The sequence below is a fragment of the Strix uralensis genome, chromosome 13, assembly GCF_047716275.1.
Source record: "Strix uralensis isolate ZFMK-TIS-50842 chromosome 13, bStrUra1, whole genome shotgun sequence".
NCBI lineage: Eukaryota > Metazoa > Chordata > Aves > Strigiformes > Strigidae > Strix > Strix uralensis.
This window is the reverse complement of record NC_133984.1, coordinates 13,019,414-13,090,299: the sequence shown is the minus strand read 5'-3', so window position 1 is coordinate 13,090,299 and position 70,886 is coordinate 13,019,414. Positions and strand designations below refer to the sequence as shown.

The 70,886-nt window shown below is 48.4% G+C and overlaps 2 protein-coding genes across 2 annotated transcripts; both read right to left on the bottom strand.

The window, feature by feature from the left end:
• Positions 1–8,423: 8,423 nt before the first annotated feature.
• On the bottom strand, positions 8,424–19,279 carry LOC141949232 (BTB/POZ domain-containing protein KCTD16-like). The gene is made up of 2 exons (XM_074882582.1): positions 19,163–19,279; positions 8,424–9,419 (listed from the first exon to the last, which is right to left on the bottom strand). Exons 1-2 carry the CDS (start codon positions 19,242–19,244, stop codon positions 8,923–8,925), a joined length of 579 nt encoding a protein of 192 aa, XP_074738683.1. The 5' UTR covers positions 19,245–19,279; the 3' UTR covers positions 8,424–8,922.
• Positions 19,280–46,091: 26,812 nt separating this feature from the next.
• On the bottom strand, positions 46,092–49,973 carry LOC141949231 (BTB/POZ domain-containing protein KCTD12-like). Its single transcript, XM_074882581.1, has 2 exons — positions 49,869–49,973; positions 46,092–48,131 (listed from the first exon to the last, which is right to left on the bottom strand). Exon 2 carries the CDS (start codon positions 48,105–48,107, stop codon positions 47,217–47,219), a length of 891 nt encoding a protein of 296 aa, XP_074738682.1. The 5' UTR covers positions 48,108–48,131; positions 49,869–49,973; the 3' UTR covers positions 46,092–47,216.
• Between the last annotated feature and the right edge of the window lie 20,913 nt (positions 49,974–70,886).

Sequence of the window (70,886 nt, the reverse complement as noted above, 5' to 3'; positions counted from 1 at the left end):
CTGCATTTTAAACGGCAAGTGGGTCCCACTGCACCTCCTCATTGTAATTTGCCTCTTTTTTTTTTTTTTTTTCTGTGGGTAATATATAATTGCTATGAAATTACATAGCTAGCTAGTAAAATAATGAGATTAACTAGGAGCCAGGATCTTCGTCGGTCCTCAGCAATGTGGCCACTACCCATGAGGTTTGTGGCCAAGCCTACTTTGCTTTGCAGAGGTAGGAAGGGGACTCCCAAGGACCTGGCACAAGCAATGTCCTCAGGGAAAACTTTAGGCTGAGCTTCCAAGGCTGAAAACCAGCAGTGCCTCCATGTTGCACCACTGTATCACGCTCTGGTGATGCTTGTTCAGTGGGGGAATAGTGAGAGCAGAGAATAGCAAGAATAAGTGGTGAGAATAAAACCCTCCGTAGAAATAGATAAAAACATTGGCCTTGGCCTGGTGAGGCAAGTCCCAGGAGATCAAAGCTGTTTATCTCTAATAAGAGAGCGTGGAAAAAGCATTAAACAAACAGCTTAATTTCCCTGCAGTGTTTAGACTGGCGCTGTCTGTAACTAATGGTGGTTAGTTATAGGCTATAATAAGTTTTCCTTATGTAGGCAAAGTCCCATTGGGTTTTCTGGGTGTTAATAGAATAGGAACTAAGTGATTTAGTCTCTTCCAAGCAGAAGATGATATCTCTCTTTCCTCTCTGCTTATGAGACCCATCCATCACTCCTGAAGGCAGGCTTCCCACAGCGGCACGGGCCCCCATTCCTGCTGGATCTTCCCCCTCCTGCCTGCAAGGTGCCCACAGCTGCCATCAAAAACAAAGGAAACTTTATGCATGGGAAGAGGAGGAAACTTCTGTTCCCCTTTCACCTCCTTGGCGCTCTTTGGCCAAGCCCAGGACCTCCACCGAACTCTTCAGTCTTGCAGGAGTTTTCTTGAAGGCCCTCTGTTACAGCTTCAGCAGCCTCCCTGCCTGCCCACGTCACCCACCAGTGGGTCAAATCTGTGCTTTTCCTTTTAATACCAGATTCTTCTCTGACTGATTTATAGTTTCTGGAAAGTTCATTGATCCCAATTTTAATCTCCCAGTGCTTGGAAAATAGACATAAATCATATTAATTGCAGAAGAGGAAAAACCAAGTTTATCTGACGTAGCTGAGGCTGCAACGTTCCTTTAGTAGAACATTAGAATCATTATGTCAATTAAATCACTGTATGCGTTAAACCAGAGCAGGCTTCTTTTCTCCTTGCTGGCTGCACAATGAACTATTTTGATCAGATACTCTGTTTTTTGAAATGAAAATAAGCAGTTTTAAGTTTCCCAAGTCCTAAACATTTCAGCCACTCCCCCTTAAAACATGCCTGCTGTGGTGGTGGCTCAGGTAACACTGCTGGAGAGAGCATCGATCACGCCTTTTTGGTACCTTTGGGGTGGGAAAAAGATCTGGGAAGTTGCTGTCATGAACTTACTCATGGTACAGTCATACAAGTGTTTGCAACCATGTTTGCCCATCACTGTTCCCTGGCTGTGCTCGGCAGCTCGTTTCGTTATACCCATCTCTGTGGGCAATGCATATAATTTATTACATCCTCGGTGTGTATGAGGCTTATTGGGAAGCCTAGGAAGACTCCCATGGCTGACTGCTGTGAAAAATAGTGAAAGATATACCTACATTTCTGAGACAGCCTGGAAAACCTCTGCATCGCTTTTGCAAAGCCAAGTGGTTCACTGCAATGTTTTCTGAAGGGCATTCCCAAGACTGCTGTGCTAAAATGAACCTAATTCTTACTTGTGAATCTTTCTGTCACCTGCAAGCAAGTTGCTCGTGCAGCTAAATTCCCTTCCCAAACCTGGGAGGGAACTGCTGCTTTGGGCTAATGCCAGCCTGCCCAAGAAAATCATCCTTGAGGAGGTGTCTGAGGTGGATAAAATGCTGCAAACTAGAAATAGTTCTCCCTGAGTCCCATCCCCAACTTTTTACTGAAATGGGTTGATTTTCTTGCTGGCAGCAGGAGCTTTCTGATGCCTGAAGAAAGAGACAGAGTGAGTTCATAAGCAGTCCTACAACGAAGATCTCCTTGCAAGACAAGAGTGCAGGAGAGAGCGCAGGCACTTGGGTCAAGTGGAAGGTGTCTGATGGTAACCTTTAGAAACAGAGATACTTGTACAGGGGGGAGGGTGTGTGTGTGCTTCTGGAAGGCTAGTTATCCCATTTTCTGCCTTTTGCATCCATGTATGTGCCTTTGTTTCCCTTCTCTGGATCTGCTCCTCGCTTTACTGCTAGTTTAAAATAAAAATATAATCCATTTACAATCTTCCCTTATGGCCATTAAGTGCTCGCCTGAGAAAGGCTATTATCTCCACTCGGCTGGCAGAGGATTCAGAGCTGCGTAAGGCTTTAACTCCTGCGTGGCTGTGCGGGCAGGAGTGTCCCACTTGCCAGGCTGTTGGGGATGGGGGAAGCTGGCACGTGCCTAGCTTTGCTGCTTTTCTATGTGGCCAAGAGCTGCAAGACCTCGGGGACTTCTTCTGTCCCCTCTTCAGGCTTTGTCCCATTGCTGCCATGAGCGGAGAGGCTGCAAATCTGCAGTGCCCCCACAGAGAATGCCATGAGGGCTGCTTGCCTTCCGGCACTGGGGAGGTTTTGTCCCTACATGGCCAAGAAAGAAGCAAAGAAGTGGGTTTCATTGCACAGGGCATGTCTCCAGCCATAAAACTGGGGCTGCCAAAAGGAGCAGAGGCCCAAGCCCACGGTGCCTGGGGATGTCTTGCCCTAAGACAACAAACTGGGTGGCAGAGCTCGAGGCTCAGATCTGATCCTGCCCTGTGTGGCTTGGGGAAAGGAGCATAACCTTGATGGCTTCACCCTGGAAATTGCCATAACCTGTGCCTCACACCCTGTGTCCTGTGTCCCCATGCTCAGGGCATGCTCTGGGGCAGGGCTATCCCCAGTGCTGCTGTGTGCAGAAACACCTGCCGCAAGGTTACAACTGAATAGTTAATGTTTCTTCTCCACAGGGAAAAAATTAACATTTCTGTTTGCTCCAGATTGGGAAGAAAAGTCAAAATTTTGCATTTTCCTGCATATGAAAATTCCTCTAATACTGCACAACCAAGTGAGGTATCCACTTATTTCACCACTGTGTGCCCATGAAATGTTTCAATTCCTTCAACTCAGCATCAGTGACAGGAGACCCGAGCTACTGGGACATTTTGGACTGGCTTTGAATCCAGTGGCAGAGTAAACCAGCTGAGGCCATGTCTGCCCGGGCTTCTGCCTGCTTGAAAAGCAAAAGCTTTTCCAGCTTTCTTGGAGGGACGTGAGTCTGAGGCAGGGCTTTCCCCACAAGCACGTCCAAACCTGCCTCGAGGGAAATGACACCAAGATTGTTATTGCTTCTTTTGCTGGACAATTCCTGATCATTATTATTATTTGGACCATGCTCACCAGGTTTTAAATTATTCTGTCTCAACTAGCTGATGGCATTTGTTACATGTCATGCAATGTTCCTGGTAATTAATTGGTATTTAATTAATTAAGGGATAATGGCATTCAATTAAGGGATGCTTGTGGAACACTGTCACTGCGTAATTAATGGCTTCCTGCTGCTCAAGCAAAGCCAAGGCATTTGTGGAAAATAAATAAAGAGGAGAAGCTGAGATGTTTATTCCCTCGGCAGAAGACAGCATTGTGTCCCAGTGATCTCTGATTCTCCCACACTGTCACCAAGATGGGGACACTGCTCACGGCTGCAGACAAGAAGTGTTGGGTGACCTCGCAGCGGTCAGGCACCCACTCACATGCTTTCAGCTGGCAGCAAACACGATGTGCGGTCACTGGCGCGGAGGATAACTGCACAAACAGTGAGCACCTGATGTTCCCAGCATCACACAGCAGGTCAAGGGCAGAAACAAGACCTGATTTCCACACCCTGTGCCCAGGGCTTTGCTCAGGGTGAGTCAGGCTCTGCCCCGGCATGTGTAAACTTGAAAGTGCTCTCACTGATGTCAAGGGCCGATGTACCTGGGAGAAAATGGGCCTTATGACCTATCGACTTTGGAGGAGAATGCACAAAAAATATTAATTTCCTGGGACATGAAGATAAATGAAAATAAATTCCCTGAATCAAACAGAACAGAGCAGCATTTTGAATAAAGAAGGACAAATATTGAAGGATAAACAGGAATGAGTCATTTTGCCAGCTGTTCCTGGCTGGCTAGAAATGCTCTGTGATGTTGAATGAGCCCTGTGTGTGATGGGTATAAATATTTCAGCCATCTCTGTCAGGACTCAGAGGGTTTGAACTCCTCTGGTCCCTGTTAGCACAGCACCCTGTGCGAGGGGCCAGCCCGAGGCAGGATCTCCTGCTGCTACTGGAGAGTAGAGGACCATCCAAGAAGGGTGATAACCACATCTGCCCCTATGACTCCTGGTCTTCCTGGCTTCCCCAGCCATCCTTTGGTATGCATGACACTCAGTGCTGATCTCAGCCTTTGGGAATGAGGTTATTTCTAGGCAGAATGAGAGAATGGTCCCTGGGCACTGGAGCCCTCTTGGGTTCCTCTTCAGAGCTGCAGTGAAGACAAACAACTCAACACGAGCCCTTCAGAGCAGATGTGCTTCAAAGCTCCTGGTTTGCTCCTGCACCACAGCAAACCCAGCCGTGCTTTCCCTGGGCGGCTCTGCCAGCAGCCGAGCAGCCGGCATTAATGATGCAGGAGGCTCCGCTCCCCCCTGCCATACACACGCATAAAGCACATCTCAGCGAGGACATCTGTGTGGCCTGCATTAGCATACTCTTTTCTTTCCTAATCCCACTAGACTAAAGAGAAGGAGTTATTGCAGCCTAGGAAAGAAGCATGGATAAATTACAATACATAATATTTAAGATGATGCTGCTGTAGGCACCTAACTTCTTTATTTATCACTGAGTCTTATCTCAGAAGTCCACATTGGAGCATTTCTGATGTTGATTTGGGGCTCAAGTTTCCGCCTTTCCAGCATGTAACCAATGGAGTGATACGGCTCCTGACCACAGCTCAGGGCAGCCAGTGTGTTAAGGTGTCTTCCCATTAATTTGTGAATACCTTGGTCCATCCCTGGGGACGTAGAGAGGATCAAAGCTGGACTGGAGCACCTGGCACCCACATGGACAGACATTCAATGTTATTCAGTGAGATGCAATGTGAAAATTACCAAAGACTGCAGTGCTTTTGTTCTCCGGCAGCTTGCAATAGGTTTCCCCTAAAAAGCCCTCAGCCGTTTTTATTCCAAAATCACACTTCCAGCTGAGAATTGCAAAACAACTGGGGGGGGAGCGGGGGGGACAAATGCAAATTGGCCTTTCATAGTTTGCTTGCTGATGCATCCTCTGAAGGAATTGCTTGCTGGATCTAATTGTTTAGGCCAAGAATTTAATGATGGTATTAATAATTAACCGTTCCTTAGACTTTACACTGACTCCTTAAACGCATTGAATTTGCATTATTTTCCAGCACTCCTATATAAACAATTTTTCCCTCCTAATTCCTTCTCATATTTCAGCTTTACTTGGGTAGAATTAGCATGATATGCAAAATACAGAAAGCTATCGCTGGTCGGCACCTTTGTTCGTACAGCAGACTTAAACCATGACAGGTCCTTTCCAAGTGCATGTCAAAGGCAGCTTTTCCAAGGAAAGGGTGAGGATGCTGAGCTAAATAGCACATCAGTGACCCCCCCGCCCCGTCTTTTCCAGGAGTCTTATGCAACAGGACAAAGATGCAAGGAAACTCCTGGGAGGAGGCAGGTCAAGGAAATTTCCACTGTGAAGTTATAGCCTAGAAATCATCAATGTTAACCATTTCTTTGTTGTTCTGAGTGTGTCAGGAACATGCATGTTTCTGAGTACATGTGTGTATTCATGCCAGTGTGTGTGAAATGAACCTGTAGTCGCTGATCTCTCAAAGCTGCTCAGGATTTGTGTAATTTGCAGGTGATTCCTGTTTTTTCCCGGTGTAGGTGTACAGGATGGACATGGTGGGGTGCATACAGTTTCCTGAGACCTTTGGGAAGGAAGGTAATGTGGAAATGTCAACTCTAATTACAGCTCCAGTAAGCTCCAGTTTCTAATTAATTGCAGATTAAGTTAAAAATAGAGTTGGTTATATAAAACATATTTCGAAAGCCCCGGCCTACCTGGTTACACAATACCCAGGACAATGATCTCTAATTAGGGGTGAAAACACTCCAGGTGCGATTTTTGAAAACACACAGAGCAAAATGATTCAGAAAAGGCTTGTTCTCCTGCTGTTACCCACTCTCCACCCTCACGTGCATCCTCATGCCAGGCTGGGTTTTATCCTTTGCTCCATCCCCAGGGAAGGAGCTCCCCAAACGTCTCATCTCACTCTGTGCAGTAATCAGAAAACTCACAGGTTGGTAGCCAGTCACCACTTGCAAGCCTGGAGGTCCCAAAACGCTTTTAAAACCCAATTCCCCTGAAAGACAAATCCCACCTCAGGGCTGAGGACACAGCCTTTCCTTCCCAGTGTTTCAGGCAGTACTAGTGGTTCTTCATTACTCTTTACCAGGCATGGCTGCTACCACTCCACAACTCCTCTCCAAAGGTCCTTTGTGTTGGCTGGTGCCCAGCTTAAGAGCAGTTTGTTTATCTTTTGAATCCGTTCTGAACTGGCTGGTTCTCACATGGGCAAATTCTTCTGCAGCTTAGCGTTTGCAATCAGAGCAGTGACCGGCGGGTGTGATGGGTGCCATCAAAGAGCTCCGGGAAGGATGGAGAAGGACCTCCAAGGGCTTCTGCCAGGAACAAGCCTCCTCTTCCTTCTCAAAAGGCAGTCTGCCCCTGCCACCAAGGAATCGGTTTCAGGGTAGGATTGGCACTTCTTAGAGCTGAAGGCTGATGAAAGGATGTAGGAGAGCCTGGCTGGAGCATGTCTTTGGTTGCGAGAAGCTGTGATCCCCAAGGCTCAAGTCCTGGGGAAAACAGACTGAGATGGGGCTGCCTTCAATTTCCAGATCAGCTGCAGATGTTTGACATCTGTTTTTAGCACCAGCAATGTCTTCTGCAGCTCTTTCTACCAAAGTGCCTCCAGTGCAACTGTGGACAGGCTCCAGATCTGATGGCCTCTGGCTCAGGCCCCTCCTGTGACACTTTTGCTCTTATAAGCTCCGTGTCTGTCTGTCTCCTGGGATTTGAAGGTCCTGTGCAGGGTATGATGTGGTTTCCCCCCCTTTATGGAGCCTTTTGCTGGCTGCTAGCTCTGCCTTGGCATTATCTCGTGCTGCTCTGGCTCTCCACATTCTTGTAAACACTTTCCTAGAGTGGCTGCATATAAAAGGAAGAAGAATGCAGATCTGGTCTCCCCATCCACTCCCCAAGGGGCCAAGCGATTCCTTGCTTCTGGCAGAGACTCACCACAGCAAACACTCAGTGGGTTTTTTGTTGCATTCATTTTCATTTAACCTGAAAAAAGATTATTTGCCATCTGAGGAGCTGCTTGGAGATCACAGTCAGAGGATGAGGTGGTTTCGCTGCGACATGCAGGGGTTTCCCTTAATCATCCCAGGAGCCAATGACCAGAAATTGGGGGTCAGGAAAGTTGTCCATAGAGCAATGGACTTTTCTGACCTTCTGGGGGACAAGGCAGGTGCTGGGATGCAGGATGGGGGGGGACTGTCTCATGGGGTTCCCATGGGTGACAGGGAACAGACTGATGAGTGTGGTCACAGCTTGGGTCAGCCAAGGTCACCTTCCTTGCTCCTCCCAGGACCTTGAAAACCTTTCTGGTTGCTGGGACCAAAGCAGCCTCTGACTATCACAGCCCCAACTAGGTCTCCATTATCCAGCTGTGCAACCCCAAGCTGGCCCATCCAGCATCTCTATCATGAAGTTATCCATGAAACTCCTTGGAAATCTCTGGGACCACTTGCATCCTGACCCATTGTCCTTCCAACAGGTGTCAGGGAAGTTGAAGTCTCCCATGAGAGCAGAGTTTGTCACCCAGAGCCTTCCTTGAGTTGTTTAAAGGCTTTGTGCCCTTCCTCACCCTGATGGGGTGGTCTGTAACATGACCCAACCTCAAAGTCAACCTCTCGCCCCCTTTTCTGATCCTGACCCACAGGCATGCACCCAGAGGGTGACCCATCCTGTGGAGGGGCCCCATACACCTGAGCCGCTCCCATTCATCTTTCAAGGTGAGGCTCCCTGGTCATCAGGGGTGATGTTGGCTGGCTCAGCCATGGTTTCCTGGAGCAGCACCTTCCTCTCACCAGCTCATTTCTGGCTGGAGGCCCAAACGCAAAGTTGGGCGGTGTTCAAGTGTTTGTGTAAGAAAAGGAAAATATCTGCAAAACATCATGACCTCTCATGAGAAGAAGGTTTTGCTGAATCCGGTTGCAAACATTACAGATGGAGAAGTTTTGGCAAGAATGTAGGGGAGTCAGATATACAACTTCCATTAATTTCAGGAAAACTAAAGGTCTAAACCACTTGCACAGTTTTGAACATCTAAGTTCAAACATCTGTACCAAAGAGATGAGGAGACTGGAATTAATTATCGACACCAACTATATTTTATTATTTGAAATGCCAGCAAAATTAATTCTCATAAATGTGGGAACTTCTGCTGGATGGTAGCTCTGTCCCTGAACATTCACCCTGGACCTCTTTCCTTTTTCTACACCCCTCCACCTATGCTTATGCCACTTAGGATATCATGCATCCCTCCCCATGGCCATGGTAAGGAGCATTCTGTTGTGGGTACAGGCTTGTAACCCTTTCAGCTGCTGGATGGGCTTAATGAGCAACCTACACTCCTTATTTTGGGAGGGTGGACAGCCTCTGCCACCTGCTACCCAGGGGACATCGGTGGAGACTCTCAACGAACCAGAGGACATCCTCTGCCGAGGCAGGGGATGCAGTGTTGTCTCACAGCTGGTATTTCTTCAGCAGCTCGCTCTGCCACTGCCGCTTCTTGTTGGGAAAGGCAACAGGGATCTTGATCTTACGGAAGTCCTCGATGCACTTCCCCAGCTCGGACTGCAGCGCCCGCCTCTCCTTGCTCACTGCCATTGCGGGGCTGACCTCCACCCCATTCTCCTTTACTGCCATGTGGTTGCTGTTTCTTCTCTGCCCTGTCTTCTTCACCTCCTCCAGCTTCTTCAGGGACTTGGAGAAATCCAGGGTGTTGGGGCGGGCTTGGGACTCCTCAGGGGCTTCTGACCCTGGCAAGGAGCCGGTGGAGCTGGGATTCCTCACCTCCAACTGGTGGTCTCTGCCTGAGAGGGTCTCATCTGTGGTCGGAACCGGGCTGGGCGCATCATGGTTGCTCATGCCAGAGGTTACAAAGTCATCCTCACCACTGGGGCTAGTTGGGTCGTGCCTTGTCTCATGGCTTTGCTTTGGCTCTTCTGGGTCACCGTGGGCTGGGGAAGGAAAGCAGAGAGCTGTGTGAGGAGTGGGAGCTTGCACAGCCCCTGGCGACAGGCTGCATCTCAAGCAAGTCTGGGGTGCAGCCATGTGTCCCTGTGAGGTCCCCAGCTGGGAAGGCAAAGCCAAACCACCATGTTGGTGAGCCTTTCCTCAAGCCTTGGGTTGGCTGAGCCCTGGGGCCAGCCCTGGGTGGGGTTGGGTGGTCCTGGAAAGGTTATGGGCTTCCTGTGGTCTGTGGTTTGGTGCCAAGGGATGCTGAGCACAGGAATGGTCCAAATGAGAAAACTGAGATGCAAGGAAGCCTGAAATGGAAGGAGAAATCTCACAGCTTCCCACAGACCTCAGGCAGGGCTTGCACACGCTTTTGTTTGTTAACAGCAGTGGAAAAAAAGCAGTGACTCTGCATGGGAAATAGCCACTCTGTTTCAATTACCATCTGCCAGGGAAAATCAGTTGGGGAGAAAAGTTGATGAAACTGCTAAGAAAGCATTTAGCAGAGGGCCTTCCTGCTCCCCCTCCTCAGGTTTGCAAAGAGCAGCGCATGCATTTACACCTGAACCTTGGGGAGTGTTTGCCAATACCTGTGCCTGGTGTGGATGGGAAGGTGCAAGGGGTCTTCACCCAGTCCAGCAGACCTTTCCCACACATCCTTCCTCATCCCTGATGCCAGCCAAAGCATGCTGTCACCTCTGGTGCTAGCTCACCAACAGTGACTACCACGCTGCTCTCAGGAGGAAACACCCAAGTGATGCAGAGGAAGCTGGAGATGAGCTCACAGGGCTCTGGAGGTGCCATGGGCAGGTGACAGACTCAGTGGTGGGACAGCAGAGATGTCCTCGGGTGGCTGAGGGCTCTGACCACATGGTGGGTTCAGGTCTGTGCCTAGGGCCAGACCCTGCTCCGCAGCTGGCAGACATTCTCAAAATGTTGGTGTTTTAGAAGAGATTTGTTTTGAAAGTTGGGTTTTTTTTTTTTCCCCTGTAAAGTTCCTGTTTTTCTAAATATCTTTGGCAGAAACATGGGCCTTCCTGCTCTTTGAAAGCTCTGGGACAAGGGGAGTGTTTCTTGTCATTGTTTTCATTTGCACGGCTGTTTTTTTGGTCGGATCAGACACACAGAGACTTTCTTCCCCTCACAATAACAAGATTTGTTTTTCTGAGCAGCGGTATCAACCTGGCAGTGGTTTTCATTGCTTCCTCTCAAAGCACTTAAAAAAACCTTGCTGTTGCACAGCTTTAACCTGAGTAGTGCCTCCAATTTGCCACTCTTGAGGTTCTCACTCACAGTACCCCTGTCTGCCTTTCAGTTTCCAGCCCTCCATCTATACTCAGTGACGTACTGCTGGGGCTATACTTTTACCCTTGCATTGCAAATGCTCTGGCCATCACAGCAAAAAAGTGGATTGCAAAAATGCTGTTATGTGGGGTTTTATAAGAAGCGATTGCCACCAGGGCAGGAATTATCCTCACCCTTTTCCCCTCCTCACGCTGTAGTTTTCCACGTAGGACTTTATACAAGGGACTGTGCAGGGCTCAACAGATACCATTAGTAGCTAACATATAGGCAGTCGATCAGCATTACCCAATAATGCATCTGCCCACAGGTGAATGGCAATTTGTGCTACAGCATCTGCCTGGACCAGATGTGCTACAATCTTTGCTATTAACATGTGAAATCAATCAAAAGGGAGTTTGGGTCCTGATCAAAAGTATAGATCTACTATAGAAAGAGCAGCATGGTCTGGGAGAGGGAGGGCCTCCTTGTTTCTCCTGGGGGAGTTTCCCTGTCCATTTTCTCCCTTGGTTTGTTCTTCTCCTTTCCTTATCCCTCTAGGCCCTTTTCACTGTCAGAGCTGATGGATGCCCTCAGAGGAAGTCTGCACTGGGGAGCTGATGCAGGGAGGACCCCAGAGCAGCTGAGGTCGGCTTCAGGGTGGACCCACCAAACTCCCACGGAAAGCCACTGCCTCATTTCTCAAAACCAAAAAGTTCTGAAAACAAAGCAAAGATTTTTCTCTAAAATGTCTAAATTCCTGCCCTGCTGGGATTTTTTTTAAAGTACATCTGCTAGCAGAGATATGAAGTAAGGTATAAAGTATTTCTATTTTAAATTCCTCATCCTACATTTTGCCCCCCACCCCCCCCGGAAGCAGAAAATGTCAAGGTGGATTTTCTTTTTCCTTGAAAACTTTTTGTAAGGACAGAGTTTGGTTTTAACCCCCTCTCCCTTCTTCTTCTTTTTTTATTTTGACATTTACTTGAACAGCTCCAGCACCGAGATTACTAGAGGTGGAAAGCAGAAATGTCATCCATCATTGAGCAGAAACCTTGAAGGCTGGATTTTCTTTGGCAAACCTCTCCAGGAAGTTACAAGGATGTATCTTTGCCCCAAATTCTTTGAGTGATGGAATAAAGTCTCTAATGCTTTAATCATCTTATCTGCGAGCCTCACAACTGCATTTGTGAAATGGGGAGCTGAGGCACAGGGAACATAAGCTGATGCAGCCAAATTCATACAAGGAGCCTATGACTTAGCTGGAGACTGAATTCAAATCTCTTCAATTATTCTCTAGCATCTTATCTTCTAGACCATCCAATGACTGTAGCTGGCTTCGTATAGCATTTTTTTTTAAAGCTTTCAACACATTTTACATCACATTATTCCCATTTGAGGCACAGAGAAGTGAAATAACTTGTTAAGGTCACCAGACTGAGAACAAAAGCAAGTCTCCCGGGTATAGCTCCTGCACACTCTCCATATCAGACCATACTGGTTCCCTTTGCATGGTCTGGCAAGGCTGTCTGCCAGGTTACAAACCTGCAACCTGCACACTCTCGCAATCTCTCTGCCCTTGCTACGATGCGTGGTGGGCTGCCAAGCTTGGGGAGAGCAGCACAATGGTGTGTAGCCACACTGAAAAATCTCTTTCTAGAGTATAGGTTTGCTAAGGAATTATTTCTTTGCTTTGAAACTGCTAAGAAGGTGATTTTCCGGCCATTCCTGTGCCTCTCGAGTGCAGTCTTCTGTGTCAGTGCACAGCTTCATCCAGATGTTCTGCATGTACCAGCAGTGTGATACTGTTAATTTAGGTATGAGGAGGTAGTTTAGGCCATCTCTAGCCAAGGGACTTTGCATAAAGGAGCTAGTGAGTTTTAATTACTTGTCTTTGGAAATATTAATTAATTGCCCATAACAAATTATTTACCTTTGTTCTGTCTCGTTCACCAAGGGCATGTTATCTCAGCCTGTTCTGGATGATTTCAGACTAACATCTGTAGAAATGATCTTGCACTCATTGAGAAATGTAGACCTCAGCAGGTTTTTATTTTCTCCCCATATGTTGCTGAAACACGCAATTCCTCCTGGCCAAGCATCCTGGCCAAGCATCACAGCCCACAAGTTCACCTGCATGGGCACATGTATTTCCAAACAGCAAAGGACTGGAGGGGAGCCAAAAGCAATGTGGATTTGCAGACATTTACTGAGAAAAGTCAGCTCCATGTTGGAATTTGCAGGATCCAGCTTCAGACAGATGACAATGGGTGGATGTTCATCTTGGCCACTCTTCTACACTGGCCACTAGTAGATACCTCATGACTTGTACAAGATACTTAGGTCTAGAGATCTGTGCCTAACCCTGTCTATGAGACCAGAGTCTTTCTGGCCTCAGTTAAAAGGCTGGGGTGTGCTATTAGGATGAGCATATATTTTCTTTCTGTGTCCCAGTGATTTAAAGAGTGTGGGGATTGCTTTGGCTAAAGTCTGACCTGGACCAAACCTGACACTGAATGCCCTGGACTCTGAGGCAGTCTAGGTCTTCCAGAGTATTTCCTTGCCATTGATATTCTCTGCAGCTTTGGATAAATAACTTCATTTTCCCTTGGGCTATGCTTTCCTCACATTTGTGTGTCTTGTCTACAGCAGCAACAGCCTCTGTGGGGCCAGCCTGTGGCTGGCAATATGTGGCTATAGCTCCTAAGATGATACTAGGATGCCTCACATCTCTTCTGAGTGCACCTAACAGCTACAGGGCTGGGAAAATAGATCGGTTATGTAGACTGATTTTCTCATCCTTTTAAACTTTTCTTAGACTTTGCCTCCGATGTGCCACTTTTGTCTGCTTTAGAGCATCCATTAGAGTGCAGAAGTGACACTTCCGACGCAGCCCCATGGTGCTGATAGAAGTCCTGCTGCGTGCAATTAATGGGCTCCTGCATGCAGTGAGCTGGTGCTTTGCAGGGGAAAGCATACACCGTCCCAACCCCTTGCTGCTTTTTTGGATAGCATTTTATTTTTCCAGAGTGTTTGACAGGGAGATGAACTCACCCTGTGTGATGGCTCAGGCTCACACTGTTGGGTTTGCTTCTTTGCATGTGGGTCTCTGTGTGTTGTAAGGTCCTCACACACGCAAGTGAAGAGCGGCTCATTCCTGGGCTGCTTCCCCAGCCAAACTGGGGATCTTCAGCTCAGACTGCACTGGCCTCAAAGATCGCTTTTCCTTTCCAACCATTTGCTGCAGAGACCCAGATTTCCCCAGAATAGAAAAGGAGATTCTTCTCTTCTTTTTTTCCCCAAACAAAAGCATTTTCTAAGCCTGTACCAGGCAGCCAAGCAGAGAGTCAGGCATCAGGGGGAAAGCCCGACCGTGGGTAAAAGCACAGCTTTGTGCTATTTCTATTCCATGGCTTTATTTCAACAGTTCTTTTCCTTCCAGTTTTTAAATGAAAAAACAGCAACAACACATAGCTTGGGGTCAAACAGTAACATCTCAGTTCCTTTACAAGCTTATTAAACTCCTTTCCAGCCTCTTAAACTTAGGGTGTTGTGGAACAAAGATGGGTAAAAGTTTCAAAACAAGAGCTGGAAGAGCATGTTTAGTCCTTGTGTGTGCCTGGAGAAGGGAAGCAGGGATGTAAGCAGTTCACTTCAACCAAAGTTTTGCTTTCTCTAAAAGTGTGTTCAGAAAACAGATTTACTCTTCATCCAAAATGTTTCTCATTAACTCTTACTTGAGAACCTGACAGTGATGGGGAGCTTGGACTGTGTCCAGAAAGCAGGTGGTGATGGAAACAATTGTAGATTTTATATATAAGAGCAACTTGTCCTGGGAAGTGCCAGCCTGTGTCTGCCTTGATCGCTGGCGGTGGTCAGTACAGGCTGGATGTTCACCAGGATGCACAGGGTGTATCTGCAACTTACCCAAGCCTGAGGCAGAGAAGCTGCTTCTGTGCAAGCTTCTAGACCCCATCAATCTCAGGTCTTGCCTCTGACTGAATTGTTTATTGAAAAGTCAAGCTGAGCTCAAAAACTGGTGTCTGCTATCCTGGTTGGCTCTAACCTCCCTTATTTTATCAAAGAAGGACAAGACTTGGCATAAATAAATGTCTTTGACTCTATGTGCCTGCAGCAGTAACCTCTGCATTCCCAAGAGCCTCAGTTAGACAGGTTGTGCCAGCGAAGGTTGTTGCTAAATCTGTAGCACTGGTGACTGTTGTGAATGGATTAACTGCTATGGCAACCCTGGCAGGACCTGGGGGTGCCAGGACCAGGACAGACAAACTGCCTTTGGTTTAAACTTCCCTGCTAAAATACAAGGACCTTTCTGCACCCTGTGGAGAAATATATATATATATATTTATCAGCACATGTGCTGCTTTTGCTTTGCATATTCTAAAAATGTCTGTTTAATGATGTTAATCCAGCTGGTGGATAGCACTGGGAAGCTTCATGTGTGGTCGTGCCAATGAGCTTTGCTGTCAGACTGCTACCCAGGCCCTGCCACGCAGGTCTGGTAATGCCCATCAGCTCTGAGCTGGCTCTCCAGGGAGGCCTGGATCCCTTGGCAGAAGGTGCCAAGCTCAGCAGAAAGTACCAGCTAGGCTGGTTATCTGTGATGTGCAGGTGCAGAGAGTGGCTTGAGCCCAAAACTCATTGCATGGGTGGCAGAAAACCTAGCTTGACTCTCCCTTCATGCTATTTTTATAATCAGTTCCTGGTGTTGCAACATCTCAGCAAGAACCAGGAAATAATCTAAACAGCAAGGTGTACCTCTTGAAAGACCCAACCTTACAGCCTTAAAAAAATATCCGGATTTTTCTCTGTTGTTCAGGTTGTCTTTTGCTGTCGGGAGGTGGCAAGGTGGGTTCAGGAATCAGAGATTTCAGGGTTTTTTTCTGAGGGCTGACTGAACCATGAGCTACTGTCCTTGGAGGGAAGGTCCAGCTCTCAAAGGTGGAGGAAAGCTGGTCAGTGGTATCTGCTGGTATTTGTACCATGTGTGCCACGGATGCTCTGCAGTACCCCTTGGCAGGCAGTAGCTCTGTTCCCCCATTCCTCCCAGGTCCTCTATGATAAAGACATTAAGAACAGCTTGAGAACTGTATAAGTGACGGAGATGGGCTCACAAACATCACCCTTTCCACCTCCTGTGGGTATGAAGGTCACAACTTCGCCTCATATAAGGATGTTTAGCTTGCAGGATCATGGTACCTATACGGGCAACGTGGTTGCAGGAAGCAAAACACCCTCAAGAACTGAGTGCTTGTGAACATACACACACACTGCAGGAGTGGGCACAATGTGGAAGTGCCTCCATCCTGCAAACGTGTGCACAGGAGAAATGCAGCAGCCCAGGAGCGTGTGCTCTGCAGGAGTACACAAATTAATGGTATGTAATTTGGACCTTTTTTGCATTTAAATCAGTGTGTCTATCATGAATGACAGATGTACATCTAACTCAAGCCACTTTTTGTTATCCATGACTTCTATCAGTACCCAGGGTCTGTTTGGAGATGGAACAAATACTGTAAAGGGTGTGTTTCTGCAGTTAATTCAGGGCCAGGCCCCTGCTGTGATCTAAATCAGTGCTTGCCACTCTCTAAACCCCTCAGTGAATGCTGACACGATACCCATCAGCAGGCTAATTTCTGTTTTGAGTTCATCCCATGATGGATTTAATCTCTAACTTCCTTCTTGTTTCCTTTTCTCCCCAGAGCTGGCAGGAGCTGTACAAGGGCTGGAGATTGCCTGCTGAGGAAGGGGAGAAGTGTCCCTGCGTGAAGCCTGGGGCTGTGACTGTGTGTTCTTTGACTGCCTTAATCACACAGTTTATTGCTGCAATTCAAATCCATCCCTGTGAAATTGTTTATGTTTCCCAAACATATCTTTTTTGCTGTTGTTTTGGAAGGGTACAAGCTCTGCTCAGTTTTAGACTACATTTCCTGCTCAGCGTGGATCTGTGCAGTCCAAATATTGTTTGTCCCTTATGAATAAGTGGTGGATATTTGCTTGAGTGATAATGTCACTGGTCAATTTAGCATCTGCACTAATCTGCCTCAGTTCTGGCACTCCCAGGGAAGGTGGAAGAAGAAGCAGCAAATTCCCCCCTCCAAGGGTCTCCAAACTCTGGCTGCCTTCTCTGGCATGGGTAAGCAGAATTTTTGCTTTCCCCTGATGCTGGGATGTCCCAGTCCTTGCAAAGTCCATTCTGAGAAAAATGTATGCATGCAATCTGCTGGAGGAGTTGCTTTGGAGGAACTGTGAGATGCCTCCTAAAGTACAGCCAGCTGAGGGGTGGTGAATATGTACATGATGGACAGCAGCTTTATTGGACCAAGATTTTGCAATGATTGCTTCATTTGGTCATGCTTTTTGAGTGCAATGACTCCAGCTTTATGGCAGGGATAGGAATTATAACACGTTTTGTTTTGGCAAAGCAGAACGGATTCAGAAACAAGAGGTCAAATTCCGGTGATGGTGCAGAGCCAGGCCCTCAGATGTTGTAAGCCGCTGTAACTGAAGCCAATGGAGCAATGTTGATTTACATCAGCAAAACATCTGGCCCAGGGTAGATGTTTCAATACCACACGAAGCAAAAGCAGCTTTCATTAAGCACTTCTTGTCAAGCCTATCAATTTGGATAAGACCTGCCTATTTCTTGGCAGGAATGACTCCTCAATGCTGTGTATGGCAAACCCTTGTCAAGAGGTGCTGCTCTTGCCAAGGGGAGCAGCTCCTCGTCAGCCTGAGCTGCCTCCCTGGCTTGGAGGCCACAAGGGCACAAAGCAACTGAGGAGCAGCCACCCCTGTGCCAACCCCTTCAAGCTGGAAGAGGCCAGGAGGTTTTTCCAAGGGCGTGGACTAGTCTTGGGAATATCTACCTGGATCAAACCGTCACTAAACCCCAGATGGATGTCACAGTGTGAGTTATCACATTGGTTATTACTACTCCTCTTGGTGCCCTTAAAGAATTGCCAGGTTTCTTTCACAGATGAAATGTTTCTTAACCTTGCTCTAGCAACCATAAAGATGCTACAGTATATACTTAAAAGAGGGGTCAATTTGCTCCTGACAGTCACTAGCAGACTTTGATGGTGTGTACTCTTCTCAGGCCACCCATTTCTGTTCAGGACAAATTTGTCCCCAGCCACAGAAGGTCATCACTGGACACGTCCCTGAGGTGAGATGACAGCATTCTGCCTGCATCCACAGCTTTGAGAAAATTATAGAGGAAATAAATTATGCAAATGAAAAAATGAAGCACAGAAAATTTTTGTCATTGATATTTGGGGAAGAAAAGGGATTCTTGGGCTCCCCTGGTCATTGGCTGTAACATCATGAAAGGGCATTAAGATTTATATAGTTAGAAGCTCCAGAAATTAATGCCTACCGGTTGAGTTTCTGTTTCACTGGGCTCCCTCTAAATGAGCAAATGAAAGACAGGTGAATCCAGCAAAGCAGAGATCCCCACACTGGGATTTGCGTCTTCATGTCTCTTGTTGGGAACTTCCAAAAAACAGGTATTTTTCCTTTCTCCAGTGTCAGGAAGCAGCAGAGGTTGTCTTGCAGTTTCTCAGGAGGAGGTGAAGTGTGCTCATGTGTGAATGGGAGATTAGCCATCACTTGCCATCCTGTTTTTAGAAAAGGCTGAATGCTTGCAACCCAGGAGATGTGATTCAGCCTTTTTATCTGCTCTTTGCCATGGCATGCGCAGTGGGAAACTAATTTCTGGAAGTAGCTCAGCATGGGAAATCTGTTGAGCTTCGAAGAGCCTATAGTGCCCTGGTGTTGACTTATTTAGACATACAGAAAGTACATAACAGTACAGGTACATCTAGGAAGACGGGTGACTTGGAGGGTCCACCTTGCCCAGGATTGATGCTCATGAGTGGAAGCCTCGCACTGCCTGGACCAGAAGATGCCCTGTCACCCTCCAGTGATAAAGCTGAGCATTAGGGTCATGGGGACTAAACCAGAGCACCCCAGGTTGCACAGAGGGATGAAAGCAGGCTGTGAAGAAACCCATGAAGCTTGCATACATGAAGCCTCAAGCTCACATCCCATCTTCCCAGCTGATAGAAGGAGGCTTTATTAGCAGTGCAGACCCAGTCACAGTTCCTCCAGAAGAGACAGCCCTTACTGTACCATCTGCCTCTCACCAGCTATTTCTCCAGTTTGGGGTGTCCTCCCTGAACCAAGGGCAAGCCAATGTACCTTTGACTCCAAGCCTGACCACAGCTTGGCATTGGCATAACTGCAGTCAGGAGCAAATCAGGCCATTTGGGGTGAAGGAATGGGATACAGCAGGAAGAGGGAAAGACTGTGACATGGGGCTGGCAGGAACACGCATCCCTATCACGTGCCTGTTGCTGAGTGCAGGTCCATCAAGACGACCAGTGCATGGCTCTGCATGGTGTGACTGCAGGTACCCGGGACAGCAGACCGGTACGTTTCTCACCTGGAAGTGCTTCTGCCATGTCTGTCTTGAGATCCAGGATGGGCTCAGAAGAAGACATGTGGTTTTTTGGGCTGTGCTCCATTTCTGAAGGCTGGGGAATAGGCAGGCCAAGCCAGGAGCTACCTAAAAAAATCAAGACACAAAGAAGAAAAACTTAGAAGGTAAATGATACACAGGGAGTGTGAGAAGGGGCCAGGGTCACATCTAGTTGTCCATGGAGTCTAAAGCACCTCTCAGTGCACCACACTGGGTGCCCAGGGTGGGGAGTAATCTGGACAGCATCTGCTGTGATCCTCCACAGTGCCTCCCAGACTCCTTCTTTGAATGATATTTCAGGTTAGGGCAGTGCCTGTAACCACCTCCCACAGCCTCCCACCATGTATTGCTATTCTTCCTCCTTCTTTGAAGCTCTTCTTCTGCCTCTCTCTTAAACCTTTATATCACTGGCTTTCAAGATATTGCTTCATTTACACTGAATTTGCAAACAGTGAGGAAATGCTAAAGTGTTTATGGTAAACTAAGATTAGTGCTCCAGCTCTTGCCGCTTTTTCTTTCCTGACATTTCTATGCAGACACTTAAATTTGCCATATAGCACAGATATAGCTTTGGCCCTAACTGTAGTTCCTGCCCCATACAAGGGATTTTCCTCTCCATGACTGAGCCTCAGAACTGGATCATCCCATTGGCATGCAGTGCAGTAAATCCAAGCTGCTTCATTTCCACTTGCTCTGCCCACAACAGTGGCTGCTGCCTCTGTGAGACATGCATGTGTGGGGCAGATCTACTAGAAATCCACCCCCCACCCCCCACCCCCCCCCCCGATAATTTGGTATCGGCATCTCTGGGCTGCTCACGTGTCCAAAGGCTGCTGTGTGCACTGGGAGTATGAGGTCAGAGTGGGACACACATATGTGCTTACATGCATAGCCTGGCACATGGTCCACCACACACTCTCATCCTTGTAGGTCCCCTTTTTACTCTACAAACACACATAGCATGATGGCAAAATAGGCTGGATCTGGCAAAAAAAGTGGTGAAGGGTTCTAGCATCCGTGCTTGCCTGCATCCCACAGGCCTGAGGCACATGTCTTGTAAGCCCATTCATGTCCCTACTTTCTCCCCCTGCTCCCATGCGTCTACATGCTGCATGCTGACACTGTGTGACACACAGACACGTTCTTGCTCTGATTTAAATATTTCAGTCCTGAATACCCCACTGAAGCATTCGTACACTGCTGCATATCCAGCACAGGGCACGCACAGCCGTGACCCAGCCAGGTCCCCAAGGTACAGCCACTGTGTCCCCAGTCTCCGATCCCCACCGATGCTCTTCCTAACTCCATTTTCACACACTTTAAGCTCCTGCTCATCTTCAGGGCAGATATCTCTGCTTTCCCAAACCCACAAGCTAAGAATCACTGTTGAAGAGCTGATAATCAGATTTAGACCAGAACATAAGCTTTCCACTCATCTGATGTGGTGACTTCATGTGCCACACTGGAACAAAGCCTGAGCTCTCCCTTTCCACAATCTGGACCACTGCTTGCCCCACTGACAGAGCAGCTAAGTGGTTTCTCAGTGGACGACTGCTGGGTCTGCCGTGCAGGTAAAACCCTTCATGCATAAAGCCCTCCACGAACCTCCCTGCAGTGCTGCCATCTCTGCTCTCGCAGAGGGAGAAGGAGTGTTTAGTCAAGGTCACCCTGATTTGGTATGCAACCAAAATGTGCTCCACCTCACCATGGCAGCAAGGGGTGGAACTGGGTGCCCCAGCCTCCAAAAGACCCACAGCTGAGTAACTTTCTATGGCTTGTGGTTGCCAGAAGCCAGGATGTCAGGGCCCTGCATTGCAGACAACCTGGCCATGCTCAAACTCCACAATCCAGCACTCATGGACCAGAAGAAGATGCTGCATCCAGGAGAGGGCAGCAGAATCCCAACATGCTCCATGCCTATTGCCACCACCATCAACTGTGGTTTCCGAGAGTCAATTCCTGACTCTTTCCTAAGCTGTAAACATGGCCTTCTACTTCCCATAACAATAATCTTCACCCAGAGACTCTGGCAAAGTCTTTGTCATCACCATCTGTCAGCGCGTTTATAAAGGTTTCTAATTAATGGCCCAGAGTAGCTATTTTTGCACCCAGTTGAGCAGAGGGACTGTCTGCAGTCCTGAATTGAGACATGGAGGAGGAAGTCTGAGCCAAATTCAATGCCACGGGGCTCTTGCAAACCCTTTTGGGAGCTGCATGGGATGAACAGGGCAGAACACAGCCACCCAGCAGTCGTGGTGAGTGATCTTCACTGACAGACCTGTGCCCCATTTCCAGACCTTACAGGTGCCCTCGATCGCAGGGCACAGGGAACAGCAGCCATCACCTCCATATGGAACAAGTGAACATGGCTTTGAATTGAGGTCCTGGCACACAAGCGCAGGAGGAAACAGATTTTGATGGAGTAAGAACTGCAACGCTGGGGCTCCATCACTGCATTTTAATGACTGAGGTTCCCCAGGTACCTTCCAAACATGTGCCCAGCATCCAGAAGACCTTCAGCAGGGGCCAGGCCACTGGGTTTCTGCTTCCACATTCTGTCATGCAGCAGATGAGAGTGGCTGTGCAAGCCAGTGCTTATCAAAGATTTAAAAGGCAAGCTGTCAGCACTGCTGCTAAAGATGGGCTTTTCCTCTTATAGCTCTATCCCTCTCTAATACTAATAGGATTGGATGGAGGAGGAGAAATGGCAGCATGCCGACCAGCTGAGGATGAGTGTTTTTTCCTCACAGAGGCTTTGCACACTTTGGGGGATCTTTCTAGCAGTTTGCTCATCTTCCAACACCCCTCCTTGGTTCTCTGGGATTTTGGGTTAATCCCTTAGGCTCTGCAAGGGGAGATGGTGCAGCCTGGGAGCAGAGGCACAAAGGAGAAACTGCTCTCTCTGGCTGCTCCTCCTTCTGACACCTCTGCCAAGGGAAAACAAAATGCCCCCCCCACCTCCCCTGCGAGCTGGCAGAGGGGTCTGTGCTCTGCTCCACATCCTCTGCCAGAAAAACTGCATTAATCCCCATTATGTTTAAAATTACAGCTGGGCAATGGATAGAGTTTCCATTTTTGCAAGGACTTTTTGGGATCGGAAGCCTGGATTTGGACCAGGCTGGAACAAACACAAAGAGTTTCATCCTTCTCTGGAAAGGAAGATGCTAAAATCAAAATCCATGCCAGCATCACTTCTTGAGCTATTAAACTTTCTTTTTAAGTGAGGTGTCTTACAAAAAAAGTTCCAAAAGGCATTTTGACATGATGTAAACTGCTTGAACGTGTGATTTCCTTCTAAAGTTGAGCAAAACTAGGCCAATTTCAGGTTATAGTTAAGGGTAAATCTATGGCAATAGAGACCTCTTTCATCCCAGTTTTTCTTTTCAGTTCTACTTAATTTCACTCTCTCATTCTCCCCTTTGGTTAAATTAATTAAGTTTGTGAATCACTCAGATCAATTGATGTTGAAGGACATAGCATAAATAGTTTTGCCTAATTGCCTGGAGCCAAAGGTGAGGTGGCAAACTTCACATCTTCACAAACAGGGTTGAGGTTTTTTTTGAAGGAGTCAGCAGGGAGGATAACTGTCGGACCTTCCACCCCTTGTCCCTGGAATCAGCCTCCGTGTCCTTCAGGGGATTCTTCTGCTCTCCACATCCTCCTGCTGACTTGCAGGATTTCTTCTATTTCCGTGGTCACTCTGTACACCACACACACCTAGACCTGCCCAGCAAGAGCTACCGAGAGCACCTGCGGTACCAGCTCAGTGGGGTAAAATCCCCTGCTGCGATGGCTTGGATGAGGAATTACTGCCGAGACAGCTGCCCGATTTGCAACATCCAGGATTTCACCCACTGGTGGGGGGGGGAGAACCAAATGCCCATAAAGCCCGTGGTCACACAGGAATGCAGAAGCAGAGTCAGGACTGAACTCAGAACTCATGATAGAAAAAAACCCCAACCTCATAATGACACCATACAACACAGCGTCTTGGGAGTTTTTGTGCTACAGAGTGCTATGGGCGTACGAAGGATTGCGTGTGTTCATAGCAATGACTTCAACACCATTAGCTCATCTTGCTCTTTAATCAGTGCCATATGTACAACGTATAAGCAGGCTGTATATCATATCCAGTTTATGGTTTGATTGGAAGTGATGGCCTTGAAACTGTAAAATGATAGTTAAAGTAATCGTAATTCTTTTGCCGTCTTTTGCCTCCTAAACTCAGGACATTGCGATTGGCTGGTGCTCTTGGCTTAGACCTGGGTTAAATCCTTGTTTGGTGATGGGCAAAGCAAAAGAGGAGAGGAGAGGAGAGGAGAGGAGAGGAGAGGAGAGGAGAGGAGAGGAGAGGAGAGGAGAGGAGAGGAGAGGAGAGGAGAGGAGAGGAGAGGAGAGGAGAGGAGAGGAGAGGAGAGGAGAGGAGAGGAGAGGAGAGGAGAGGAGAGGAGAGGAGAGGAGAGGAGAGGAGAGGAGAGGAGAGGAGAGGAGAGGAGAGGAGAGGAGAGGAGAGGAGAGGAGAGGAGAGGAGAGGAGAGGAGAGGAGAGGAGAAGGGAGGGGAGAGGAAAGAAGAAGGGAGGGGAGCTGGAGGGGAGCGGGAGGAAAGCCAGGAAATGAACTGTCCGTTGGAGTCAGCCAGAGCAGGGTTTGAGGAAATTCAGATCCTGGCTTGTCCATCTGGCAGGACTGAATCATGAGGAGGCAGTTATTAAAGAAATACAGATTTTTGTTGGTCACCTGCCAATCTCTTTCCACAAGCAGGCAAATGACTCTAGCAAATAAAACAGAAGCCCCCCTGATTTCACTGACACCATGTGAGGAGTGAGGACACCAGAGAAGGTTCACCTATGCCTGATGGTGCCAAAAGCCTTGGGTCTGTCCATCCCACAGTGAGAGGGTCAATGCTTCCCCCACCTCACAAGTAGGGAAATGGGGGTCAGGAGGCACCAAGACCTGTCCAGGGTTGAGAGGGAACCCCCTCTCCTGAGCTAAAACTTTAGATCCTAACCTTCTGGGGCCATACAGGCCCCTTCCCTGAGCTTTTTTCCCTCATCAAGGCACAGCTTCAGCCATAATACCCGAAAAGTCCATTTTAGCAATGAGGAGATGGCAGAAAGGACAGCATTGTCTTGGCTGAACTTTTCCACCTATCCAAGCTCCTTGCTATCTCTAGTGAAAACTGTCCAGCTTGTCTGATGTTAACTCAGCCATACTTTGCCCTTTTGTATGGAAGACAGCTCTCCACACAAGTGAATCTTGTTCTTTGGGCTCACCAGTTTACAAAAAACCAATTAATTCCTGCTGACCCCAGTGTGCAAAGTGGAAGGTTCTTTCAAGAGCATCAAGGCAGCACTCATATGGGAGTCAATGAGGAAAGGTGGGAAAGGTATTCCCCAGATCACAATTTCCAGGACGACTGTATATATGAATGTGCTGTTCCTAGTGATTACTCCTTGGCAGCGTCTGCTGCACAAAAATGGCTCCAGCTGTCTTTCTTTACATAGGAATCTGCTTTTCTCTGAATTTTCCAAGAGTCACTTTCAGAAAGCAGTCCCATCGGTGGTTTCCCTGCAGATGTAACTATGCTCGCTTCCTATCTAGATTTTTTTGCCAAGCAGAAAATCCACAAACTAACAGCCTTGCAGGGAGATCCCAGGCAGGGTTGGGAGATTGCTCAGTTTGCTGGCCAAGCTGGGAGTGTCAGTGGCATGAAGGCAAAAGGGAAAAGTGGGAATCATTGCAACTCTTAATGTATTGGGGAAAAGAGCAAACTGGAATCCTTTCTTTATGTCAAACCAAATTTTTTGCTCAACACCAAAGGGAAGAGTTGTATTTTTCATTTGATTAAGAAAAGCTTAAATTCCCTAAAGCAAGAAGGCTGCCCAGGAAGGACACTGCCTGTCTGTACAGAACAGGGGCTGTCTGTACATGTAGCATGGACCCACATTTCCTTCATCCAAGCAGAGTCTTAGCTTCTAGGTGAAAGGAAATGGAGACATGACCTCTCCTCTTTGTCCTCCTTCCAGAAATTCTTGTCCTTTTTGGCAGAAACTCTGTCCAGTTTGACCCTGACCTGTGGGTCCTTTGGGGTCAGACAACACAGCAATATGCCCTGGTGTGCTCTGTGTGTTGGTGCTCCTGGTGAGCCTCTTCCTCTTGAAGACTCACATCAGACTTCATGGCTTTTCTTTCTCTTTTGGTGTCAGTTTGGGGAGCTAAGGTCTGCCAAAATCACTGCAGCTGCATCAATTACATGAGCTGAAGCCTGTCCCAATACATAGAGATGCACTAGGTAGACCCTTGTCTCCAGCTAAGCACCTTATCCTTATACCAGGGGTCCAGCCCATATGTGCAAATACCCCTTCTCCAGCCAGAGTAGACAGCAGAAACATCGTTATCTCTTTCCAGCAGTGAGCCATAATGAGATGAAGCAATTTGCAGAGAACTAAACCTATCTCACCCCAAAAAAGACACAAAGCCTGCAGCTAAAAGTCTTCCTCCTACTTCACCTTTCTCCCACTCCTTGTGCATTTTCCTACTCAAAGAGAGTTTGAGGCCAACTCATTGGAAAATCTGCCAGAGTCTAATCCAGCCCTTGGAAGCCTCCCTTCCATGTTACAGCTGCAGTTTTCCCTTTTCCATTTCCTTTTTGAAGCATTAAATCGTTTGGGCAATGACTATTTCTGGTTCTGGACTATGGCCTTTCCAAAAAGCTGAGGAATGTGCAGAATAAAATTTTCCTGTGTAGCTCCAAGAGCCAAGCACAAGCTGAGCAGTGCAAGAGGGAGGTTGTGCTTTCAAGTGAGATAGAACATAATTCAAACTATGCCGTTGGCCAGCATCTCCACGCATGCAGATGCTCACTAGAACATCTTATTAAATGTCCCTTGTATGAGAGGTGGCTGTCTCTCCTTCATGCCTGCTCTTCAGTTCTGATCACCTTTTGAGGAGATTAAAACCCAGGATTTGGGAAGACTTCAAAGTCCCCTCTAAAAGGCGTTGACTCAGCTCCATCTCCAGTCTCAAACCCAGTTTGTCTGACAAACACAACAGCTTAGACGATATCCTATGGGTGCTGTGAAGGGACTGAAGCCACTGAGGAGGGTTTCATGGCCAGTGAGACCAAGCACTGGGCCACCTGTGAATCACGAGTAGCACAAAGCTGCTACCGAATCTCAAATCCTCTAGACACCTCCTTGTCTAGACAGACCTGAACCCCCATCTTCACTGGCACCCTCACCAACTCCCAGGCTTGCCCTAGGACAGCCCTAGTGGTGCTTTTACCTGGAAGGCTGCAGTGCCTGGGCAGCTGCCTGGAGAGTTGGCCTCGCTCAACAGGACCTAGAAACAAAGTAGAAGGTGTGGGTCTGGCTCTCTGCACCACCATGACGGCTTTCGGTGACCTCTCTTCACATGAGCACACCCATTTGGAAGGGATGCAAGGAAAGAAGAAGAGCACCATGGTCCCATCCTGTGAAAAATTGTTTCCAGGGAATTTCTCTTGGATATGCACCATGAACCCAGCCAGGTTTTACAGTGCATGACACGTGGCCTTCCTTTGAAATGTCTCTGGTAGGTACCCTGCTGCACTCCTCTGGGAGTTTTTTTAAAGTAGAGAGTAAGCTGACACCCACCTTAATCCAGCTCAAATCCATTTTACTGTTTCAGTTAGAGATGCTCTTGCACTGTCAGAAACCGGCAATTTTTGGAAGGGAACATTTTTTTCAAAGATGTCCTGTAGGTGCAGGGACAAGGCAATGGGCTAGTGCATCCTTTCCCCTGAGATGAGGAAGATTTCAGAGCAGACTGACCCCCTGGGTTAGGATGTCTCCCTTGGTACTGTAGAAAGGTATAAACAACCTATTTTTTGTTTGAAGGGGAAGAGGGGAAGGTTTGGAGGACAGCCTCAGATTCATCTGGTTTTGTTGCAGAAGAATAGTGGCTGAAACAAGACATCTCTCCCTCTCTGGTTTTAGCCGGTTGCTATTGAAAAGAAATTTGTCCTAGAAACCCATTAATACAATGTGGAGAGGCAGGTTAAAATTGCACTTAATCTTGAAATATTGTTTGAAAAGGGGAAATTAGAATATTTCATTTAAAAGCTGCAGAAGGAAACGCATTTTTCACACGTCAAAAAAAGGGTTTTCAGCACTATTTCCTGTACCTTTTGATGAATTTGCAACTAGTCTTAATTAACCCCAAACCTGCATCTTTCAGCAAATAAATGGTTCACCTGAGCATGTTTGCAAAGATCCATTTAGGAATTGTAACTGCTTCTGTACGTAGAAGCAAATTGAAATAATAATTAAAGGCAGAATTAAAAACCGCCTGTGTGCTTCTAATACACAAGGAAAAAAAAATCCGTTCGTCTTCTGTTAAGTCAACAAAGTAGTGGATAATGGAGAACAGTTAATACACTTTCCTGAGGGCTTTTTGATAAAGGCCATCAAAGAGGCTTTTAAGGAAACTCAATAGCCAAAGGGGGATTGTCTAACTTCCACAGTGTATTAAAAGCTTATTAAGACAGAGAAAAGGAGAAATGGAATCAAGAGTTCATTCTCAACATATAAATAATATAATAATAGGACATCCCCGAGAGTCCATCTTAGGATGAAAGGTTTTTATTAACGATGCAAGGGGAAAAGGGCGAAGAGTCAAGTGGAAAAATTTTGCAGGGAATAGAAAATAATATCAGCTGGCTGAGGCCAGTATAAGCTGCAAGGGGACCTCGCGAAGGTACGGTAATGAAGAGCCTGCCAGCGGGTTAAATGAAATGGCAAGCAGTGAAAAGCAATGCATGTTAGAAAACGTCACTTGAACTTTTCATACACCTTGGTGGGTTTTAAATCAGCCTTAGTGACTCAGGAGAGAGAAAAAGAAGATGAGACCCTGGTGTACTGATGAGCAGATGAAGAAATGCTGGCTCAGCAGTCAGAGGCGGCACAGACAGTAAGACTGCACTGGGCAGAGGAATAAGAAATCACAGAAAATATAAAAAATACCTTCAGGGAATAGAGTAGTGCTCTAGGTTTAGTCCTGGCCACTTCTTGTCAGGAAAGACAGACAAGATTAAAGTCTGCCCAAAGCTGTTCAGTAAAACTGTGAAAGGCATAAAGGGAGTTTTACAATGAAGAGGGTGAGATCAGGATAGTCAAGGCTGAAGAGGAAAGAAATAAGAAGAAAGCTGATGGGAGCACTGCCATCATCATAAAAATACATGTTTTTTATGGAAAGCTCCCTTTAAGGAAGTCCTCCTTCCAAAATTAGTTAAGATTGAACGTGATAAAAGACAGAAACCATGATGCTGCGGGGTATTGGGCATCTCCCACAAGCTGAGCTTAAGGAGAAATTCTCCTGGAGCGGGGCTAATGAAAACCAGACGAGGGTTTCTTCCACCTTGATCTGAAATGTCTCTGCCAGGCACTGTCAAAGGCAGGACATGGGGCCGGATGCGCAGTCTGCCCACTCCTGCCTGATAAATCCCCTCCTCCTGATCTTGTTTTCTAATGCAATAGTTTGCATTTTCAGTCTGACCATGTATCATTTCTAGATGGACCAGGGCACTTAATCCCCGGTGTTTTATTCATTATTAGAAAGCTTTTCAGTTTGCCTTTAACATCATTCGGGTCTGATTTGATTACAGAATATGTCCAGTGCTGAGTTCATATTTCTGAGAAAGGAGTGATAATTAGATCATGGTCATGCAGCCTGGGGAGAGATGGGCAGGAGGAAACGTCTGGGGAGGAGAAAGGGAAGGTGATGGGTGGAAAGGCTCCAGTGTCAGCATAACCATGAGTGGCCGAACCTGCGGTCCAGCCTCTCCTGCCTCTCTGAGCCCATCCTCAGAGGCACATTCTCTGCAATGCGTCTTTAGCAGGAGCAGGGTCAAGACTGGGATGTTTTTTACCCCTGTCGTTTGTGGAAGAATTAATCAGAAAATTGCAGCCCACCAGGCTTCAAGGTTGGAGCTAAATCCCTTTAAATCGGTGTCACTGAGCTCCCATGCACTGATTATTTAAATAATGGCTTGATTTTTTTATTTTATTTGATTCTAGTCTTCAGAAGAAAAAAAAGAAAAAAAACCCCTGGATTTTGTTTTGGATCAGATGTAAAATGGCATAAAACATAAAACACAGCTTTGCTGGATTACATCTTGTCAGCTATGCAGGTAGCTGAGGGCAGGCACTGCCCTGCACGCAGGGAAAAGCCAGCCTGGTAAACATATGTGGGATCGCCAGGAGACAAGGCAAAGGAGGAAGACGAGCCTGTCGCTATATCTTCACTGTTAAAATTCACATCAAGTCTGATTTCAGTCTTGTTGTGGCTGGTGAAGGGCAAAAAGATACTGCTGGCTGCAGAGGGGTACCTTCAGATGGTCTGTTTTGTGGCCCTATGATGACCCATAGCTTCTTAGAAATAAGGGTCTAGGCGGACAAAACCAACAGTATTTTGTGAAGACATGGAGCAGAAAGCACCTGGCTCAGAAGCAGGACCCCTCCTTCACAGCTCTTTCCCAGGAAAGTCAGGAAAGGCTGTGGCTGCTTGGCGACTGGGTGGTGTTGGGGTTGCAGAAGATGCTAAGTGGAGGGGACACCACCACTGTCACACACAGTTCAGCACTTGCAGACCAGTCTGAGGGTCTCGAGGGCTGGAAAGCCAGGACAATCTGGAACTCCTTGAAGAGCTCATGAGCAGAGGCAACCCCACAAGCTACTGAGTTGCGTGAGTTCACTGATAGGCACCAAGAGCCTCATTTGGGTGCTTTCAGTAGCCTGGCTAGAGTCCTCCACCCTTTGTTTATTATATGGCAAGGTGTTTAAATTTAGCTGCTGTGCATATACCCCCCCACCAGCTCATTTCCTGCAGGAAGCCAAAAGAGATGCCAGTTCAGATAGGGCTGTGGGCGGAGGTGTGGGCTAATGAGAGGACCTCCTAGGCAGCAGCGGCAGGGGGGTGTACAGGTAGGCACTGGCAAAGAAGAGAAAGAGAAGGTTTTGTAAAACAGCAAGATCAGAGATAAGGCTGAAATGGAAATGACATCCTCTCCTCGGTCACACTCACAAGGCTTCAGGGTGGTCTAACCCAGCAGGGTGGCGGATGCAGGCAAAGAGCATCCCTGTGTACACGCATCAGTGCTGGGTCTGGTGAGAAAGCATTTGCATTTAAACTGCCGGATCTATTGCTTCTCCTCTGTCAGGGCTTACGCATGGCAGGATATTTATTCCAGGCTACGGCTGGATTCAGTGGCATCCCTTGTTAAAATATTGGTGATGCTTCTTGCCTTGGAAGACAAAGATGTGACCCCTAGTTTTATAGTCAATAATTTCAGGGGTCTGCTCAGGCAATGGGAGTGGATGGATGTATTAATCCTCCCTTTCTCAGCTCATAGATGCAGGATCCTAGGGAATCATCTCTGATGGATGTTTGTCTAACCTTAAATCTTCCAGGAAGGAGATACCAGTCCTCCTCCAGAGACCTGTCTCACTGGTGCTGCACGTTACTACTGTAGCTAATAGAAAGCTTTTAGTAATGTCCAACCCAAACCTTTGCTACAGTGAATCAAGTGTTTTTATTCTCATCCTTTCTCCAGTGACCATACAGTACAATTTATTATGATCCATTTTATAATTAAACTTGGCCTGATGATGGACTGTTTCCACGTCTTCTACTTTCCAGACTAAACAAACTCCGCTTCTTTAACATTTCCTAATAAGCTAGGGTTACTGAATCTCATCTTATTATTTGTGCTTCTCCTCTGGACTTCCTCCAGTTCATCAACATCTTTCTTAACCCGTCGTCCAAAAGAGGGCAGGGCGTTCCAGTCCCAGCATCAGGCTGAGAAGAACAACATACCCCAGGTCTCCCACAGCTCAGGCTCCTGCAAACACACTGCTATCTGACACACATCTTTTTGCAAAGGCCCCCACCCTTTTGAACTCATGCCCTTAAGCACTGGCAAGCCCTCCCAGCTCGGAGCCACCTGTGTGTTTTACATGGGTGCTTCTCTTTCATCAGCAGAACTGTAAATGAAAATATCGACTACAGCCACTCTGCAGAGAGACTCCTGCAGCGCGTGCTTAGTGTGTTTTCCTGCTCCAATAGTGAACTGGTGATAACTGCTCCAAGAGCAATTTAAGAGCTGGTTGTGCATTTGCTTTCCACTGAATTAGTCTAAGCAATGTTTCTCAGTGTACCACTGCAATATCTTGCTTAGGAGAAGACCAGTGTGTTGCTCCTGTCCTGCTGCGGGAACTTCTTGCTGCCTGCCCAGCCCAGTTAGCTGTAGCAGGGACTATTTTGGGCAGGAAACCACAGAACAGCAGTCAGACTGCCAGACAGAAGTGGTGAAAAGTGAGGGAATATTTGTGTGAATAAGGCTACAGTGCTGGGGTCATGCTCTTGGGCTCAGGGGCTCATGATATCAGTGTGGGGTTTTATCCAACTATTTGCTGGGTGTGCTCCCGAGCTCAGTAGGTTCTCAGCTCGGTGCTGCAATGTCTTGGCTGAAATGCCATCTGCGGGCCTGAAAATGGTGTGTTTTCAGCTGGCACGCTTGGGAGGCTGATAACCATGGTGAGAAGGAGTATGGAGCAGTGTAGGAACAAGGAAAAAACTGTACCCTGGACTGAGAGAGAGCACAGCCTGCTCCAGCTCTGGACATGGCTTGTGATCGCATCCTGGCACAGCCAGGGGTCTCCTGGGAAGAAAACCCAAAACCAAGGAGAGGCTGAGGATGCTCTTCCTTGCAGCATGTTGCTCTTACTTGAGTTAAACCAGAGTCCAACAGGTCTCTGGTGAACAGGGAGTGAGGGGGTATTAACAAATACCTTTATTTTGCAGGAGCTGTGTGTCGACAATCTCCTGTATCTGCTGCAGCTTGGGGTGGCTGGACAAAGAGCCACTGGCTCTATTTTTACTAATAAAAACTGCCCAAACTGGTGAGCATGTCATGCACTTAGCTAGTGGCCGCAAGTTCTAAAATATCTCTGCCAAATAGTTTTGCAGGGATCTGCACAGCTCCAGAACAATGGTTTTTAATTTGTATGTGCGGTTCAGGCTACAGGGGCAGCGATGCGGGGGGGGGGTGGTGGCAACTCCTGCCAGATCGCCCTGGGGAGCTGGCCCCCTCTCTGTGCAATTTTGTGTTTAATGTATAAATTTAGCTCTGCTTTGCCTCTTATGTAATTTGGTTTGACTGGCAGCAGGCTGGCAGCCTGCCTGGGCATTGTGAACCATGCATGTCACGCAGTGAGAAACACCTTGGGAGGACGGCAGGTCTGGAGCAGTCACGTCATCCCATCCCATCCCATCCCATCCTATCCTCCTTGTTGATGTGAGGGAACATGGGGCATGTAACATGTGGCAGAGGGACAGGATCAGGCAGCGGTCCTCTGCCCACCCTGCCCATGGAGGAAGAACAGGAAAGCATCTTCCTCAAGAGAAAAAAGGCTTCTGAGAAGCTCCAGGTCCAGACAAGTCTGACCTTGAGGTGTACAGGAGTTTGGGCTGCCATGGGTAAGGAAGCTGCTTCCCACCCACCTCTGGGTGCTTGACACTCACCCCACAGGGTACTGACAGCCCCAAGTCTCCAAGGGGCCATGGGGACTGACCTTCCTGTGGAAGTATCAGGATTGGTGATGGACACAGAGGAAACCAAGGGTGCTTCTGCTCTCCTCACAACAAAAAGAACTTCAGAAATCCATGATGAAGCATGAATTGCAGATACTTGTTTTACAGACCAGATCTGAACACCAGTACCCAAATACTCATGGCATCCAGCACAGCTGACCAGAGCCCATCGAGGATCCAGCCCCTGGATGCTGCTTGGGGCTATGTCAGGTGGACCCAGACCTCAACTCAAAAGCATTAGTGCCAGCCCCAGCCATACGGAGATTAGAGCTGCAGGCCCAGTCTTAAATCTGAAATAATTTATTCTGGATTATTTTTTGTTTTTCCTTTGTCCCCCTGTGTTTTCAAGGTTTGCTCCCCCACCAGCAAGGTTCAGATTCAGTTAGACACTAGGTCTTGCATCCTCTGCAGTGGGGATGAGCCCCACAAACTCATTTCACAAGTGGTTCATTCGCTGACCCCAAGGTCTCCAGCTTAGCAAGGGCTAAACTAACGCTGAAAACTCCCAGACAAGTGGCTTTCTCAGGAAGTGCTGTCCTGGCAAATGCAGCCTGAGAGAAAATAAACTTCTCTGAGCCACAGAAAAAGACCCAAGCCTGCAATTTCTTCCTTGCTGTCTGGAAATGGCTGGGGCTGTGTTTTCCAAAAGGTTAAAACACAGGGTAGGGATGTTATTTTAGTGAACGGCTGAGCCCCTTCAAACCTCCTGACAAATGGATACGTCCCCGAGTCCTGTTTGTGCAGATGCAGTGCTGGGCCAGGCTCCAGGCCGCGTCCTCCCCCTGCAGGGATGGCTTCAGGCTTTGGAAAAATTACGCACACGGGGAGTGGAAAAGAAGCTGCTTTGCAGGTGGTGTCGACTTATTCCAGACGTGGAGTGCAAACACAATTGCAAATGAATGGAATTCTCTCCTCCCCTCCACACCCCCCCCCCCCCCCGTCCCCCTCCCCCCCCCAAAAAAAACCCCAAAAACACCTGGTCTATGCTGGTAATTAAAGCTGAGGATTACTGGTGGGGGTTAGTACAGCAGGAGGCTGTGGATTTTGGCTGTCTGCAGTAAGGGGATGCTCTGTGGAGGACAGGACCCTCCATCATGGTGAGCACCTTCACAGTGATGGAGCTGGGCTGTTTTATGAAGCTCCACGGAGCTCCGGGAGCTGATTCAGGGCAACAAGCCTGCCTGAGGCTGTGCTTCATCCTTTGCTTGGCTTCCCACAGCTCAGCCTCCCCTTGCTCCACGCCTCAGTCTTGGTCAGCATCAACCTTTCTGCCTGCAGTCCATGCCAGCTGCATTCACCTGGTCCTGACATTCATCTATCTTTGACAAACTCCCTTTGAAAAGGACATCCTCAATGGCTGTGGCTGGACTTGCCCCGTCAGCCACAGATCTGAGGGTACAACAGGTGGGTGCCAGCCCGGGCTGCCAAAAAGGGAGGAAAGTCAAATGTGGAGTTTCTAGAAATTTACAGTGGGTAATTGCTAATGGCTCAGCCTTGTGAGAAACAACTTTAAATAATTGCCTGACCCAGGTACTAAAGCAGGATAAGAGGACCCCACTGTTTGACACAGTCATTCAGCAACCATATGCATGAAGCATCAGGGCTCTGCTTGCTGCCTTGTCTTGTTCAGCGGCTGACAAAGGCATCCACCAGGTCATTAACTTGAATTTCCCAATCAGTTTTGCTACCAGAAGGACCATCTATTATTATTACTACACAGGAAACTTTGCACACAGGATGCTCTAGCACACCATGTGTAATCAGGCCTCCCATGAGAGAGCTTTGCTCTCTTGGTTTGATGCTGGGAGCGTGTGTTTGCTCAATGGCTCTCTTTCAACATTGGGTCACTTTTCTGTTGTGTCTTCCCTGGCACAGGACTAATGATAATGGCTTTTTATGGTGTTACGTGAGAGCTGCAGCCTTTCTGGGTAACCTACTGCTCGCTGGGGAGGTGTCATCATTGCTGAGCACAAGTGGGGAACCTGAGATAGACCCCAAAGAGCTTCCCCAACCCCACAGAGGGTCTTGGTATGGCATCTCAAAGGGGACCCTGACTCCAAGCTGGACTGTTCTCCTGGGTTGTCACGTCCCTACTAGGTCAGAGGAAGGTTTGTCAATGGTCTGTCACCCATCCTGAGATCCCTTCAGTCTCTTTGTGGCCAATGTGTGAATTGCTTGTGGCTGATTTGTCTCCCCAAGTCTACATTAAAATGCACACTGACAGAGAGGTACTTTAGGAAAAGAAGGAGCTTAGGTGTCTCTGAGAGCTCCTGGTGAAGTCTGTGGAAAGACATCTGCGTCTCTAATGCCTGTGAATCCTCACTGTGTTAGATGTCATCTCCAGACAGGCATCTGACCCTCCAGCACTGCTTGCTTCTCTTGCTGGACTATCAAAGGTGTTGGGAACAACTAGACTTTGTCATCCGAATTGAAGATGGTGAAGTTAGAGCAGATCAACCTACTTGATTACATCAGCTGCCAGCTTCAGGCAAGTGAGTAATCAGTTTTGGCAACAGGTGCATTGTGAAGCTGCAGCTGCAGCTGTAATAAGCCTCCCTACTGATGCTGGCCTTGCATTGACACTCCCCTTCCTGCTGGAGTCTTGATGTGTGGAGAAGGGTGACCAAGGTCCTGGGGGACACTGTCTCCTGCTGATTTCCCACCTCTCCAGGCCAGCTGCTGACTTCCAAGGATGTGGGCCATGCTTTGGTATCACAGGACCAGAGCTCGGCCTGAGCACATGTGTTATGCTACAGCTGTTCTTAGCCCCCTCCAAGATTTTCACTCAAGATCTTGCTAATTATCTGCGAGTACACAGAGCTGCTGATCTTATCATTGGTGGGACGTACATGTGCACAGAAGGTCGCAGTGACCACTGCTAGCTGGGGGATGTCTGTAATTTTGGCCATGAGCACACGGGGAAGCCTCCTTTGCCCTGGATGGGCTGGGGAGCCGTGTGTATCTCTCCTCTAGGAAACCTGCAGCCCCTTTTAGATGACTTATACAAAAAAACCTCCTTTCTTCATGTTGTTATGCTCCCTCCTGCCTTTTTAATCAAAAGATAATTTTGGGGGAAATTATCGCCTTTGGTGGAATTTTTAGTGGATTTTTCATTATTAACTACACAAAGAAACCCAAAGTTTCTGGAATAAAAAAGTGAGTAAGTTTGAAGATGGGAAGGGAAGGGAAGGGAAGGGAAGGGAAGGGAAGGGAAGGGAAGGGAAGGGAAGGGAAGGGAAGGGAAGGGAAGGGAAGGGAAGGGAAGGGAAGGGAAGGGAAGGGAAGTGGTCAACCCTAGTTAGAGCTGATGGCAAGTAGATCAAAGCTTTTTAGTTCATGGAGTCTTCCAGTGTTTCTGCATCTCTTGCAGGCTCTGCCTGTTTCCTGAAGTCACCTGATGTCTCCTTATGGCCACAGTTCCAGCATGACACAGTGTTACAGAGGGCCAGGGCTGGGATTTCTGGACCCCAGTACTGACCAATTAGCCTGGAGAGATGTTGGTTAGAGATTGAGTGTGCCCATGCGCCATGGGACCCTTCTGGGAACTTCTGAAGCAGTTTCAAAGCAGAAGAAGATGCTGCTGCAGGATTCAGCAATGATGGGGAGCCCAGCCAGAAAGAGTGGGGGAGGTGAAGGTCAGCCCTAAAGGGCAGTGGCAGACCCCTGTGCAGGGAGGAGGGGATGCCCAGCCAGAAAACTGTGTTCCCCTAGGAAGAACCAGCACTGCTGGGGTGTCTGCCAGTAAACCTAAGAACAAGGGAAGGTTTCCTGACTCTTGCCAACCCTCTGCTTGACAGGAGACAGGGCAATTTGTCCTTCATTTACATGACACTGAGGGATGACCTCAGCTCCCACAGAGGTAGGAAGGGAGGAGAACTGCCTACAGTGAAGGTCCCTGGTGCAAAGACCTCACCACTCCTGGCAAATACAAATATACCCCATCACAGGGAAATATCTTGGCTTTCTGTAGTCTGCAAAAGTGTAGTTTGCTGGAAGGTGGAGATGGCAACAACATTAAATTGAGGGGGGGGAAGGAGGGACATGAGCATGGCGATACTTGGCATAAGGCACCAAGCCCTTATCATAACCTCGACGTGCTCAGTACATGTTCAGCTTTCCAGCATGCTGAGAAGTACTTTCCTGGCCTGTTTAGCTAGTGTGACTTCTAGAAGACTGGGAATCCTTCCAAACTAGGACCTGGGGACTTCAGTTCCCCTGGAGCAAAATGATAGCTAAAAGGCTGCAGTGTGGGGCGTCTTGTTGATTTTTTTGTTCCCCTGGAGTTTTGTGTTAAATCCTCTCCAGGCATGCAAAGAACAATAATATTTTGGGAACGCCCATTGGGAAACATTGGCTGTACCCTCGGTTTCTCCAGGTTTGGAGCTGCTCCATTAAAGTGACTGAAGTCAAACGAGATGTTTCCACTTACACAGATGAGAGGCTGGAAACCCAGCTGCGTTGTACATGAATTTCAGAAATGCAAGTTCTACAGAAAAAAAAAAAGAAGTGACAAATGTCAGGGTGGCTCTGTCTCTGCCTGATGCAAAATCACTGGTAAATGCAGGAGCTCTGGGGTCACATGGGAAGCCCTGGGCAGCTCCCCTTCCCATGCAATGCCTGCTGTGAAAGGCCAGGGAGCAGCGTGCAGCCAGCCAAGGTACAGCCCTGCTTTTTAGGTTGCGAAACTTGCTGCCACAACGTCCACACGAACAGCACATGCAAAACTGATCCCAGGTGACCTCAGGCAGTCCAGGAGCCAGTGGAGACACTGTCCCCAGGGAAACTTCGGGACAGGCAGTGTCATGGCAGAGGGCTGCGGAGCTCAGCTGAGCAGGGGGAAGCTTTGCTGACGGGAGGTTGCAAAACAGCTTCCTGTTTACTTGTCTTTTGCTTATTACTTGGTTAACTACAGACTCTACCCACTAGTAACTATGGCTTTTACCAGCAATCAGGGGAAAGCCCTGTCCCCTGCTGCCTCATTACCCCCATTCCTCCTCCTTTGAACTAACCAAACCCTGAGAGGACACAGCTGCACTCATGTGCCCGTCCTCAGTATCCCTGCACTGTCCGCCTGCAGCTGGAAAAGGCCATCCTCCTGGGTCCTTAATGGCATTTAATCCTTTGAGTTGATTAAAATAGTATATTAACCGGAAGACTTGGGCATAATGGGAATAATAGACATACACAGGGCGTAAATGCACGGTGAGTGGGACTTCACTAAATGAGCTGTAATCCGTTGTTCTGCTGTAGAGGGGAAGGATTAGAGCATTATTCTTTTGTTTTGTTTTGTTTGAAAGCCTCAGCTCTGAGGAAGTGATCCCCAACTGAGACAAAACTGTGTAACTTGCTGCATTTCTTATTTATACAGCGGGGACTGGAGGCTATTTTAGATCATGTTGGATTACAAGGGTGAAGTGCCCTCCCCATGCTTGCTAGCTTCAAATTCCTAGGTGGAGAGCAGATCTGGATGAGCTGTGCCCTGTGTTGTACTGGATCAGGCATTTTGTGACAGCTCAGAGGTGAGGGAAGCGCTGGGGTATCCATTTCATCGCCCTCAGGAGAGCCTGGCTCTGCAGAGCCTCCCTGTGAGGACCAAAAAGGACTGGTTTGCCTTATGCTGTAGGTTGAGGAAACTGCGGCAGGGTGAGCTGGCTGAGGCTGCAGCAGCGCAGGGTAAGACTGAATCTGGGGCCTGTGCCCATCCCTGCAGCACCCCTGTTCCACATCTGGATGAGACCCCAGCACCCACTATGCTGCTGCTCCCGGCACTGGAAGGGAACCATTGTCACCTCAGTGGGGTCCTCAAACCACAGGAGAAACAGAACCTGGTGTATCCAGCAAAGCACAGACCCACCTGGCTGTGCTCATACATGCAGAGAGGATCCTTGGTCTTTTCCCTTGCTCATATTGTTTTTTCTTCTGCAATACGCCCCGTGGATCAGTCAAGAGCTGACAGAAGCCCTGCTTTGGGTTTGCTAGACCTTGTCTCTTTGAGCCATAAAAGCCATCAGCTTCTCTAGCTACAACTATCTGCTAATCTGGTACTGATAAACACTGTCTGGCCAACCCCAAAGCACAAGACGGGGTTAAGGAAAACTTGAGATTTTTATTTTGTTACCATTTCCTTTATTTACTTTTTTCTATGTTTGAGCCTTAAACATTTATGCCTTTGTTTGGTTTTTGGTTCTGAGCCCTCTCTTGTCACAGAAAAGGGCCCTGAACTAAAACCCAAACAAACTGAAGGTCTAGTGAAAGCTGAAGGTCTAGTGAAATCGCAGCTTCCACCAAAGCCAGGATGGCTGAGGCAGCCACGCAGTGGCTAGCGAAGGTCCACAAGCATGGCCTCAAGGGCGGGCAGCGCCCTGGCTCTAGTAGACCAGCATATAGGTGCGTGAATTTTGGGGTCAGTGGGACAGGATCACGTGCTTGTACCAGCACAGCGGAGTCCTGAGCCGGGGCACAGCAGCAGGGTGGTCTTTGTGGATACAGATAACAGCCTCCACTGCCAAGGAGGCTGAGCTGCACTCCTGGGCACTGTCCCCTGTTTAGTGAGTCTCTGTCTTTTGGAACACTGGCAGGGAAAGAGGATCGTGGCAGTGCCATCTCTGCCTTGTCCCTGCCCCTCAGGGAGAGCTTTGGAGGGGCAGTCATCTCTCTCCAGGGGCCCCAGGAGCAGGACAAACAAGTCTGAAGGCTGTGTGGGTCGGTGGAAAAGCTATCTGCAAGGGACTTTTTGGAGAGGCAGTGGTTCACCTGCCATCAGTGCCCATTCATGGGATACAGTCAGGGGAGGATGGCAGTGGCCCCTGCTAGCACCAGCAGGCATCTCTCCCTGGGGACAGGGACGTTCCTTCTGTCCCTAAAGGGTATAACCAGCCCTGCAGCACCCAAAACTGCTCCTTGTCATGTTGCCAGCCCTGGTTTTGGGTGGGGATGGAGAAATTTTAAAATGCTGGGGATGAAAGAGTGGTGTGGCTGAGGTGTCCACCAGTCCCTCCAGAGGAAGGACATCAGCCATACCCCAGCCATGCTGAGCCCCCCGCGGTCCTGCTCTGGGGCATGGGCTGTAGCCAGGAGTTGATGCTGAGGAGTGCAGAGGGGAAATAGCAAAGCCTCAAGCCGGTTGTTTGTATTGCTTCTTTATAAGGCAATGTTCCCTCATCCTCCACTGGGAGCTTGCAGGGCTGTTCCTGCATGTCCCTCCTTCGTGTCCCCTTGAGCACTGAGGTTTTACAGCCTCCTGCATGAGCATGGGGCACAAAGGCCTCTCCAAAAGACCAGGCTGGATTGGAGGCCGATCCTTGTTCCCAGGCTCTGGTGGCCCTCGTGGCCGGGCTACATGGTGGCTCTGTGGCTGCATGCCCTGGAGCTGATTCTTTGGGATGGATCTGCAGCAACGGGACATGCAGAAATCCCCAAGGTTGCTCGCAAGACTCCTGTGCCCTCCCACTGAGCTTTACTCTGGATTTTATGTTCTCTTTCCTTAAATAAAGAAAAAGTTCTTGTTTTTAGAATCCCACTCATTTGTCCCAGTAATTCCCCTGCTGCCTCTGCATTAGGGACTTTTCCTTCTGTCAAAGGTACAACTGCCTCCCTCCAGATCCAAGTGAAAGGCAGACACTGGCTGCAGTTTTGTGGATGAAGGAGCTCTTTTGCAGGTCTCTGGCTGGTTATCCTCTGTTAACAACACAGTGTGTTCATGTCTGCCGGACTGCTGCCTGTCTCATGGTGCATCTCTGGCTCAGATGCCTTGCCAAGCTCTAGGGATTGCCCTTTAACCTCTCTAATCTTGGGGGCTACTTGACCACACTTCTTGGTCAAACTATGCTGAGATGAAGGAAGAGCTGGTACAAGCAAGCTGCCACCCAAGGCAGAGGTGCAATAAATGCTCTACAGGCTCAAAGCATAAGCCTTAAGTATCTGAGCATCTCCCAGGTCTGCTCAGCACCTCGATCTGCTTCCACAGGGGACCTGTAAATTAAACACGAACCTGACTCTGGTGCACTCCAGGGCTCTACAACTCCTGCATGGGCTCAGCAGGCTGCTTGCCTGTGAGCTTGCAGAGGGCAGGGAGACCACAAAGTCTATTTTCTTGTGTGGTTTTGCTTCTTGAATGTTGAGCTCATGCTCTGGGCAGGGAGAGGGGGATTTGAGGAGGTCTACTATAGCCCAAAACATATTTTCATGAGACTGGCAGTCTCCTAATAGTTGAAACACTGCCAGGTTGGAGTGAAACTAGCTCACAGATTCAGGTCCCCTAAGAAAAGGGAAGGAATATGCTATGTGAGGTTACACAAACCTTTCTCCTTAAGAAATTGAGCAAAAAGCATCTAGGCATTGGGAGCAGCTTCCTCAACATTGAAGGGACCTGTGCTTTTAGAAAGGGCTGAGCAGTCTGCAAACTGGGCTCACTGAAGGCTGGGAAATGGACGATGTGCATCCCAAGTTGCACCTGAAACTTGGCTTCCACTTATGAAATGACCCCAAAATCTACCTCACATTTCTGCATGCTTGTGGTGGGAGGGGGCTGCTCTTCCCCGACATGGTCCCTGGGGTGGGCACCAAGGTGTCCACCATCAAGCTCTCCAAAAGGCCCTGGGCAGGGGATTGATCTGAGCTCCTGGGCAAGCTGCACCAATCTCTATCCTCTGCCTGTGGGGGCTTCGATATGGTTCCTCCCATCAGGCAAGGGTGGCCTGGACTCAGCTGTGGCATCAGCTGGGGAGAACATGCCAAGGACCTCAGGTCTAGAGAAAGAAGATGGAATGGGGTCCTCTTCCTGCCTTCCCACAGAGGTCCTCTAAACAATGATGGGAGAGGACAGTGACAAGGCCAAGCTCCATCTCACTCGCTCCAATGATCAGGAACATCAGATCTCCCCTGCCTGCTAGCCCCAATCAGCCTTTGTCAGAGCTCCTAAATTAATCCAGGGAGGCTGGGCTTGTACAGATCCTCTGGTAACACCAGCCAGGTGATTTGTGCTTTCCATGCAAATGCTCTTCTTCACACTGCTGGCAGGAGAGGCTTTTTGTGTCCCTGATTAGAATTGCAAGAGAGGATGGCACTTGAGAGTATGCAGTAAGAGCTGTGTTTATCCTCTATAATTGCTGCATGCTCTTCTGCCTCCTGCTGAACCACATCATCCAATTTTGGGCTGAGTCTAGGAAACCGCGGGGCTGACTTAAGTTTTCTGTGCTCTAGAATAGTCTGTGAACAGGGTGCCCTGCCCTGCCCTGGGGTGTTGGGGGCTAATATGCCCTTTAGGGTCACTTTAAGGATGCTGTTGGCAAAGTGGACCCTGCATCACAGTGCATCTAGCCTGGAGAAGGGTAAGGAGAGAGAGGGAACAGACATCTGGGATGAAGGGGTTATGCTGTGGGCTCAAATATGATTTAGATGAAATCTGGTTTAGTCTATTTGCAAGAACATATTTCAGTCAGATACTGTACATCTCTCCCAGAGGAGGGGGGTTGATAATTCCCAGCCATCCACCACCTAGATCTAAGCAAAACTTTTTTAACTGCAAGAGCCTTTTAAGAAAATCATCTGCACGTCATGAAGTCACAAAGTCTAACCTGCTTTAGCTCAGAACAAGCTGTCAGCACACGTTGAAAAAGCTTCATTTGGCAAAGTGCTCCTGCAGCTCTCCGCCAGCTGCCGAACAGCTTACCCAACCCAAAGCATCTTCTGGCTCTCACAACTTCCAGCAAATGCAAACATTGACTGCTCAGCTATATTTCCTCTCCTGCTTCTCCCATGGCCCCCGGAAGGAGGCCCAGAGGTCTCTCCATGGCTGGCCAGAGCAGAGCAATACTCTGCATATTGTCTCACCTCCTGCACTTTGCAGCCAACTGGTGTCAGCTGCTAAACTGAGCCTAAAAGCTTGTTTTGTTAAACCCCTTCTTACATAAAAGCAGACAAGCTGCAGTTTCTGCACCAAGAATTGGAGAACCCCCATCTCTCTGATAGTTTTTCTCAGTGGTAAGTACCCATGCTGTTAAAGGTAGTTGTTTGGGGTTTATTTTTCAAATTAGAAGACGTTGGTTCCAGCTTCCAGCTACTGCTTCTTCTACCCTTTCTGTGCTTCTCAATCAGTATGTCTTTTTCTGTTTCAACACCGCTGTCAAGTCAGTCTCAATCTTTGTGGTGTGCTCAACTGCACGGGCTCCTCAGGTCTTCCATGGCAGAACAAGATTTCTAGACTGGGGACAGGGTTTTCTGTGTCTTCCCTCTAGTATCTCACATCTTCTGGACCCCACGGGACTCTACTTGTCCTCTTCCCAGTCCCCCAGTATTGATCTGCTCCATCCTTATTGCCTCCTGGCTGCTGGCAGGATGGGGAGAGCTCAGCTTCTGGGCAGGGCAGGACTTTTCTGCCACAAAGGGGGTCCCCTTAGAGAGGAGCTGAAGACAAACCTAGGAGATAAAATGTTTTCAGATGTTCTCTTGGGGTGGCAGAGGTGTCTGATGGAAACATGGGATTTGGCTTTTCCTTAGGGAGAAAGCTCAGTTCCTGGAGGCTTTGTGCAGAATGAGATGCCAAGCAAGTAACCATCAATTTGTGGGCAGGGTGCTCGCCTGGGAACACAGACCCAGCCCGAGTTCATGTTCTGTTTTATTTGAATGAGGGATATTATTTTGGGATGGACGATTTTCTGGGGATCTCTAAATGAAAGGGTGAGTTACATTACCCCTCAGAGGGAAAACAATCTTTGAAAGCTTAAAGCCCTCTATGAAAACATTTCTTGGTTTCTGGTGGGCTTAGCAGTTGCTGAGCTTTGCAATAAGACCAGACTGCTTCCCAAAGGACACTCCCCCACACCGTGGTCCACAGTCTTCCACAGGGGACCTGCTGCCACACGGAGACCCCCTTGGGAGGTTGTGAGCTTCTTATTTATCCTAAAAAACATCTTCAAGGCCAAGGTGGTAGGTGGTCTGGCATCAGGGGATGGACCAGCTCTAGCTTAGACAGTCCTCACCTCTTATTCACAGCAGGACTCCTTCAGAAAAGCTGATGACTGCTCAGTGCAGGTCAGATTAAAATAACCACAGGGATCCCTCCTGGCCCTGGGCTTTTGCAGACAAGGTGACTAATCCCCCAGTGCACATGCAAGCCATTCTGGCTTCCTGCAGGCGTGCACTGCAGTCTGCCTGCCCACGCACAGCTCACGTGCCTCTTCTCGGAGGTGCCAGCCTTCCTACGCTGGAGAAAAGCCACCCATGGCCGAGCTGGGGGCAGCCAGATCCTCTCCAAGGCCCTGGACCTGCAAGATATGTGGAGGATCTTCGCTAACAGCTCCTGGGTAGGAGCAGGCTGCTGCCACCAGCACCTCTAAAAGGATCTAGTGCTATGCTTCAGTGCTAGCTGGGGGCTATTGACTTAATCCAGTTGTGCACTCGCAGAAATCAGTTCCCGAGAGTCATGCTGCCTTCTTGGGAAGAATAAAATCACCTCTGAGTCCAGCATTCAGGAGGGAAGGAAACTGAACAAGACTTGATTTTTCCCTTGAGTCTCTATGGACATCCTGGATGGTGAGAGATGCTGAAGGAGGATCACGAGCTCAAGGACAGCTAAATAGGTCTAGGTGCTTTGAACAAGCACAACCCAGAGACAGACCGCTGTGGTCCAGCAGGCAGCTCAAGATCTGGAAACACATGGAAATGCAAGCATGTTCCCAGGAAAAGCCAGCAAAACAGGCAACATCAAAAAAGTGCTTTCTGCACTGTGTCCTCGAAGCCCTGGCAACTGAGAGACCTTCCCAGCTCACTTCAGCCATCCCCTGCTTTTTTTTTTTTTGCCCAGCTCAAGTGACTTGCCATGATTGTTCAGAGGATGAGGACCTCAAATAGATGTTTTTCCATGACACCATTTCTCTGCAACTGGTCTCTCCTAAGGATCAAATTAACCAGGTTCTCCTCCCAGCCATGGGCAGCAGCAAAAGGATACTCTTTCCATTACTGGATATATGCAAAGAAAAGAAACAAACTCAGATTGTTGTATTTTTGTTGAGATAGATCTCAACAAAGGTATTTTTTCACAAAGTATTGGTTTTCATGAAAAATGTCAGACTCTAAAATGATTCCAAAGTAAACTCTTCTGCTCTGATCATATTTCACTCGGAGTATTAGGTTTAACAGCCCAGATCACATAACCTAGCAGATCAAAACCACCTAAATGTTGACTTTGCCATTATGGTTTCTCCCTCAGGAAAAATGCTTCCTCCTGTGAGATCAATTTTTCAGTCCAGTTTCAGAGGGGAAAAGCAAACATCAAAACACCAGCATTTCTCACAGGGCAGCAATTTCTTTTTCCAATCAGTCCTAATTAATAATGAGCAGAAAAATCTTTAGTTAAAAAGCAAACATAGAGTGCATGTCCCCTCCCCCTTTATTTAAAAGGTTTTAATTCTGTCCTTCAGCCTCTGTCTCCACACAGGGCCCAAGTTCCCGTTTCTTTTTTTAAAGCTGGTTGTCATTTCCTCTTCAAAATGCTGTTGCAATGAGGAACGGGCCCTCATAAAAATACTGGTTTTGCCTTCCCCTTCTTCAGGACAGAGGGACTGCCTTGCTGACAAGTTTCTGCTCACTCTGCATGTCAGAAGACTGCAGCTCTCCTGCCTCTTCGGAAACCAGCTGCAAACCTTCCTCCCAAATAAACCCCAAACAGAAGTACCCCTTTGGCTGGCATCCAGCTGGCGAGGTGATCCTTTAGCTCCCTGCACCAAGAGCTTCATGGGGGCTGCTCGAGAAGCAGCCAGAGGCAGAGGACCAGGGATAGATGGTGGGTCTAAGGGAGCTGGCAGGTGCAGGCAGCAGTTGGGGACATCAGGGTGGCAGGGCCACCTGTGACTGCCCCTGCAGGAGTTGGCACCAAGATCTGCAGCCTAACCCCTTGTGCCAGAGCTTGCAAGGCCGTGCAGCAGTGATGGGGATGAATGCATCATCCAGGGCTGGTTTGCAGACGGGTGGGTAATTCTGGACCTGACCGCTTGCATCAGCATCCCTGCAGGGATGGACTGCATTGCAATTCGGTCCAGCTGGGATGGGACAGAGGGTTCAAAGAGGAGGAGGGGGGTCAGAGCAGGGCAAGAGGCCTCCAGTAAGTTTGTCTTCCTCCTCTTTATTTGAGCCCATACACTAAAGCACATTGCTTCCTGCCCATGTGCCAGCACTGTTGTCCTGCTCGAGCAGCACCTCTGGGTGCACATAGCACACAACCAGCACTACCGCCTTTGCACCTCGGCACATGAAGATGGAGGCGAGTTGTTTTTGTTCCTTTATTACACATTGCCCAGGCGTGGTAAAGCAGCAGCAGCCAGCCCCAGGCCCAAAAGCAGGCCACGGAGAGCTGTGGTTGAAGAGACCTTCACAAGAGAGTGCCAAAATGGCAAAGATTTTCATGTTGGGCAAAGATTCCCTCTAATCTGTGAAGTCGTGACTGCGGCTGAGCCCGACTGCCGCTCACTGGAGCAACCCAACCCCATCCCTCTGAAGCCCACGTCGCTATCGTACTCCGAAGGAAAGATGAAGGTACTTTTTTCTCTACAGACCTCTAACGAGTTTGAGAGATATATAAGCATTTTACACCCTACAGAATGTAAAGCTTTCCCCGCTCCCCCCCACCTCCCTCCACATATGCATGAACAGAGCATCTGTCTATACGCCCCCTCCCACCCCCCAAAAAAAACCCCAAGGCATCCCAGAGCAGCAGTGATGCTTTGAATCAGAACTGCAAACACAGGGTGCATCTTTATCTAACCTTCCCAAGCACTGACAGTCTAAACGCTAAGCTGCTTACATGGGCTAATGGCAATATATCCGTGCTTCGAGGCTTCATCTTTCCACCCCACCCCCCCTGCCCACCCTCCTCTCTGCTTCCCACCTTTCTCCATGTCCTTAAACCAGCGCCTTCTCACTTGAACCCCTTGGCAGATCAAATACAGTGTATGCAGCATGCTCCCAGGGAGCTGCACGGCGTACAGGGCATGAGAGCCAAGTTCAGTGTCCAACACGGACAAGCTTATCCAGCTGCAGGAATCCCAGCACAGAGCACAGTCCACTGTATCCCCCCCTCCCACCCAAAACATGTACATGACAGTGTCCAAGTCCACACATCCAGGGAGGGTTGGGAGCTATAGGTGGCTACTGCAGAAGTCGGAGAAAGGGGAAGAAGGTTGGTGGTCAGCAGCTGCTACAAGGAAGAGCTGAACAGGTTCAATGTGGAGGAAGGAGGAGGAAAAAAACCCAAGAACAAACTCAAAAGGAGGCAAAAGGGAGATGCTGGGATTCAGGGGTCGGATGTCTACCTTCTACGAAACAGCCAGCACAGGAGAGGAAGGGGAGAGTTGGTGTTTGGTGTTTGGTTTTTGGGGGTGGTTTTTTTTGGTGTCACTCACGATAGAAAACATATTCGGTGTAAGAGGTCCAGATCCTGTCATCTGTCTGGTCATGGGCGAAGGCACAGGTGCCTGTGGAGTTGCAAGCCACCATGTGGAAGCCAGCATCGGCCAGTTTATCAAAGGCTTGCTCCAGGAAGGTGAATTTGAGGTAGTACCTGGAGGTGTACCTCTCCGGGGGCCTGTCCGGGTCCCTGCTTTCATTCAAGGTATCACCAAAGACCTCCTTGGCCAGTGATGTCTTGCCACAGACCATGATCCGTGCCACCCTGCGGAACTTGGCATCCGTCTGGCTGTCCCTGCCCAGGGTGTAGGAGCCCCGGTAGCCGATGGTGATGAAACCTGCTCTGCGGACGTCGGTGCTGGCAGCACCTGTGCTGGTGGTGACGGCACCACCGGGGCCACCAGCCACAGCGCTGGAGAGCGTAGCACTGGCAGAGGTCAGGTTGCGGGTGGCATCTGCATTGGGGGAGAGCTCCTCTGGGTCGCTTTGGCATGGGTCGTCTCCCAGTGAGTTCTGCTTGCTGAGCTTGGGGGCCAGCATCTTCACAAGCTCCGGCAACATGAAGTACTCGGCCTCTCGCTGCAGGCGGCTCCTCTCTGGGAAGTGGTCGGGCAGCACCAGCTGCTGGTCCCTCATGTAATCCAAGATGTAGCGGAAGAGGAAGCCGTCCCGATCCACGAAGAACCGTCCCTTGCTGTCACGGGCCAAGGAGCGGACATTCTTCTGGGTGAACATCTCCCAGAGGAGCGAGCCAGGCACGCTGACCAGGGTGGGGTGGCGGGTGATGTAGACTTGTCCACCCACATTGAGTTCAATGATCTCAGGGAAGGGGAAGTCCTCACTGGATTTGGCACAGCCCGTGTTGTCTGCCAGGGCCATAGTGAGCTACTGCTGCCTTCCCACCTGCAACAAAAAGTATCAACGTGCCAATGTTAAGCCTGCCAGCAAATGCAGCCCATTGTCCCACCGATCCCAAGCCAGACTGCGCTTGCTTTGAGTCAGCAAGCCAGGAGTCTGGAAGTCATCTCTCTTCCCCAACTGCTGGCTCTTGGAATAAGCAGCATTATTTAACACTGCCTTCCCTTCCATGGCACAAGAATGGAAGAGCATTGCCTGTGGTCTGAACACACCGTCTCCACCTGCAGCCCTTCCGACAGCCAGCTCTGGGGGCTGGTGCTCAGCATCTTTGCTGAGGCAAGGCGCAGTGATCCCGTACTGATATTAACAACAGGAAAGCCAGTCCCGTCACACCCTGGGTCTGACCGGCAACCGTCCGGCCCAGCATCCTGCCGGTTGGGAGGAGCTGCCGGGTGTGCCAAGGGAGGACCGCACTACGGCACGGTGTCTCCTGCCGAGCTCGTGAGCTGGAAGGGAGTTTATGGTCCTGTGCAAGGAGCACCTGCAGGTGTGCCAAAGAAGCAACGCTAAGTACCGCTCTAAAGGACAGAGTGACAGTGCCTTTTGGCACTCCTGCTCCGTCCTTGCTCCTGGAAAGTACTCAATAGAGACTCGAGGCCAAGCTGAGAGCAGGTGAGAGATGGCAGAACCTCTCCAAGGGTCTGGGACCAAGACAAATACTGTGCTTCTGGTACAGCCTCGGGCCAGATGCCATCTATTTATACATTTTTCCAAATGCAAGCTGATTCTTAGGCATCTCTTGACACTGCAAATCAGTGCTTACATAAATGTGGCTCAGCAGACGGACTCTGGATCCAGCCTGGCCAACCCATCCTCTGTGCATGGATTTGGGAGACCACGGAGAGAAGGGGTTTCCCTGTGCTGGCCCAAACTATCTGGCAGGGTAGGCCTCGAGCTCTCCTGTGCGATGTTAGTGCAGCCCTGGGACTGCTTTGAAGTTGGCAGTAGCTGTCTGCACCTCCCCGGGGACTGGTCCCGCAGCTGAGAAACAACACTAAGTCTTGTCCTGTCCTTGTGTCTGGCTGTGCGGCTTCACAGGAACAGCATGAAATGATCCAAACGCAAATTTCAGAGAAACTAAAGGGCAAAGATAAAACTCTGTGGGCACTTTTGGGTGGTGGGGAGAGCTGAGCCTGCATTTCACAGCCACACACCTCCTCCCAGCTCGTAGTGATGTTCAGGGAGAATCAGTTTAGAACCAGGAGTGACTTGGGCGAGTCTCTGCCAAGGAAGAGACTGCAAAGATCGGAAAGAGGATCAGCGCGGTCCAGCTGGTTTCCAGCTTCTCAAATCCGCTCCCGCAGTGGCTTTTAGTCCCTTTCTCTGGTGATATGCCCACGTCGCTCTTCCTCTGCTACAGAAAACCAGGCAGGAGCCTGCCTGTGCCTGGAGCTCATCTGGCCGGAGCCACGTCCCTTTGTCACGGGTGGCAGAGGCTGGGGATCGCAGCCGGGCTGCCCACAGCAGGGCCGGGAGCTCGCAGGGGTGGGGTGGGGGGGACACACAAGGGGAGCCGAGCCCCTGCCTGCCTCACGCACCGGGCGCCTTTGCTGACAGGCTACAACCCCTCCCGGGACCCGGCAGAAAGCCGGCGGGACACCGACGGGGACACACCGGCACCAGGAGCCGGAGCCGTTCCCAGCCCTCCCCGGCACTGCACCGTCCAGGGAACCGACCCCCTCCCGCGCATCCCCGGGGGGCTGCACCCCGCCGCCCCGTTACCTCCGCAGGGCGGCCCGGCCGTGCCGTGCCGTGCCGTGCCGTGCCGTGCCGTGCCGTGCCGTGCCGGTCCCCGCCGCCGCTCCGCTCTGCCCGCCCGGTCCTGGCCCTGCCGTTTTATGGTCGGGAAAGCGGCGAGCGCCATCCCCCGCCGGCCCCGGACCCGCCTCGCCCCCGCCCTTCCTCCCCGCCTCCCCCGCTGCCGGCTCGGTCCCCCCCAATCTCTGCACCCCCCCGCCCCGCTCTGTGCCGGGGCCAGGCGAGGCCAGGGAATTCCCTTCCCATCCCCCGGCAAAGCAGGATTTGGCTCTAAGGCTATTACCCAGCCGTGAGGAAGCATTACTGCACCCCGTCCCCACCCCCGGCAGGTCTCGGGGGGGCCGGGGGGGCGGGCTGCCCGCCCCGCACCTCCGGCCCCAGGCTGGCCATGGGAAGGCGTTGATGGCCCTTACGGTGCAGCGCTGCAGTGCAGAAAGTGCTTTGCACGCTGGTGGTGGGATGGTGGGAGCAGGCGCTGGCCCTCCTTGCTCCGGCTGTGGGCAGGAGCTGGCGTTTGGCAGGGAAGCATGGCCAGACGGCAGCCCCAAACCCAGCCAGACTAGTCCGGTGGGGTGCATTGCCCAGGGCCTGTCACCATTCCAGCTGTCTATCCAGCTGTGGGGCTCAGCACAAACCACAGACCCAGGGGCTCAGCATGCTCAGGGAACCCTTGGCGAGAGGTGGAAGCCATCCCCCAAACCAGCCAGTTGCCAGGGCATCCCTCATCCCTTAGGCCTGGCCTGGCTGTGGCCACCCTCCCGCTGTCCCACCACATGCCCCACATCCCATGTCTCCATTGCCATGGAGAGGTGCATCTCCACAGTGCTCAGAGAGTGCAGCCACAGAGCCCCACAGCTGGCCACAGCTGTCCAGAGACAGGGAATTAGGGATGGGAACAAAATCACCTTTCTGCCCCAGACAATTTGCTCAGGGTCTGTTAAAAACTTCCACTTGTTTGGTCCATGTTGCTGTTCCTGGTAGAATTTTATATTCTTGAGCTGTAGGGACTGAAGTCTCCTTTCCCAAGGTATGAATAACATGCAGTGGGATTGTAAAGGGTTTAGCCTGTTGTGATAACCTGTTTGTTAGTGCTGGTAAAGCCAGGCATAAGAAGAGAGAATCCATCTCTTTCATTTGTTTAAAGAGGCCAGTTTTCTGTAAAGACAAGAAAATACAATGACTCCAAACAACGTCTCAATATTTGCCTTTTTCCTAAAAGTCTGATGAAGGCAGCCTAAAACCCAACTCTCTGTGACACTGCAGCTGACCTGAGTTTATCTATGAGTTTATTTACGTGTACCTGTCAAGTCTTGTAAGGGCAGAAGACACAATTTCTACTTCACCTAAAGATCAGATCCTGCACTGAGTCTGGGACCTCAGGTCCAAAGAATTTTTCTGTTTGGGTTTCTCAATGCTGTTTTCTTGTATCCCAGCAGTATCATTGCACAGATGTGTGATACAGTCACCAAAAGTACACTTAGAGGTGGGATGTGTCTCTGAATAAACAAGCTGGGCTGCTGTTCCCTGGGTCTGAAAGAATAAATCCATAGGTATCAGTCTTGCTATAGCATGTCAAAGGCTACCTGAAGAATCCCCTGATGTGGAAAAGGAAATGCGACATGGCTATGCAAAGGGTACCTGGTGGAGGGGGCAGCCTTGGCATTAAAATGAGCTCATGGATTGGCTTTTGCATACGTCCTGCTTATTTTTCTATAAACTTCTATAAATTCTATCCACCAGCAGCTCTGTTTGCATGTAAGCAGGTGGGAGCAGTCCCTAAAAAATCCCACGTTAGTGGAGGTGTCTTGGATTCAGCAGCATCAGAGGAATTCAGGGTTTGTGATTATTACTGATTGTGGATCGGAGCTGTGAAGGCTAACTTTTCACACATTAAAACAGGAACTTTCCCATGTGCATATTTTGTGGAAAGTATTTATAGATGGGGGAAGGTTAAAAATGGGATAAAGTGTTTTGAGATTATAGAAATGAACAACAAAAAATGCCTCGAACTAACAAATAGCAAAAAAAAAAAAAAGGGGGGGGGGAAATAGGGACAGTATTTAACATCATAACTTTTTTTACCTCAAAATTTTGTTTCACATGCAAAAGCTATAACTTAAGAGAAAAAGACGTTGAAAACTTGGACAGCCAAATTCCTCCTCACCAGGAGGTTGTATAATATTATTACAGCTGGGTATTGGACCTAACCAAAATTCTGGCATGCATGGATGGATGGATGGATGAAAGATGGAGATTGCTTTGCTCAACAGGTGGCGGAAGCATCTTTGAAAATGGCCTGTGGGCAAATTCAGTTACCATAAGCCTGTTTGATTGGTAGGGTTGGGTCAGGATGAAATTCAGTGTATTTCTGTTTCACACCTCTGGAGGCCTGATCCAACATGACTGACAATTCCCAGTGAATTTTCAGCTCTGTTGAGTTACAACTCTCTATCTCTGGAAGATGCCATGACCCCAACCATAATTAAAGCTAATGGTTCAGCACGTAAGACCATCCTCCCTCTCACCCATCCTGGCCCACTAATGACTTGTAGAGAAGCAAAGTACACAGAAAAACCTCTCTGTACCAATTTCCGTGCTTCTCCCTCGCCAAAATCCTGGTGGCAGTCTTACAAAACCCTGTCTGATGCCAGCATGGGTGGATGTGAAATAAGAAGCCCTGATAAAAAGGCCTTTGGACATAAGCAAATGTGAGCAGCCAGGTGCAAATAACAGACAGGCTGTGTGCGGGCAGTTGTGCTTTGCATTAAAACCACTATGGGCTGTAACTCCATAAAACCCTGGTGTGCCTGCTGGGAGGAGTTGCCCACTCAACAACCCCCAAGCCACAAGGACAGAGGTCTGTGGGCTTTGTTTGAAGGAGCCCAGGTGGCTTGTGCTTCCCTCCCAGCACTGGTGCAACAAGGGCAAAGACTCTGAATGTGTGGGAAGGGAAAGCTGGAGGGGGTCGGTCTGCTGAGTATATTAGCCCATATTTGCTGGAAGTACTTACATTAAGTTTCTCCTCTGTCCAGTCCACTATTTTCCCCAACTCTGTCAGAACGTGATCTCTTTGAAACCTTATAGTGCTCCATCAGACTTAGTTGAAATTGCCCAAAAGAATTCAAAATATATGGGGGAGGGCAGACTGTCTCACACAGCATGCACGCATGCGTGCCTGCACTGCAATCATATTAATCTTGTTTCCTTAGGAAACAATCCTAAAAATAACCTGAATTTGATAATGCCTTTGGAAGGATACAAAAGCAAGGCTGCCCTGGGGGGAATTAGTTGCAGAATCCCCACAGAAAATGCTCTGTCTAGCGCCCTTGGTAAGGTGGCATCCCTGTCTGGAGTGGGAGCTGCAAGGCTGGAGGGATGGGGACCTTATTTTGGGGTCAGCGGATTTATCCTGGAGGCTGCACACCATTGTGCTGAGAGAGTTGGGGTGGCAGTCTGGGACAGGAACAGTGAGAGAAGGATAGCAGGGAAGATGCTGGTGGACTTGGGAAGCTGTGGAGAAATGTCATCTGCTCCAGTTGCTCAATGCAGGGCTCCAGGCATGTAGCAAATATGTCAAGGTGTGTATTTACACCATGTCTGTGCCACTACATCCTGGAAGACCAAGCTCAGTCCCGCTCTTCCAGCCTCCCTTTGGACTGGAGTGATGAATATTAGATGGCACTTTCTTCTCCTGTTGGTGTTCAGTTGGATTAGACTTATTCTGCCTGCAAATTCCTGTTCACCATCATCTGAGCAAGAGCTCAGCCCTCTGCAATTCTCCCTGTGCTTGTCGTGTGTGATGTGACACTGCTGACTTCAACAGACCCTCCCGTCTAAGTGAAAATGCACTGTGCTGCTTTAGTGCTTTGTCCTCCACATTACCAAGACTCAAATTGGTGCAAATATTTACATGGGCTGAAAGGGAAAGCATCCAGACCACTGCTGACATGTCTTGAGGCAACTTGAAGCATGATCTCCAGAGAAAGGGAAGATGTTTGGCACCGCAGAAGCGATGAGGGGGTCTGGAAACTCAGGAAAAGTTGCCAAGAGGTTTTATAAACCAGCCTTTACAAGTTCTTCCAAAAAAAGAATGAAACAAGAGTTTGGGTCCCTCTCTAACTTCTGAAGACTTTTATCAACCGCAACAGTAGAACATGATTCATCCACATCCCAAGAGAAGGAAGGAATGGGCTTAATGTGTGTGTGTTTGTGTCCACTCTGTTATTACACAGAATGTGGTCTGGTGATTGCAAGGAAGGTGCTGGCATAGCTTCCTGGCTGCTATTTCCAGCTCTTCAAGTTTTCTGAGCTTGGACATAATTCACTTCACCTCATGGTGCCTTGACCTCCTCATCTGCAGACTGGGGGGTCCTGCCCACTCTCCAGTCACCAAGAGCATTTCTAAAAGCCCCATTGTGCTGCTCCAAAACTCTTTGAAAGGTCTTTAAATATGTATTTTTAAGGGCTGAAAGGACTATAAACCGAAAATAAGACACAAATTTTTCCATTGCCTGATTTTTTTGTCAGCTAAAAAAGAAAAAAAAAATGGTTATGCGCCCTGCTCTGATGATGATCTTGTGATACATCACGTTGCAAGGATGTTGTCACAGAGAACCGATGCTGCTACATCTGCTTGATCAGTTTCTTATCTAGAGATAACAAGGAGAAATGCGTGCCGAGGGAGGAATATTTATTAGAGGAAAAATCCCGTATTTCATGTACGTCAGAAGGGTCCAGCACACAGAGGTTCAAATTCCATTGTGCCACTGTTATGATTCATGAATGAGGGCTAAATGCAGGAATCTTTCATCCTTAAACAAAGTGGAGCTAGTCCTAAAAAGGCAGCAGAAGCCCTGAGTGCAAGACTCTTGTGGGGCGCTGCATTACTTTTAATACATTCAGGGTCTTATGGCTGTATCACCATCAGCCAGTGGGAAAATTACCCTTTACAGCACCTCTGTTCCTTCCCTCCTTCCAGCTCTGTCTCCCTCTTCTCCATCTGCATTTCTCCTCTCTTATTCCTCTGTGCAGTGGTTCTTTCAGCTTTCCTCTTGCCATTTCCTCTCTGTGGGTTAATTAAAATCCTACCCTGGGGATTTCAAGTGTCAGTGAGAATAGTGAGAGTTGATGGGGCTCTTACCCCTGAGTCACTGATGCCATGCAGGCTCCTAGATGCCCATAAATCAGCAGCAACACCCCCCCTCCCCCTCCCCGGCATCACTGGGACACATCTTGGGCTCTCTTCCTTCACCTCCCTTCTCCAGGAGCTGTGCAGGTCTGCTAGCAGGTGCAGACCACATGCACACGTGAAATTAAATAAATAAAAGTGATGATCCTTCCGTGGCTCTGCCTGTAACACCCCTCTGCTTTCCCTACTGAGGACTTGCTGTGTCTGAATGAGTAGCCTGGAAACTTCAGCCATTGCCAGCTTCTATAAAAAGTGGCTAATCTGCTTCTGCTTGGTGAGGAGCTCAGGTGGCTTTGCAGCTCTGGGAACGCAGCGGGTAAGCACCCACATACATTTGACCCTGGCTGTCATGGTCCTGTTTGAGACTTCAGGCTGGCATTTCAATAATTTACTTATACATCTTATCTTTCCCATTTTTAGCAGCATCTGCCAACTTGCACTACAGTTGTTGTGTCCTTTCTGTGACAGATAGGTTCGGACAAGGAAGGAAAAAGGCTGTGCTTAATGGTGCATTTTAATTGGCTTTTCATTATGAAAGCTTAGATGTCTCTGCAGCAAAGTGCAGTTAGAAATCAGTAGCAGGATGAGGACTAGGCTGCTGACTCCTCCCAAAAGTGGGAGTTGCTAAGGATCAAAGTTTTGGTTTGGTGTCATTACTACAGGAGGATTTTCTAGGATCCTCTTGAGCAGTGATAAAACCAGCATCATCACCACTGACTTCAGGGATGATGGAAGTACTGTATCAGAGATCCGTTTCCACCCAGTGCAATATTTGCTAACAGTAACAAGAACATGCGTATCTACTGATCTCATTTCACCATCTGGAGTCAGGAACTGGATGGCCACTTTGAAACTACTCATCCCTAAAGCAGAGATGTCTCATGCAGCCATATCTTCATGACCTCTTTCAAGCTGGTAAATTAAAATCATGACGTAGGACCACAAACGCCACTACATTTCAGGCAAGCACCGTCAGAGCAAAGCCCAGCAGAGGAGGATGCTGAAGAACATTTGGAAATATTTCACAATGTCTTTAGTACTCAGAGGGAAGGAGGGTTAGAAATGGCCTGGCCATAGCAGAAACATCTTCTGAAAAGCAGCAGAGCAGCTCTGAGCTAGTGGTACATCAGTACGTTAAGCACTCCCAATGTTTCTCTTTCTTGCACTCACTGCGATCACTCTGGAGGATTTTTTCCTCCCCAGGTGAATTCTCCAGACCAGATTCTGCCCTCAGTACAGGCCGGTAACCCAGCCAGTTTGACCTTTTGCTGAAGCAGCTACCGTGGCCTTATCACAATGTCACTCTCCTATAGGTACTTGGGTACTCTCTGCAAAAGCAAACATCCTGCCAGCTGTGTTTCTAGGATGCAGATCATTTAGACAGTGAGCTGGAAACAACCTGGGCTATAAAACTTTCCATGTACACTTAGATTTTCATACACAGAGGATATATTGACATGCTGTCCAGTAAGACCCAAGCTTACATCATACAACAGAGAGATATGGTAAGAAGAAGAAGAAGACCTAAAGTCTAAACTGAGATAGATGGCAGGCGGGTTGCAGGAGGAACCTATGTCAGCCTCGTTGCAGACAGTCTGTTCCTTAGGCTCTGCCAACGCGATGCCCCAGGGTGAAGATGCCATCTGGCTTGGCAGAGCAGCCAGCCTGAGTATGGTGCTGGTGCAAGCAGAGGGGGCATAGGAGGATCTGCTTAGCACATGCGTGTTTTAAAGCCAGCATTTCTGCAAACCTGACTGGCAGACTGCTCATTGCATCCCAGCTAGGGGTTGGGGCTGAATCAGCATGGGGGAACATGGGGTAAACCAGAAATGCCAGCCCATCTGCTCTCTGAAACCTTGGATCTGGAAACACCCCGGTGTTGCCCTTGTTGTGAATCTCTCTGGACCATCGAAGAAGCCTGCTGGCCCTGTGTGCTGAGCAACAAGTCACAGCTATAAACCCAGGGTACCCTAAAGAAAGCTCTTGTGTCTGCCCTCCCCATACTCTCCTGCAAATGAGAGGGCTTTTGACCTCAGAGATTTCCATGTCTCCCAGCTTAGGCAAATTTCTAGTACTGTATTAATGCCACTGATGAGAAAAAAATCCTATATTCTCAACATGATATGAGGACTCTCTGCAAATCACAAAAGGACAAGAGACACATTTTCAGAAGATCAGGAAGCTTGCTTTCAACCTGAGGTGCAAACAAAATGGCTCAAACACTTCTGACTCAGGAGAAGGGAGGACCAAGCTGTTCCTGATATATGCATGGGAGTGCCTGAAAAACTTTGTCTATGTGCTACAGCGCTTGGAAACTGGGCTGTAGCATCAAACTCCATAGCTTTGGTCTGTCTCTGCTAGAAACACCATCTCTCACATGCTAACAGCAATGCAGCGTTGTAGATCTGCCAGGAATGTAGGCTAGAAGAGTCCTCCAAGGTCATCTAGTCCCAGCCTGTGCTCATCATACATCAGACTCATCATACAAACAATCTCCTGAATGTCTCAAATTCCACTAGAAAGAGGCCAGGATTTTTACCACCACAACTCTTACTAAAAGAGATCATGCTGAGAGCCTTCTCATCTCCAGCCTAAATGGGTACATGGCTTGTTCTTTCCATTTCCTCTCATGCCACCATCACCCTTTAAGTCAGACAGGTCTTGTCCCTTCTGCCCCTTCACAAGCAGCCTGAAACACACGTGCCTGATTTACCACTGTCATAGGAGGTCAAAAACAAGTCAGGACTGAGACTCAGAGCAACCTACCAGCCATGGGCTAGCACAAGCAAGAGCTCGAGGTGTATTAGAAACATCAGATGGCTCAATTCCATCTCTCTTGGCAATTCAGAGGGGATTTACTTCCCCCATTTTGCAGATGGAGAGACTGAGGCACAAGAGCATCAGTGTGACTTTGCCAACTGTGGGAGCTAAGGATCAGTTTTGGAAAGCATGGTCTTATTCAAGCACTATGCCGAGGAAATTTGTTGGCCTATTTTTCTGGCCACGTGCCCTGTGTGCCTCATGACTTTGAGTACATCGATAGTGCCAATGCTCAGCAGAGAGAGACAGACTCGAAAGAGAGATTTCCTCGTGCTTAAAAGGGTGTTTGCAACACAGCACTGACTTCTCCAGCTCAGCTGCTCAGATCTGATTCCAGTTCAGGAAAGCTCTTCCTGTGAGACTGGTTTTGAAGACCAGAGCCCTGCTGGGGACTTGGAGGCTGCTGTGCAGGGTCTGCAGCATGGCATGGGGACAGAGCTACGGAAACTGCCAGGAGAAACAGGGGAGCTTTCTGAATAGCCAATTTAGCATTTAAAAGTTGCCAGGACAGAGGAAGGATATGTGGGTGACAGTGAACGCCATGTTGTGCTGTACTTTAGTAGCTCAAAACCCAGTGCCAGGAGAAGTCTGTGCATTAAGACCCTGCCCTGTGAGTGACAAAATGGCATTTTACATGCGCTTGACATTTCCAAGCGTGTTTATCTACTACCGATCGATTGTGAGGGACAGGAACTGGATTAGAGTCTCTCAAGGAGTTGCTTTTAAGCAGAAAATCTGTCTCTGGCTGATTCCCCTCCAGCTTCTTCCAAGTTCAGCCTGGCCTTCAGATGTCTGATCTGAACCTGCCTAGCTCCCCCCATCTTCTGTCAGGAGGCTTTGAAAGTGGGGAAAGGAATCGTTTTCCTGGGGCGGATGCCTTGCAACTTCACTCCCTCTCTGTCTTCTCCTGGCTCAGGAGAAACCTTGGACAGCTGCAGCGTGGGGAGCATGGATTAGGCAGTCTTCTTTGGCCATGATAGACATGAAGACCCTGTGGCTTTAGTTCTCCAACAGACACGAGCTTGAGCTTGTCTCTGGATGAGTCTTGTCTGGAGGATCTGCAGCATCTCCCCAGGCAGGATGTGCTCACTCCATGCCTCCAGCAATACCTGGCTCTGCTGTTTGGTCTGGCCTCACAGTGTAGGGGGTTTGTCCTACAGCCTATGGGGTGATGGGCAACAGGCAGGAGGAGGTCCCAGGAGGGGCTGCCTTGCAGCTGGGATCAGAGATTGGCAATGGCAGTGGGCACTGGTAACCAAAGGCATTTGCTACGGACAACTCCTAAAGAACTGGTGATGGAGGAGAGTTGGTAAACGGATTCACATCTCATGAATGGAGATGAAACCACTAGCAGGAGCAAAGCAGAAGTCTTAATGTTTTTTTTCCAGAGTAATGCCTCTTTTCTATCCCATTACAATAAACTCATAAAAGACATCTATTTCCCAAGCAGCCAAAGAGAGACTGCATTCACATGGGGCCATATTTCCCATTGCTCATCAACAATAAATGGAGTCAGATTTTCAGCCTTGCTCTTATTTAGGTCCCAGAATAGGAGCCTCATTCCCCAAAGTTTCCACAAATCAACATTTCCTATGATGGTCCAGCCAGCCAGATGAATATCGCCACACTTGGTGAGAACCCAGATCCCTGTATGCTGGCCATGTTAGACTCTAGTTATTTGGAGGCGTTAATGTTAGTCCCCTATGATTTAAAAATTTGCTAGTCTCAGCCTCTGCACACCACAGGTATATCTTCACAGGTATAGCAGTAGCTGTGCTCTGGCACAGCTGTGTTTATGTGAGTATGGTGAGTCTCAGCTCTTTGTGGTGGTAGTCTCACAGTGTTTTATCAAGGAGATTAGAAGAATAACCCTCATTTTATAAATCAGGAAACCGAGGCATGCAACAGTGACACAACTTGTAACAGGAACAGAGCACACAACAGAACGGGCTGCTGGTAGCTTGTGTGGCCCATTAGACCACAAAACCTTATATATAAAAGGTTATAATAAGGCATCTTTTCACCAGTTTTATTACAGAAGGGTATATCTTGTATTCACAGAAGTAGTTTGATTTTTAAGGCAGTCAGAGTGACACAAAAGTGGGTATTCTGCTCTTTTTCCAGAAGCTTTTACTGGACATGGTGCTGGGTTTGCTGGGGGAGGCTCTCTTGACCGTGCAATACAGCTCAGTGCTCTTCCATGTCTTCTGATCTATTTCTGCACGTTTGTGTCCAACTGGCAGCTGAGTTTTTTGGTGTTATTTGCAGCTGATGAAGGCTTTGGAAAAATCAAAGGCCTGGGTTTCCTGCAGTGGCTTGTTATAAGCAAGGTTTATGTGATGTGTGCATTTCAGGAACACATGCACGAGCTTTTCTTAAGATGGCCCAAGATTTACTGACCAGTGCTTTAGTTACCACTGGGTTTCCAGGAGGATGCACAGGAGGAGGATAGAGGATAATAATGGAGGACTGGTTACAGGTCCTGCAGACTGAGGTTGCTGGACCAGTCATACCAGTGTATATACAGTGTCAGGGAGCAAAACCAGCTGAATTAAAGTGGGCCAGTTCCTGTGTGGTTCTCAGCTGGCAGTAAAACTCAATTCTTACATTCCCAGTTTAGTCTGAGTGGCAAATCTCTCTTTCTATCCCCCCTCCTAGATATCTTTTAATCTAATTAATCTGATTATCTGTACATTGTACTAGAAAAAGAAATCTTAACAGCTAGATAAATGTGCTGAATTAATAGATATTTATTAGTGTTCATTACATTTATCACCATCTCGCTGTGCTGGAACTATGAAAACAGAGAAAAAGAGTGATAGCCCTCTCCCCAGTTTATAACTCATGTTGGATCAAACCTTTATCTCATCTCTGCATGTATCCTACAAAGCTCCAGCCACTGTGAAATCCAGGTGGACACACACACACACAAGACCATAAACAGCTTGAGAAAGGCTTTCAGACTGGTGCTCTGTGAGCAATGGAGCCAGCTGGGACCACCAGCACCCAACCTGTTTGCACTGTGCACGCTCTTCAGAAGAACTATTAAAAGATAGAGTTTAGCAACCTGTTTTGTTATTGATTTTGATTTTGACTTTGATGGGGTTCCTATATCTGAGGTCACTTGTTATGCACTAAACACTGAATTGCAGGACAAGGTAGTTGGGAATCTGGTTAGATTTTTTTCTTTATTTTCTTCTTTATCCCCCTTTAAAAATTATTTTTCCAGTACCACACAGCCAAAGACAGAAGAAAACCCCAGGTCTCCCAGCCCTTTCACTGCTGTGCTTCAACCCCTGGACAATGCTTCCTCCTATAGGCTGTTGTGTTAATTTTCAGCATTAAAGATACGGTGCTGCTTGCAGCACAATGTAGCACAGGCCACCACAGTTGTAGACTATTTATATAATGCCCTAAAGGTCAAGGAAAAGGATAAACTTAATGCGGCTTTGACAACACAGTCCATCATAACACAGTTATACTACAGTTGTGGTTATGAGGAAATAAATAATGATGGACAAAGCTTGGCTAAATACTCCATACTGTGGCCTCAGAAGGAGTTGAGCCCTGCCCTGCACTCTCCAGGCTTTAAAGCCAGGCTAGAGGGAAACTGTATTGCGTGGGATCAGCTTCTCATTTTGCAGCATTTTGCCTTTAGGCAGCTCATGGTTTTGGGAGCTGGAGGTGGGTAGGGAATGGGGCCTGGGCATGATGGGGATATTTCATTCACCATTCTCTCTGGGGGTGTTTATCATATCTGGAGTGACTATCTCCTGAAACATCCCAAGGAGTGAGATGGGGATTATTGCCTTTTTTAATCTAGTGACAGCTCTTTTTAACTGACTGGTGTCTTTCTAATTGAGATGGGTATCTGAGACAGCAGGACTCACCCACAGGACACTTCTGCATCCCCACTGATGCAGATGTTTCATCCACCAGCCCATGCACACAGGCTCTGCCATCAGAGCAAGACATGCTGTCCCCTGTGAATCTTCCATAAGTGCAATTCACCACCGACAAAGCTCCGAAGGGAGCCAGGATGGAGCCAAACCATCAGCTTCCCTTCTCTGTGAAGCTGAACCATGGAGGAGCTGTGGTTGCTCTCCTGCCTTCCTGCCCTGAGCACAAGCAGGGAGTAAAGGGGGAAGCGAGAATCACAGCTCTGTCCCAAAGGTAGGTGGATTCCACCCTGAAACCTCATAGCATGCTTCATGGAGGAATCTAGGTGTCTTGTTTTCCATAGCACAGATCCTCTCTGCAAGCCTGGGTGCAGGAGATGCTAAAGAACATAAAGCCTCACCTCACTCAAGCCTGATCTCTGTTTTAATTCACTCTTTTGCCATGTAAACATTAGCTTACCCCCCTTAGTAAAATGCCACTTAAGAGCTGTTTAACAAGTGGATTTAACTAGAATCGAAAAAAACCAAAGCAATCCATTGAAAACATGAAAGCATTTGTTCTCTGGCATCTCCTGACTGCTTACCATTGTGTTTCCATAGAGAGCACAGTGACAGCAACGGTCATGCTACTGCTAGAATAGGTGACTCAGACTTTACTCTCGCATTACCTGCTTGAAATGCTCAGCTGTCAGCCCTGCCATGTGTTTAGCTTAAATTATTGCCAGAAATGATGCTATGGCAATGCTAGGCAACCTGCACACTAGTGGCACTGGAAAAATCTGCTACAAATAATGACGATGTTTAACATTTTCCATCAAAAAAAGGCCAGTGTTTTCCAAACACAGGTGAGCGACCTCTTTTGCCCTTGCAAACAAGGAAGTGGGGTTACCATTCACAGAGCAAACAACTTCCCAGAGATCCCACTGGCAGTCTGCAGGACAGCTGAGGGAGGACTCAGGAGATGGCCACCAAAGCTGCCAGCATCTCTCCTGCATCTGCAACAGGCCCACTCCACAGCTCTGGCTGGAAATAATATTTTGTCTTTTTCTTATTACTTCCCTCCTTCTGAGCATCAAAAGTGTCATTCAGGCAGAAGCAAGTAATATTTAAAGGAGTTTGAGGAGAAACATGCTTGATTGCATCCCCCTCCAGAGGAACGCATCAGGCACTGGGCCAAAAGCACAACAGCTGTTAAGGCCACAGAACTGTGGCTAAGGAAGCATGAAAAAATGCTGAATAGACATAAAATCAGAGGCACTGTAATTACCCTGCAACACATCTGGCTGTAACATATGGCTCTACCCTCCATCATCATTTTGCTGGTGGTCTAACTCCTGACATACCCTTTCTCTGTCCCTGTTTTGTGAAGTCTAGTCTCCTCTCACCCATCTCAAAGCAGTGCTTACCTCCCTCACAAACATTAATCTCTGCTACAGAGTGACTACAACCTAAATGGACAATTGGAATCAGTGTCCTCATACTACAAATGAGGATCCAGGTCACAGAGAGGTGAGCGATTTCCTCACGGTCACACAAGGAGTGATGACGAAGAGGAAGGAAATGTATTGCAAAGGACATAACTGAGGATTCAGAAATTTTGCAGTTCGGCACTGAGCAGAAGCCGAGATGTTTTGGAGTTTTTCCATGCACAAAATATAAGACCTTCACAGCCTACATGTTTCAGTCTTTGATGTGAACCAGGCCTGGTAAGGACCTAGACCTGGCTTTTCTACAGGTACGTGAGTCTTTGTCAGGTCCAAACTGCTAAGGGACTGGCTGTGTAAGGGTGGCAGGTGCTGCTCTTGAGCAGTTCTTCCACTTCGAGCCCAAGACCGCTTCAGCAGGGGGATGTCCCTCAAAACTGCTGCTCCAACAAAAAATCTTCAGTGTCCGTGAGTCAGTATTTCTATTTTCTTGGAAAACTCCCAGCCACCTCAGAAAATGGCCCGGGGCCACCACCTGAGCCACAGGACTCTCCCCCTCCCCTCACCCTTTACCCTTCATTACCTCTTCTTTCATAAAGCTCATCCCTTGTTGCCAATAAAGGCTCGGCATTGCATCCGACCCACAGCAATGCTGATGGCAGTGACTGGATTTAGAAAGCAAGGACAGAGGGGCCATCCCACTGCAGAGTGACACAGTTTATTGCCCTCTGGCATTGCACGGACCTACTGTCAGCAAATGGCAAACCAACTTCTGTCAAAGCTTAATGTCAGCTTAATGAGCAGAAGAAATACTCTGGATGAAATGTTGAATTTTTCATGTAAGTGGTGAAGAATGAAACTCATTTTCCCATTAAGTAGTTTTAAGGTAGATGTTATCTTTTAGTGCAGCTGCTGTGCAGAGGGAGTGATTGTTTAACTGGGAAACACTCTGGGTCACAGCTGGAGTATGTGCATCAGCCCCTGCACATCCATGCTCTCACCTTGCCATCTCTAAAATGCAGGAGGAATACAAAGGTGGTTTTACAAAAAGCAGCCAGCAGTGAAGGGCATGTGTTAGGATGTGTATATCCTGCAGGTCCAGAGCAGTCCCTGGGATCCCAGTGCTGCTGTTGTCATTAACATGTCATCAGGTTGGAGCAGGCAGTCCTCAGCGTGGCATAGCTCCTGAGTCCCTGGGCAGCTGAGCACAGGATCTGCCCCAAATACTCTACAAGCATCTGATTAAAAACTGCCAGTGGCCAACAGCTGGACTCGATGCTTATTCCAGCAATAACTACTGGGAAGAGGACAGCAACCTGCTGTCTCCAAAAGCCCTGGAGAAGCCTGGCTGTGTGGTTCCCACCACATCTGGTAAGGGCCAGGAAAAAAGCTCTGTCTCTAGAGGAAATGTGGCAGGTGGCAGCTTCCAGCCAAACAAAACAAGTTAAATATTGAGAGCGTGTCTTCAGACTGTGGGACCCTTGCTAGAGGGTAGTGTGGAGGCTGAAAATACATTTGGTGTCAGAGAGCAACATGAGAAGTTCATGGGAGAAGGATCCATGACAGAAGAAGAGGCTGTTGCCTGCTTAGGAAATCCTGAAACTGGAGCCCACTATGGATTTTCTTTGGGTGTACAGGGAAATACTTGCCCTGTTCTTTTACCATTTTTGGGGCAAGTAGCCCTGGCCAGTGTTGGAGACAGGCTACTGGGCTGGATATTTTGAGACTCCTTCTGAGCTGAGGTCTTTGCCTTTTGATGGAAAGTGGGTCCCTTGGGCTGGGATGGTGGGACTGACATCCCCGAGCCATTCTGGATTCAGTTGAAACTCCTGTGGTGCAATATATCTGCCACTGTTCTGGCAGTAGCCTGATACGTGTGTCCTCACTGCTCTCCCAATCTGTTTCAGAATAAAATACTTTGAGTCAGTACAGGGTCCGAGCAGACCATGTCTTAGCTCCAAGGGGCCCAGCTTCCAGAAGATCTGGGGCAAGGAGCTGTTGAGGAGCAGTTACACCTCCACATCATTTGCACTGGCTCTCAGGAGTGTATTTGGCTCCATTAGGGTTACATTAACGACAGGTTATGAAGTGGCTGGTTTTTCCTGCACAGGAATGCAGCCACTGCTATATGCTCACAGACGACTGACAAAAGCATCCCCAAGGCAGAAGCTGCCTGGAGGAACAGAAAGTTTGACTTTAAATCAGCTTATTTGTAACAGCATTTTCAAAGGGCATTCCTGTCAAAGGACTAGTATATATGTTTCACTCTCTGTTGCTGCAGGTTTTGCAGATGGGAATTTAGTGTCAATGTGCAGTTTATCTTCCAAAGAGATATAGCACAAGTAGGATGCCGACATCCCACTCTCTGTGCAACCCTGGACTCTGGCTGGTTGTGTACCCAGGCACCCATTCAGGGCATCATTTGCCATGAAGGGTGCCTGGTGCTGCCTCAGGGAAGAGAAGTGCTGTGAACTGGGAGGAAGATAGACACAAGGCAGACTGCTCCCACTTCCCCTGAGGACACCCATGTAGGTCTTGCAAGTCATGGGAGACATTTAGGGCCTATGAGTCTGTCTTCTAAGATGGTCCAGAGATGGGCAACTGCCTCCCTGTTGATATTTGGTACTGCTATAGATCAGTGAGGAGGGGAAGAAACCTCTCAACATCAGCTGTGTGACAGGCTCTCATTTTGCTGGATGCAAAGTGAGTTGAGCACATGGCTGCCCTGTAATCTCCTTTCCTCAGTTGAACTCACTTGGTTTATTGTTCATGTTTACTCTAGGGGAAAAAAAAAAAGAAAAAGTGGGTCCATAAACTAAAGACGGGCTTATTTGTCCTGCTGCCAGTGACAATCTATAGCAGTGATACAGCGCTCATTGTGCTAGAGATAAATCGGGAGGAAAGGGAAGACAGTGAAGTCTTGCAAGGGAAATAAGGCACCAAGAGCTAACAGCATGTTTGGAGGTCCAGGAGCAGGCAGAGCCTTTTGGTGTTTCCCAGCAGAGTTGGGCAGCACCCTCTAGTGGGATCTCTGCCGTGATCGGCTCTCTGCAAGCATCCCCTAAAAACACACATGCCGAGGGAGGATGAGGATGTGCAGTCCTTTCACTCACTAATGACTTGGGGGTCCACTCAAGAACTCACCAAGGTCTGCTCACAGAGAACCGTGAGGGTCCCTTCAGCATCAGGACCTTGTGCAGAGAGGGAAGGGTTAGTGGTGGAGATGCCAAACAGGCTGGTCTATGAATCACACAGCAAAAATAAATTTCCCACACTGCCCCAGCTGGGACCCTCAGCCCTCCTGTGCCTCTGCCCTCACTGATATGGTAAATGAAGCCAGAGACCAGATTGGAGCACCCCAGGACTACTCTGGGGGTGAAAGAGCCCCCCCAAGCATCTGGGATGGGGCCAGGGCTAATCCTCCAGGCAGAGCAGGGGATTAACCACATTGCCTCCAGGATGGAAGGTCCCACATTCTGCAGCTTCCCCGCATCCCTGTGTGTCTTTACTTTCCAGCTGCAAAGCAAGAAACCTGTAGGAATCAAAAATCATCCTGCAGGAATCTGACATTAAAGGACATGGGGCAAAATACATCCCTACTCCTCCCCATAACAAACCAGTGCCTCACTTGACCTGATTTATTTTCTCCACCAGCAGCAAAACCTGGGTGCTGTACTACCACCATGGTACTCTCTTTTCCTGTGCTAGATCAGCATGTACATTGATGTGATGATCTTCCAGAGAAGAGGCTACCCATGCCTGGATCATGGCCACTGATTCCAGCTCTCCTGGGTTATCTTTAGGTACACTCAGATCAGTTTTTGTAAACTGTGGAGCCATTTGCCTAATTAGAATGCTGAGGCAGCGAGTTCCCCGGGGCAATTATATGTGTCCTAAAAAGATGTTGCTTTGTGTCTTTTAATGCTTTGTTTCTTTAGTTGCAGAGTAGCCTTTTGTTCCCAAGCTGCAGTGCTGAGTGTTGCTGCCACATCGACCGACAAATAACTTCTGGAGATTTTATGGGATATAGAACAGAACAAATGGCCTCTCCTAAAATATTTTCTTTCTTTCATAAATCTTGATTATACTGCTATATCCTTTCCAGACATATGAAACTGCTCTGAACCCAGATAAAAATGCTGGTTTGGTGGGTTTTTTTCCTTTAACCCCACATGTAATTCCTCTGTGGGAAAGATGACAGGGCAAAGCTGCACCAGGCACATGGCATGCTTGCAGGACCAGCCCTGGGCAGAGCATCTGGCTGTACAGAGACCCACTTTTCTGGGTTTGGACACCCATATCCCACTTGGACACTGCTACCTGCAGCCATCATTTCAGGGAGCAGAGACAGAATAAGAGAGGGACACATGGCCATGTCTCATTCCTCATCTCTTCCGATGCTGGACTGAGAGGGAAGATAGTTCATGACCTGATTTCCTATTTCTAGCAGGCTGCAGGCTATTACTCCACAGCATGTTGTAGTCCACAAGGAAGCCACCACAAATGTGGGACTCTTTATAATCCTGGTCCTAATCCAGTGACTGGAGAGATCATCAGAAAGGCCTGGAAAAGTTACAGAGTTCATAAATCTGAGAACATCAGATGAAGTTAATGGGAGCCTTTGCACTGACCCCAGTTTGGGCTCTTGGAGTAACATTATATCTCAGAGCTTTCTGCAGTGTGGTTTCACCCAGAAGAGCCTGGGAGAGGTCATTTCTCAGTCTTTCTATTTGTTTTATCAGTTTCACCCCAGAAAATGGAGCATTCTTAGATCTCAAACATTGCTTATTGCCAGCTGTGCACAACTGTGAATGGGGAGGGAAGAGGGAAGAAATCCGCTTTCTTGTTGATCTAGCTCCAGCACAGTGCCTAGATTTATCTTCGTGTTCAGGAAAGCAAATAGAGAGCTAAAGACAAACAGCCACCTTGATTTACCAGTGAGATTAAGAGCATGTTAGCAGAGCAAGAAAGAGTCTTCATAAAAAATGAAAGAAGACCAGGCAGGTGGAAAGAGCAGTGAAGATGAAACTCAATGAGTTATCTAGGGCATGTAAGAAAACCATCAGCCCAGCAAAAATGTGAGAAGAGAGCACAGGAGGTGAAAACAGTGGGGAAAAACAAGGCATTATGTTTTATTAATCATACTACTTTACGTTTAAATAGCATTGTCTTACTAAGAAGATGGATAGGCACACGCATGCCTGTCCGTATGATGTAGTCACTGAAGTCATCGCAGTCTGGTGGGTCAGGAGTGAAGGCCAGCAGGCAGGTGACAAACAGCTCATCTTAGGCCATGGAGATTACCATGTGCTAGGTCTGGTCCATATACCTAAAAACTGCACACATGCACACATACACACATGCATGCACCATCCCCAGCAGCTTGCAGCTTCATGGCACAAAGAAGCAGTGAAAACTCTTGTCCAAATTAACTTGGGAGGTCTGGGGCATGTTGAGATTCAAAGTTCATCCTGCTGTGTAGCAGGGCAGGTCCTTCCTGGCTAAGTGATGGGAGCCAGGGATGCTGAAACATCATACTCTTGCAGGGGGCCCTTTAGCTCCTTTGTTCCTCCCATGTTTTCCCTCTCACTTCCAAATCTATAGAGAATCAAGACAGCTACTGAGTTTACAAAGCAGAGCACTGCAAAGCTAAGAAAGTCCAGCTCTGCAGCTGCCTCTGCAATTTTAATTCTTCCTACCCTATGTATGTGTTTTGACAGAGGCTTTGAGAATCTTTGGCACTTTACCGTTGACATCTGGTACTTTGCAGAGCCTCAGCCAGACACAGCCTAGGGCACATTTGCAATGCTCTCAAGCACTGATCAGAGACAGGAGCATTGTTACACTGCTGATCATCTGCAGCTGCAAAAGACTTATCGAAGAAATTAAGGATGTGAATCTCTTGAAATGCTTATGGTTTGGTCCTGGGTAGAGGAAAGTGAAAAAAGGGGAAGTCATCAAGTAGATTGTTTGTTCAGTTCTCATCTTTCCTCTGCATTCATAAGCCAGCTCTCATCTTTCATCACAACATCAAAGACCATGTTCTAGCACACCGTGCTTCCAAGTACTTTCCCTGGGAAGGAGGAAGATGGGCTAAACCAGCTGGGATTTGACCCTGGGGTGGGTGAAATCCTTGATATTCCTACTGGATTCCCAAACTCATAATACTAAGAGAACTGAGAAGGAGGAGATACTAATTTTTGAACCAGAACACTGCACCATATTTCCTCATCTCTCACTGAGTTTAAGAAGTGGCAACAAAAGCAGATCAGAAGATGTGAGACACAGGTAGGAGGGAGATGACCTTGGCCTCATGCCCATCTTGTTTGTTTTCAGGAAACAGTTGCTGCTCTTGACAAAAGCCACATCCGAGCACATGGCAACATGGGGCCACCTTTCTTAGCATCAAGGTGCTTTTGGAGGGTTGCTCAGCCCACTGCTGTCTGACTTGATAAGAAGAAGGTGTGAGGCAGATACTCTGCTGCAACTGGGATAATTTTGGTCCTAGGGAGCAGGGACTTTCCATGCACCAGCTGATGGGACAGGACAGAGAGAAATGCTTGACAAGAAGAGGCCAGGAGACTAACCAGAAGTATACCATGCCAACCCAGTCCATCCTAATGTCCTTGAAGAAGTCAGAGAAGGAACTGAAAAGGAAAATCCATACCAAAAAGTCTAGACACTTGACTTTTGCAAAGCTTTTGACAAATCATTATGTAACCACTGGGCTCCATCAGCTTTGCAAAGCTGCTGGGCAGCATGAAAGGAGAGAGCAGCTGAGGTTTTCACCTGGAAAATGGGGTGATCCCAGGTGGGGTCAATGTAGCCCCTTGACACTTGGTCCCCTTCTGCCCAGTGTCTCTGTTTAAGAAGACAGAAAAAGGATCAGCCATAAGTTGAGGCAGGAAAGCTGGGGGCAAGGGCAGGGGGAGACCTGGGGAAGGAGAGGGAGGTGCAGAGCTCACTGTGGGATTTCTGTAGCTCACGTAATTTGCAGCAGCCTTTAGGATGCTCTGAGGCATGGCATTTTTTCCCTTCCCTCCCTCCTTGGTTTGCACACAGCCTGGCATCAGAGGAATGAGAAACCGCAACCTGGAGTACCTGTTTTACGGAGGGAAGGATCCAGCCTTCAACCGCCAGCAGGATCAGCAAGAACAGGCATACCCTGCAGTGGGGCCGAGGCAGGAGCAGGAAGACCATGCTGAGCACAGAGGAGAAGCTTTCCAGCTGGAACAGTTTTCTGGGAAAAGGAGAGGGCAGAAAACAGTGTCCAGTGTACACCAGAATTGCTGCTTGCCCTTCAACATGAGTTTCAACTGCCTCCAGACATTAAACATGGGGAGTCACAATAAGGACAAGGACAAGGTAACTCCTTCTATCTTGTATTTTCCTTGCCCTAATCTATCACTGTTACCTCAGTCTTGACTTACTGGGAAAATTCTCATTTTGCCTGTACTAAGCCATTTCCCATTCTTCTGTGGTTTAACTGGGCTCCAGCCCCCCCTCCTGGTATGGGACAGCACCTGTGTGCCTAGTGGGTATGTCCCAAACTGCTGCTGGTGCAAGACAAAGGGGATTTTTTTCTTCATGTGCAGCAAGGAGGCTGAAGAAAATCCATAGTAGGAGCAAGCAGAAGGATTGTGACCCCCTA

Bases quoted from the DNA above. Each gene is read 5' to 3' on its own strand.
- LOC141949232 (XM_074882582.1), bottom strand. From the start codon at position 19,244: ATGGAGCACAGCCCAAAAAACCACATGTCTTCTTCTGAGCCCATCCTG. The intron at 9,420-19,162 runs GTGAGAAACGTA...TTCCTTCCCCAG, and splicing joins CATGGCAGAAGCACTTCCAG to CCCACGGTGACCCAGAAGAG.
- LOC141949231 (XM_074882581.1), bottom strand. From the start codon at position 48,107: ATGGCCCTGGCAGACAACACGGGCTGTGCCAAATCCAGTGAGGACTTC.